Source organism: Triticum urartu, chromosome 3, assembly GCF_003073215.2.
Source record: "Triticum urartu cultivar G1812 chromosome 3, Tu2.1, whole genome shotgun sequence".
Lineage (NCBI taxonomy): Eukaryota > Viridiplantae > Streptophyta > Magnoliopsida > Poales > Poaceae > Triticum > Triticum urartu.
The window spans coordinates 535,143,461-535,215,549 of NC_053024.1; positions in this window are offsets into that span (position 1 = coordinate 535,143,461).

Sequence of the window (72,089 nt, forward strand, 5' to 3'; positions counted from 1 at the left end):
TCAAGATCGTCACCACGCCGTCGTGCTGACGGAACTCTTCCCCGACACTTTGCTGGATCGGAGTCCGGGGATCGTCATCGAGCTGAACGTGTGCTAGAACTCGGAGGTGCCGTAGTTTCGGTGCTTGATCGGTCGGACCGTGGAGACGTACGACTACATCAACCAAACGCTTCCGTTGTTGATCTACAAGGTACGTAGATCATACTCTCCCCTCTCGTTGCTATACATCACCATGATCTTGCGTGTGCGTAGGAAATTTTTGAAATTACTACGTTCCCCAACAGGCAACAGCTGCCTTGTACAAGGGAAAATTGTCATACCATTCTATGGTTCAAACAAGGTTTTGATCATCATCTCTCTACTATGGGCAAGTCACTCAGATTTACCATCCCATACAGCAAGGCGAATAAAAATAGTAAGTCGGTATGGTGATCAATCCATCCTGCACCCAAATCATCACCTTGTATATGGTTTAGCTAATCTCGTATTCTAACACTCGGTCATCCTCACAAGCATTGCAGAATTTCTCTTGTCCACGATCTGGGTTCGGAAAAAAATCCATTGATTCTGCAAGCCAAAGAAACATCTATCGTTCCTTCACAACTCTCAGGTTTTGCATTACTCCTATAAGATCGTCTTTTGATAAAGTCGTATCTTCTTCCAGGGTTTTCCCTTCAGCAAGAGTGTGCTTGCTTCTTGGCAGGTCATGGGACATGTGGGTTATGTCCCATCTCATCACTTGCAAACCTTGAAATCATCATCGGGCAACTGATCATTATTCTAACATCCAGCTTCCTAGCATTTCTTAAATCCATCCAATTTTAGTGTCTTCCTTCCTTCTATTGGTACCAAACTAAGACGTGATTACTCAAACTCATCACGACGTTACAATTGCTCCATATTACCAGCATTATACCTCCTTTATATTCCAATAGTACTTCATCCCTTCATACTCTTGGGATATCCCACATATCAAGATAAAACTCGTACTTATTTTGTCCAAAGTCCACTCCTGGAATATCATAATCCTTTCCAGAGGTCAAGTGTCCTCATAGGGTACGTACTACCACCCTTAAAATGCACAAATCTTCCATAGACCATATTTCTCATATCCTCGAAAATGGTCAAAATCTTTCTTCATAGAGTAACTACTCATAAAATCAAAATCAGTACCAACGATGCTAACTTTATTGATTCTCAAATTCTTACAATCTCCTGCATTTCCATTACATGCCTCACCTAAACACCTCAATATAAAAGAATTGTTCCCACTACTACTACTATATTTCTCAAAGACTCAAATATTTAGCACAAGCCTCCTTCTTTGTGGGAAAATCTCTAGCAAAGCGCCCTACTTCATTAGAGCGGAAACATATTACTTCTGAAAAGTATCGAGGTTTCCTTGTGATTTCGAAGCCTCCTTGGGTCCTCGGCTTCCTTTTTTGGGCAACCACTGAAGTAGTGCCCTGACTCCTTGCACCTGAAACAGGTGATATGACTCAGGTCCTTCGTGGAATCCAATCTATTTCTCTTCCTGGTTTTTTCCGTTCCAATCAGGGCTTCTATTTCCTGTGGGTCATACTCTACTTCCTCTATCGGGAATTCTACTAGATCTCCATTCAGCCAATTCTGGGAGATGTGTCCTTCTTCTCCACATGAATAGCATGACTTGGTGCAGGGTTTAATTGGTTCTGCTTTAGGTGTGTCCTCCACCTATTCCTTCATCACTGGTTCTTGTAAAATTTCCATGAGCGCTCCTTTCATTGCTTCTTTCTTCTGTTGGATGGTTCTTTGAACCATGGGGTAAATGTGACACTGAGCAGGGTAGTGGGTTGTCCCTTCACACAAGAAACAAGTAATCTTCTTAGTTGGGCATTCTTCATCTGGGTGACTTTCTTCACAATGAGGGCATTCATCCTTGTGGTTGTTATGGTTGTGTCCTATTTCTCCACAAAGCTTGCATGCACAAGGTTTCTTCACATCATTTCCATAAGGCTTCAACTTCTGGGACACAAGACGAGACTTTAGCAGAGTAAACTTAAATTCCTCCCAAGTGGTTACTCCTTGCCATCCATTGATGGTTTGGTACATCCTCCACCAAGTAGCAGCACCTCTTTCAAAGCACTGAAGAGCATGCTAGGTCATATCCTTTCCGGCTATCAGGTTATTCTTCATGTGATCTTCCCTGTTCCGAATCCATTGGCCCGTCTCCAATTGACTTATCGGTCCCGCAAATATGAGTTCATCTCCATTCATCCTCTATTGGGTCCAGGGTTTCGGGGTGAGATAAGAGAGATAGAGGGATACACACAATACAAACAATAGTTTTGAAAAGACAGATTTTTATTTTGTGGCTGTCGGAAAAACATCAAACAAAATGACAGCTCACAATCGTCGCATCTAACGTAGGTATATAACAAGGGTTTGGTCTTCTAAAGGTCAATAAATCTTGAAGGTCGCCAAACTCTTCAAGTCGTGTTCATGTCTCTGATGGCTTCTTCCGATCGTGCTTGTCCTTCTCAAGTTCTTTTGTCAGATCATCTCTGTCGACACGAAGTCTCTCGTGACGTCCTTTAATATTTCTAGAGTTGCGTTCCAAACTTCTGGGTGTCAACTTCCTTGTCATGAACCATGGTCATACTGTTCTTTAGTTCCTGACGAATCTCCTGTATCTCGAGGTTTTACTCCTCCAGCTTGGCTACTTTCTGCTTCTGGGTCCCGAGTTCTTCATGAAATGCTTCCATTTCAAATATGGCTTCCTGCCGGTCCGTCTTAAAATTCTTGATGTAATACTCTAGATCCTGGTGATACACCAGCTAAGGTTAAATCTGCATACTTTGTTGACAGATGCTCCATCAGCCTTCTACCATCCAATCATTCTGAAGAAATGTATGTTTAACTCAGCACGGTGACCATAGTATCAGTGGTGATGACATCATGGATAACCATGTTTCTTCCCTTGTCGTTGCCATGAGCTATCTTCCATAATTGATATCTCCTACCTTAGGGTTTTCTTAACAAAAACTTCGAGTTTTTAACTCTCCATGTTCTGGCCTTTCTCCGACACACCTTGATCTCGGGTATTGACGGCTTCAATAGTCTGCCAAGTTCCATAAGGGTAATCTTCCTAGGTCATAGAAATCTGGGAATTCTTCAGAGCCTTAAAATTCTCCTAGTCTTCGGAGTCTCCAACCGTTGTAGTTTCCATAATTATAATGCACGGTAAAAAAAATCATGTTCATTCCGAAGTGGTCTTAGTTGTCCGATATCTTGTACTTCTTGGAGTGGTCTCGCTAGTCGAATCCTCGTGTGGTCAAATGGGGAAAGGGGTATAGTCTAACTAAAAGGAAATTTCATAAAGCTCAGAAAAGAAGAGAGGAAAAGATCTTTTTGAAAGTGAAGTTGTAGAGAAAATCTTTCATATGGGCTTGCCAATTTCTAGGGGTCACGTCCTACAGACAACATGTGCTCTGATACCATCTTGTAGCGACTCGACCTCAGACAGTCAAGTCTCTGTGCTTAAGTGTCATCCCTGGATCGGTATGCTGACACATGCAGTACCCAAGGATTTATAACAGAGGTAAATCACATGTACAAAGTAACGTAAATACTATTACCTCAATCCAAATAGCAGAAGTAACAACAAGGTTGTGGATTCCCATCAACACCAACGGCAAAGTTGAGTGTAGAAATCATAACCCTAACGTATCACTTACTCGTCGTAAGATTCCTGCAACATGAGATGTTGCAGCCATGTAGGTCAGAGGATAAACACGAGTGACTGCTTGGACTCCTTCAATGTTTTGTGAGAAGCTTTGATTATCAGCATTTTTAAGACTAAGGGGCTCCTCGGCAGGCTCTGGATAGATGACTTCAACTGACATATCGACGTCAGGCAGAAAAATCAGATGATTGCGAGCAGAGGGCTGATAGGTGACAGCTGAGTGTAGTTTGATCAGACGCATAATCCATGGAGCGTAAAACTTCAAGCCAAAGAGATCAGATCCTGATGCAGCAAGTTGGCGGATGAAGAAGTCTTGTGCATTGAAGCTTTTGCTATGAAGAATATGGAAGACCAATGTCTTCATTGCACCTTCAAGCTTTGCATGTGGAGAATGTCCTTTGATGGGCCAGAGAGTTCACCTTATAATGTGATAGATAGTACGTGGCAGATACTCAAGGTCTTCAACAAAGAACTCCTTAGGATATTCAGCATCGGGAGGCAAAGGCTTCATCATGCTAAGCATCTGACTCATGTTGGGTTCAGGCTTGTGAAAAATGCTTTCCATAGCAGCACCGTGAAGCTGACAACCAGGTTCATAAAGATCACCTGGAGTGGGCAGGCCAGTGAGCTCAATGACATCAAAGGCTTTGGCTTCATGATGAACATTGCCTGTCATCCACTCAAGGACCCAAGTCTTCGGATCCCTGTTGTAGCCACGAATATGAAGAGTGGCATAGAATTGGAGCAGCAATTCTTCGTTCCAGTGCTCCTTGTCAGTGACGAACTGCAAACAAGCCAGACTCTCTGAAGCAATCCAGCGCTTCTTCCAAATAGGACAGACCAGTTATGGCTTCAGTGTCAAGACGCATATGTGGAAAAATGCGACCTTGATTGTATAAGATGCATGAGTAATAACTGTGCTGCTGATAGCTCCAGAACCGATCAGAAGATATTCTTGCCTTAGAGTAGAGGTTCTTGGCGCTATCAAAGAAGGTGTTGTGTGCTTTGAAGCCATTGATATTGAATGATCCAGGTGAAGATGCAGTGCCTGGAAACCTAGGCAGCCTTGGCATTGGCTTCTGAACCTGAGGCCTGCGCTTGACGTGATAGTCAAATTGGGGACCAGCAGCAGGTGGAGGAACAAGAAGAGGCCATTTGACAGTGATAAGCTGGCCATAGTTCTATGCTTGCTTGATAGTATGTGGCCTTGGTGGCGGAACAGGAGCAGTGGTATCAACAGAGGCGTCAGGCTGCACATCTGTTGCAGGTGTATCATTGGCTTCATTGGCTTCTGGCACAGTGTTTGGTGCAGGCTCCACATTGTCTTCAGCCATGACGACGTCATTGGCTTCAGTGGTGTTAGTGGTGACAGCCTCAAGATTCTCAACCTCCACTTGAGGAGCTGGAGGGTCGGGCACTGACACGTTCACTTCAGGAACAACTTCTTCAGTGATGGGGGGAGTAGGGACACGTTCTTCTGCTTGTTTTTCTTTGGCTGATGCAGCCGGATTGTCTTCAGCAACTTTAGCTTCAGACTCAGAGACATTCACAGTAGGAGTGGCTTCTGGGAACACCTGACGTGCAACAGATTGGTGCTGCACTTCTCCTTATGGAACGCTCGAAAGAGGGACTTGGGGCCTTGGTCCTTTGCGAAGCCTGCGTAACGCTGGCGATGCCTGTGGAGATGGAGTTGGCTGGGCCTCAAAGTCATCTTCTTCTTCTTGCACTGGTGGGGTGACTTGTTGTTGGGGAGTACTCGGGGTGTCTTGTTGTTGTGGGTGATCAGCCCATGATGCATCCTGAGCAATTGGCGTCAGAGGACGACCAATGCTGATGAGTTCGCTGTTCGTGAGAACAGGCGATGACACCAAGTTGTGCTCGATCTGAGGAAGAACTACATCATCTTCAACATTTTCATGGTGACCAATGTCTTCAGTAGCGGTGGGATCAACTGCTAGAATGTCTTCAGCTTCAGGAGCCTCTGTGGAAGCAGGCTCATGAACTACCATCTGTCGTTCTTGATGCGAAGAGTCAGGACGAGCAACCGAGATGGGCTCGACAACAAGGGGCTCTGTGGGAGCAGCCCGATCTTTCTTGGTTTTGCGCTTCTTCTTGGAGGGAGTGACATCAGAAGCTTCAGGATTTTTCCTATTTCTGGCTTCAGCCTCGGCAACCCTTGTCTTCTTCAGTTCTGAAGCGGTTTACTTGACCTTTGGCTTCGAGCCGGACATGCTGCTTGGGAAGACAATGCGAGGTTCTTCCCGCCTTGAAGGTGCAGATTTGTCAGTCGATGGCTTCTTCTTCTTTGCAGCCATTCTGGGGTCGATGCCAGGACGCCCAAGAGCCTTGCGCTTCTCAGCTTCATTGTAGGCTTGCACGCACTTGTCAGCCAGACTCTTCATGCACTCACGAGAACCTTTAGCTTCTTCTCGTTTCTTGAGAAAAGCTTCCTTGAGCTCGTGCGGCATAACCTTGAAGTTTTTGACATCTTGCACGATGAGCTTTGCCATGTGCTTCTTGAACTGAGCTTTCTCATAGTCGATCTTGTGCTTCAGTTCAACGATGCACTGAGCCAGAGCTAGCTCAGAAGCAATGGCGCCAGTGAAAGAGACGCTGAGGCCAATTGGAAGTTGCAGATTGTCAAAGCTGAGGTTGGGGGTTTCAAACCACTCATCAATGAAGTTGTGGATGATTGCCACATCAAAGAGAGGCAAATCATTGAAGATTTCTGCTTCTTCCTTGCTCTTAATCAGTTGCTCAAGAGCGTCATCTGCAAGATCTTCATCACTGGACAGATCAATGTGTTCGTCTCGCAGAATGGAAGCAGGGGTCAATGCCTGATCAGTATTCTTTTTCATCTCCGTCTTCTTGGAGATACGTGATAGATCTTCAGACTGCACACTGTCTTCAGGAGGTGCAGTAGCCAGTGACTTCTCACATGAAGCTTTTGGAGGAGCAGCTGACTTTGAAGCTTTAGCCTTCTTTTGCTTCTGCGGCTTTGGAGTAGGAGCTGGGGCTTCATCAGTGTCGGCATCATCGTCAGAATGATCCACTTTGGCACCTTGAACAGAAATGTGAGTGATAAGGCCATCAAGGTTGTAGAAAGGTCCGATGATATTGGGTTCAGCATCGCGTGTGCCGTCAGCCCGGGGAGCAGAAGGACCAGGGTTGAAGTCTAGTCCCAATGACTTCTTGTTTTCCTTGGCCGATGCCTTTGCATGCTGGAAGTTGCACTTGAAGAGATTATCATCACGACACCAGAGCAGTGATGATGGGTCGACATTTTCAGGCTGTGGTCCACGGACCATATAGGGATAGAAACCCTGAGCAATAGCTTCAACTCTGGTCTTGGGTGGAAGGCTTCGGAAGAGAATGTCACCCCAAGTACTCTTGATGGCATTCTTCTCAGCATACTCCTGGGTCACAAACTTGTATTTAAACCATTGTTCGACCAAGTATCTTCGAATCCATTGGATTCGTGTCTTGCACTGATTGTAATCCTCTTCTGGATCTGTCTTGTACAGCTCTGAGAGATCATCAGGCAGATCTCTTGATGTTCCCCCTCGACGTTGTCTGCCACCCTTCCTTGCTGATTTCTCTGTAGCCATGAACTTCAAACTGAATGGCTTCAACATGTTCAAAGGCTTCAAAGGCTTCCGCTTGCTGGTCAAACAGGAACTGGCTTCGGAAGAGTTAATGTGATGCTGTAAGAATTCTGCAAACGAATGCAGACTATGAGAACCAAGGGATTCTCCCACGGACATGTACCTGTGACATCATTAGAGATGCGAGGGAAGGGGAGAGGTCATATGCATTCTCAGAAGATTTTGAAGATAAATCAGTTTGAAGACATTGACCTCATGGTGCGAAGACATTCACTTATGTGTTTGAAGTTGGTTCCAGATTTGTACGAATCCAGGAATAGGTACAAGTGAGGAATCTAACTCGTTATGAAGCTTAAGTGAATATACTAGGCATTATATGAGATGCAGACAGGATAGATCTAACATTGAGTAGGCAGAAACCACTTTCGGTAAACAGGATGAATCTTTTAGGATCAAAAAGATGGTAAAAAGAGAGTTTTATTTACCACACGATGAACTGCTAGATGGGAAGGGTAGGAGACCGAGCAGTTCAATCCACCGTGCCCTAACTTGGCACGAAGGACACCTACGGCGGCGGCGGAGAGGACGATGACCGCGGCCGGCGTGAGGACGGCGTCGGTGAAGGCGCGGCAGCTAAGCGCTTCGTCGCCGGCGTCGTCAAGAGCTAGTGGTGGCGCTAGGGTTTTGAAGAGGTGGAGAGGTGGAAGAAGGTTTTCTTGACCGCAGGGGACATGTATTTATAAGGAAGTATGCGGCACAACGTAATTACGCAGGTGCCCCTGGCGGTTCACATCCGAGGGACATGTGGCAAGCATGCAACATACTCGGAGTTGTACCATGTTCCCACGCTTGCCCGAACTGTCGGATGGTCGTTCCGGCTTCTCCGGATTTCAGGCAATAAGGATAGAGCATTTAAAACAGACTTAATGTTTGTCTCTGTATCTTCTGCTGACAAGGACGCAGAGAAGACATTCGACAGTTTCAATAGAATGCATATGATTTGGACAGATAGAGTTTGAGATAGAAAGCATAGAGAGATTAGGGTCCGATCACATTCACTTAGTTCAAAAGATTCAACAAGGAAGACGTAGCTATAAGTGAATGTTGTAGAGGACATAACACTAATATGTATATATGAGAAGACAATCAAATCAACATAGTGAAGATAATCATGAAGACAAGTTGAAATTGAAGACAAACCAAATGTGAAGACATAGCAAATGTAACGCCATGAGTAAAACACTTCAAACAGAAGAATTTGGTGGTGGCGTTACCCACCGTATAGGAAGTATTAGACCCAGACACGGCGCACAATTATCGTGGCGCTCCAAAGTCAAATTCCACGTTAATGTATTCACACTCAGAATGTAAGTCTTCATTGATTGAAGATATACTTTGCTTCGTGTGTTGCACATCTATGTCATCAACATGCTTAAGTGTTAGGATGTGTGCCTGATCATAGGACATTTGAGGATTCCAAGATATTTAGCTCACACCGTAACTTGCAAAACCTCTTCTCATCCAAGGGCTTGGTGAAGATATCTGCCAATTGCTCTTCAGTGTTGACGTGTATGATATCAATATCTTCCTTCATAACATGATCTCTGAGAAAGTGATGACAAATTTCAATGTGCTTTGTCTTCGAGTGCTGAACTGGGTTGTTGGCAATCTTGATGGCGCTTTCGTTGTCGCAGTAGAGTGGCACTTGCTTCAGATGAATGCCATAGTCTTTGAGTGTTTGCTTCATCCATAGAAGCTGAGCGCAGCAAGATCCAGTAGCAATGTATTTAGATTCAGCAGTGGAGAGAGATACACAGTTCTGCTTCTTTGAAGACCAACATACAGTGATCGTCCCAGAAAATGACATGTGCCTGATGTAGACTTGCGATCCACCTTGTCACCAGCATAATCAGCATCCGAGAATCCAACTAGATCAAACTCTGAGCCCTTTGGATACCATAATCCTAGTGTTGGGGTCTGAGCCAAATATCTGAGAATTCGCTTCACAGCTAAGTGATGCGATTCCTTTGGTGCCGCTTGGAACCGGGCACACATGCAAACACTAAGCATGATATCTGGCCTAGATGCACATAAATAAAGCAAGGAACCAATCATGGAGCGGTATACCTTTTGATCAAACTCTTTACCATTGTCGTCGGGACCCAGATGATGTTTGGCTGGCATTGGCGTCGTGAAGCCTTTGCAATCTTGCATCCCAAATTTCTTCAGGCAATTTTTGAGGTATTTCTCTTGAGATATAAAGATGCCGTTGCGTTGCTGACGTATTTGAAGACCAAGGAAGAACTTCAGCTCACCCATCATGGACATCTGATATTGCTCTTGCATCATATATCCAAACTCTTCACTGTATTTCTGATTGGTGCAGCCGAAGATAATGTCATCCACATATATTTGGCACACAAACAGTTCACCATCATATGTCTTCGTGAAGAGAGTGGGGTCGAGGGAACCAGGTTTGAAGCCTTTGCTCTTCAGGAAGTCTTTGAGTGTGTCATACCAAGCCCGAGGGGCTTGTTTGAGGCCATACAGTGCCTTGTTGAGCTTGTACACCATGTCAGGATGTTTTGGATCTTCAAAGTCAGGCGGTTGTGCAACATACACTTCTTCTTCAATCCTGCCATTGAGAAAAGCGCTCTTCACATCCATTTGGTACATAAGAATGTTATGATGATTTGCATAGGCCAGCAGTATGCGTATGGCTTCAAGCCTAGCCACAAGAGCAAATGTTTCATCGAAGTCAATCCCTTCAACTTGAGTGTATCCTTGAGCAACGAGACGAGCTTTGTTTCTGACAACTTGACCATGCTCATCTTGCTTGTTGCGATATATCCATTTAGTGCCTATTATATTGTGCTTACGAGGATCAGGATGCTTAACCAGTTCACATACATTATTCAGCTCAAACTGTTGAAGCTCTTCTTGCATAGCTTGAATCCATTCAGGTTCCATGAAGGCTTCATCAACTTTCTTGGGTTCAGATATTGAGACGAATGCGAAGTGCCCACAGAAATTTGCTAGCTGTGTTGCCCTTGAACGAGTGAGTGGACCTGGTGCATTGATGCTATCAATTATTCTCTCAATCTGTACTTCATTTGCAACATGAGGATGTACAGGACGAAGATTTTGCTCTTGCTGATCATTGTCATCGTTAGAAGGATTGTCTTCAGGCTGAGCATTGTCTTCAGGTTGATCAGGTGCGGAGATGATAAGTTCCTCTTCAGACTGAGCTTCAGATGGTATGATTTCTCCAGTTCCCATAAGTTTGATTGATTCACTGGATGGAACTTCATCTAGCACATTTGGCAGGTGCTCTCTTTGCGAGCCGTTAGTCTCATCGAACCGCACATCCATAGTTTCAACCACTTTATAGTGAAAGAGGTTGAAGACTCTGTAGGAGTGCGAATCCTTTCCATATCCAAGCATAAAACCTTCATGTGCTTTCGGTGCAAATTTTGAAGTGTGATGTGGATCCTTGATCCAGCACCTAGCACCAAATACTCTGAAGTAACTAACATTTGGCTTCTTGCTAGTAAGGAGCTCATAGGATGTCTTGTTGAGAAGCTTGTAAAGATAAACACGGTTGATGATATGGCATGCAGTATCAATGGCTTCAGGCCAGAATTTTCTTGGAGTCTTGTATTCATCAAGCATTGTCCAGGCCATCTCAATAAGTGTTCTGTTCTTGCGTTCCACGATGCCATTCTACTGCAGCGTGTACGGAGCTGAGAATTCATGTGTGATGCCCAAAGTATCAAGATACATATCTAGGCCATTGTTCTTGAATTTAGTGCCATTGTCACTTCTGATGTGCTTTATCTTGACGCCATAGTTGTTCATGGCTCGATTGGCGAAGCGTCTGAAGACATCCTGCACTTCAGTCTTGTAGAGGATTATATGCACCCAAGTATATCTTGAATAATCATCAACAATGACAAAGCCATAGAGACAAGCAGTAGTAGTAAGAGTTGAGTAATGAGTGGGACCGAAAAGGTCCATGTGGAGCAGTTCAAAGGGTTGAGTCATTGTCATGATTGTCTTCGAGGGATGCTTGGCCCTCGTCATCTTTCCTGCTTCACAGGCACCGCATAAGTGATCCTTCTTGAACTTGACGCCCTCGATGCCTATGACATGCTTCTTTCTTGCAAGAGTGTGCAAGTTCCTCATGCCAGCATGCCCTAGCCTCCGATGCCAGAGCCAGCATTCTAAAGCTTTTGCTAGAAGACATACGGCAAGTTGTGGTCCTGCTGAGAAATCTACCATGTACAAATCATCTTTCCGATACCCTTCAAAAACTAGAGACTTGTCAGATTCCATCAGAATAAGGCAACGCTATTTTCCAAACATCACAATCATGTTTAAATCGCAAAGCATTGAGACAGACATTAAGTTGAAACCAAGGGATTCAACAAGCATGACTTTATCCATGTGTTGATCCCTTGAGATTGCAACTCTACCTAGACCCAATACCTTGCTTTTACCAGTATCAGCAAATGTGATGTGACTTTTGTCAGATGGACGTAAGGTTGAGTCCATAAGAATACTTCGCTTGCCAGTCATGTGATTAGTACACCCAATATCAATAATCCATTCTGAAGCAGCTGGTGTCGTACCCTACAGTGCAGTTAGGGGGATAGGCTTCACGAAGAGAATTATGAAGCATAAACATTCGAAGAGCAAGTGGATTATGAAAGCTAAGATCAAAGTTAGGACTGATAGGGCAGGTAGCAAGCGACTCAGGAACAAAATACATAATAAGACCATTTGGGCATTTGATCTTGTGCCCTACAAGATGTTTAAGGTCCCCAGCAATAGCTTCAGACGATTTTGGTTTTCGGCTGGAGACCTTTCCCTGCAAAAGAGAGTTAAGCTTTCTTAGCCACCCACATCTTCAAGGGTGACTTCGAAGCAATGAGTCTAAGTACAGCATCTGAGAACTTTGGCTTTGGAGCCCTAGCAAAAAGTCTTGCAGGTGGACAATAGTACTCATAAGAATAAGCAGAGTAGTTCTTGGTCTTATGAACATGGCGGTTTGATGAAACACGCTCATATTCATAGGCCTGAGTAAGGTTTCCCTGCAAAACATTTGCGTTAGTGCGACTCAGGTGAGTCTTTTGTCTGTATGAAGCCTTTGGACCGAATGAAGCCTATGGTCTGGGGTTTGTCTTCTTCATGTGTGGTGTCATGACGACATTCATAGGAAGATTCTCCAAACATCTTTTCGGCACCCAGACTTTCTTCATAGGCGGCCCATTCCTACAATTAGTACCAATATACTTGGCAAACACTTCACCATTCTGATTCTTAAACAGTTTATAGTTTGCATCAAAGGATTCATCAATAACAATGGGATTAGCACAAGTGAAGCCAGATAGGGTGGATGGATCCGCTGAAGGTTCCTTTGCAGCAACCCATGTGGTTTTGGGGTACTGCTCAGGTTTCCAATAAGAGCCATCAGCATTCATTTTCCTTTCAAACCCAACACCCTCTTTCCTAGGGTTTCGGTTCAGGATCTGCCTTTTGAGGACATCACATAGTGTCTGATGCCCTTTGAGACTTTTGAACATCCCTGTTTCAAGCAATGTCTTCAACCTAGCATTCTCATCAGCAATAGCAGTGGCATCCTCAGCAGAGGGGTTAGTTACCACATCAGCAGTTGAAGATATTGCAACAGTAGCAGCAGTAGAACATTCAGCAACAGAAGTAGCGTTATCATGCTCAATGCATTTAAGACATGGTGGTTCAAATCCTTCCTGAGCGGAACTGATCTGTTTGGCGTGAAGTGACTCGTTTTCCTTTTGAAGATCTTCATGAGCTGCTCTCAATTTCTTAAGATCTTGCTTCCTTTGAAGATAATCATAGGAAAGCTTTTCATGAGTTGTTGAGAGCGTTTCATGATGACTTTCAAGTTCCTCATACTTAACATGAAGATTTTTTATGTCTTCAATTAAGGACTGAGATCGAGTCATTTCAGCGTCTAACAGGTCATCGCTTTTGTCTAATAGTTTTTGAATATGTTCCATAGCTTTCTGTTGTTCAGTTGCAATTTTAGCAAGTGTTTTGTAGCTGGGTTTGGAACCACAATCAGAGTCATCTTCACTTGATGTTTGATAGTGAGTGGCGCGTGAGTTTACCTTGGCACCGCGTGCCATGAAGCAGTAGGTGGGAGTGGAGTTATCCTTGTCATTAGCATCAGCGTTGGTGACGGAGTCATTGTCTTCAGTGTTGAAGATGGACTTGGCAACGCAGGCTGTAGCCAGACTTGCAACGCCAGAATCGGACTCCTCCTCAGACTCCACCTCTGCCTCCTCAAAAGCAGACTCCTCTGAATCCATTTCCTTGCTGAAAAACGTGCGAGCCTTGCTAGATGAGCTCTTCTTGTGTGATGAAGACTTTGAGGAAGACTTGGAAGAAGACTTTGAGTATTTCTTCTTCTTCTTGTCGTCAGAATCATACTCCTTGCTCTTCTTCTTCTTCTTCTTCTTCTTCTTCTTGTTCTCATTGTCCTACTACGGACACTCAGAGATGTAGTGACCAGGTTTCTTGCACTTGTGGCACGTTCTCTTCTTGTAGTCATGAGCAGAAGCTTCATCATTTCTTGAGCTGGATGGTGAAGACTTTCTGAAGTCTTTCTTCTTGGTGAATCTCTGGAACTTCTTCACAAGCATAGCAAGCTCCCTTCCAATGCCTTCAGGATCATCAGAACTACAGTCAGATTCTTCATCAGATGAGGAAACAGCTTTTGCCTTCAAGGTGCGAGTTCGCCCATAGTTGGGACCGTAGATGTCTCTTTTCTCAAAAAGCTGAAACTCATGTGTGTTGAGCCTTTCAAGTATGTCAGACGGATCGAGTGTCTTGAAGTCAGGACGTTCTTGAATCATCAGGGCTAGGGTGTTAAACGAGGTGTCAAGTGATCTCAGGAGTGTCTTGACGATTTCATGCTTGGTGATCTCAGTAGCGCCGAGAGCTCGAAGCTCATTTGTGATGTCAGTGAGGTGGTCAAACGTGAGCTGGACATTCTCATTGTCGTCTCTCTTGAAGCGGTTGAGAGGTTGCGAAGGACACTGATTCTTTGATCTCTCTTGGTTGAGATGCCTTCGTTGACCTTGGAGAGCCAGTCCTAGACTTGCTTGGATGTTTCTAGAGCACTCACACGGCCATACTGTCCTTTGGTCAGATGACCACAGATGATGTTCTTGGCAGTGGAATTCAGTTGAGCGAACTTCTTGACATCAGCAGCGGTGACACCTTCACCAGCCTTGGGAACGCCATTCTTGACGACATACCAGAGGTCGACATCAATGGCTTCAAGATGCATGCGCATCTTATTCTTCCAGTAGGGATATTCAGTTCCATTGAAGACGGGGCACGCATCAGAGACTTTAATTATCCCTGCAGTTGACATAGCTAAAACTCCAGGTGGTTAAACCGAATCACACAGAACAAGGGAGTACCTTGCTCTGATACCAATTGAAAGTGCTAGTGATCGACTAGAGGGGGGTGAATAGGCGATTTTTATGAAAGTCTTCAAAACATGGAAGTTTCGAAGACAAACGATAGAAATAAACCTATTACCATGCAGCGGAAGGTAGACTACACTAAGCAAGCCATAGTCAAGTATTCAATGAAGTGAAAGCACGATGACTAATAGCAGCTAGGCAGTATAGATCAGGTAGGAAGATAGTGTGAAGCCAATCAGAACAATCAGTTACTCAGTGAAGACAAAAGATAATGCAATCATACAATGGATAGTGGATACTAGGGATCAAACCCTAACAAAACTAACTCGATTACATGGTGAATCTCATCCAACCCATCATCGTCCAGCAAGCCTACGATGGAATTACTCACGCACGGTAGTGAGCATCATGAATTGGTGATGGAGGATGGTTGATGATGACGACGTGACGAATCCCCCTCTCCGGAGCCCCGAACGGACTCCAGATCAGCCCTCCTGAGAGGTTTTAGGGCTTGGCGGCGGCTCTGTATCGTAAAACGCGATGATTTCTTCTCTCCTATTTTTTTCTCCCCGAAAGCAGTTATATAGAGTTGGAGTTGGAGTCGGGAGGTCTCCAGGGGGCCCACGACGTAGGGGGGCGCCCCCACCCTCGTGGCAAGGGTGTGGGCCCCCTAGTGTTCATCTTTGGCGAGGATTTTTTATTATTTATTGTAAGATATTCCGTGGAGTTTCAAGTCATTCCAAGAACTTATGTTTTCTGCACATAAAACAACATCATGGCAATTCTGCTGAAAACAGCATTAGTCCGGGTTAGTTCCATTCAAATCATACAAGTTAGAGTCCAAAACAAGGGCAAAAGTGTTTGGAAAAGTAGATACGACGGAGACGTATCAACTCCCCCAAGCTTAAACCCTTGCTAGTCCTCAAGCAATTCAGTTGACAAACTGAAAGAAATAAAGAAAAACTTTTACAAACTCTGTTTGCTCTTGTTGTTATAAATATGTTAAGCTAGCATTCAAGTTTTCAGCAAAGATTATAACTAACCATATTTGCAATAATTCTCAGGTCTCATGTTTACTCATATCAATAGCATAATCAACTAGCAAGCCATAATAATAAATCTCGGATGACAACACTTTCTCAAAACAATCATAATATGATATAACAAGATGGTATCTCGCTAGCCCTTTCTGAGACCGCAAAACATAAATGCAGAGCACCTTTAAAGATCAAGGACTGACTAGACATTGTAATTCATGGTAAAAGAGATCCAATCATAGTCACACCCAATATAAATTAACAGTAATGAATGCAAATGACAGTTGTGCTCTCCAGCCAGTGCTTTTTAATAAGAGGGTGATGACTCAGCATAAAAGTAAATAGATAGGCCCTTCGCAGAGGGAAGCAGGGATTTATAGAGGTGCCAGAGCTCGGTTTTTAAATAGAGGTGAATAACATTTTGAGCGGTATACTTTCATTGTCAACATAAGAACCAAGAGATGGCGATATCTTCCATGCTACACACATTATAGGCGGTTCCCAAACAGAATGGTAAAGTTTATACTCCCCCTCCACCAACAAACATAAATCCATGGCTTGCTCGAAACAACAAGTGCCTCCAACATACATCAGGTCCCAGGGGGAGTTTTGTTTGCAATTATTTTGATTTAGTTTGCATAAAGCATGGGACTCGGCATCCCGGTGACCAGCCCTTTATCTCGTAAGTGAGGAGCGGAGTCCACTCCTCTTGAGAATAACCCGCCTAACATGGAAGATACAGACAGCCCTAGTTGATACATGAGCTATTCGAGCATACAAAACAGGATGATTATTTGAAGGTTTAGAGTTTGGCACATACAAGTTTACTTGGAATGGCAGGTAGATACCGCATATAGGAAGGTATAGTGGACTCATGTGGAATAACTTTGGGGTTTAAGGAGTTTGGATGCACAAGCAGTATTCCCGCTTAGTACAGGTGAAGGCTAGCAAAAGACTGGGAAGCGACCAACTAGAGAGCGACAACAGCCATGTACATGCATTAAAATTAATAAACATTGGATGCAAGCATGAGTAGGATATAATCCACCATGAACATAAATATCGTGAAGGCTATGTTGATTTGTTTCAACTACATGCGTGAACATGTGCCAAGTCAAGTCACTTAAATCATTCAGAGGAGGATACCACCCTATCATACCACATCATAACTATTTTAATAGCATGTTGGCATGCAAGGTAAACCATTATAACTCATAGCTAATCAAGCATGGCACAAGCAACTATGATCTCTAATTGTCATTGCAAACATGTTTATTCATAACAAGCTGAATCAAGAACGATGAACTCATCATATTTATAAAAACAAAAGAGGTCAAGTTCGTACCAGCTTTTCTCATCTCAGTCAGTCCATCATATATCATCATAATTGCCTTTCACTTGCACGACCGAACGATGTGAATAATAATAAGAGTGCACATGCATTGGACTAAGCTGGAATCTGCGAGCATTCAATAAACAGGAGAAGACAAAGCAATATGGGCTCTTTTGTCAGATAAACAATAATGCATATAAGAGCCACTTCAACAATTTAATCATGGTCTTCTCCTACTGACCCCCAAAGAAAAGAAAAGAAATAAAACTATTTACACGGGAAAGCTCCCAACAAGCAAAAGAAGAACGAGAAATATTTTTGGGTTTTCTTTTTAATTACTACTACAAGCATGGAAAGTAAATTAATTAAAAGCTACAACTAATTTTTTTGGTTTTTTCTTAAGGTTTATTAAACACACAAGAAGAAAGCATAAAAGGAAATAACTAGCATGGATGATACAATGAAAAAGTATGAGCACCGACATCTAGCAATGAGTGTGTGTGAACATAAATGTAATGTCGGTGAGAAATACATACTCCCCCAAGCTTAGGCTTTTGGCCTAAGTTGGTCTATGGCCATGGCTGGCCTGGCAGATATCCATAATAATAGTTGGGGTCGTACTACGATGAGGAAGAAGAAGGCTCTGATTGCCACTGGCTGGCAATCATCTCCGGATCCCACTGATAGTTAGACCGTCGTGAAGGATCAAATTGGGGTTCTGGTTCTGGCTCCTCGGCTGGTGCAGGGTTCCGGTAGGCGTGGATAGCCGTCAACGGAACAAGGTACTTGCCTATAGTCAAATCAAACAAAGAAGGAGCAGGCAAGGTGATAGTCTCAGGATGATGTTTATTAAAGAACAATTGATATTTAAGCTCTCCTACCCTATTCTTAACAATAAAATCATGTGCCACCATACTTTTATAATCTAAATAAACACGAGGCAGCACTTTTTCTTCCTTCTCAGCATGCCTAATAGGTATGTTAAAATGTGCAGCTAGGCGTGTAGCATAGATGCCTCCAAAGATGGGGCCCTTTGTACGGTTCAGACTTAACCGTTTAGCAATAATACTGCCCATACTAAAAGTTTTATCACTGTATAAACCATGGAGCAGAATAATTATATCAGGGATACTAAGGTTTCCACAGTTTCTGCGTCCAATTAAGCAATGACTAGCAAATAATGCAAAGTAACATAAAACAGGAAAATGTATGCTAGTGATTCGTGCATCTGAAACCTTTCTAGTTTCTCCTACAGTGATAGTATCAATAAACCCCTCCACATCATCATGTGTGGTTCTTCTGTATTGCCCCCAAAAGGGACTAAACAAATCCGACAGAAATCATAAAGTGACATCTCCTTATGCTCATCATATAAATGAAACTCCACCGTAGGTGGTGAGTTCCTAGAATGAAAATGAAAGTTTTGCACAAAGGTATTTGTGAGTAAGAGATACTGATCGCATTGGTCGTGGAGGAAAGCGGTGAAGCCTGCATTATGAGCCAATTCATGAAAATCTTCATAAATCCCGGCTGCCCTCAAGAAATCCTCGGAAGGCCATTCACACGCCTGAACCTCCGCGGTGCGCGGCAAATTATACTTAGGCTTTGGTGCCTTTTCCTTCGAGCTTTGGCTCGATGAGCCCCTCAATAATCTCCTCATTATTTTCTAAAAAATTCTGAAATTTTTAGTTACTTCAAAATAAAGTAAACCAAACTCAATAATATTGATAGCAACCACTCCTACAAGTGCCTAGGGCCTATATCATGCATCGAAACTACTTTTGACCATATAAATTTGACATGCAAGCTCAAGAACAGGGTCACCTAAGCAGCAAAAATTTGCAATGAATAAAGCACTAGAACAAAAACTAATTGGACCAATGGAGGAGTCACATACCAAGGAACAATCTCCCCAAGCAGTTTTGTGAGAAGTGCTTTGAGCAAGGAGATCGAAAATGGCAGCAAAACGAGCTTGGACTCGGGTTTGAGCTGGTTTTTCGTGTTTGGGGGAGGAAGATGACGTGTGTGGCTGAAAGAATAAGTGGAGGAGGGCCGCCGTGGGCCCACGAGGCAGGGGGCGCGCCCTAGGGGGGTGGGCGCGCCTTCCACCCTTGTGGCAAGGTGGTTGGCCCCCCTGGTGTGTTCTTTGTTCCATCAATCCTCAAATATTCTATAAAAAATCATATTTAATTTTCAGGGCATTTGGAGAACTTTTATTTTCGAGGTATTTTTATATTGCACGGATAGTCAGATAACAGATAGAAAATTATTTATTTTTACTTTATTTCAACTAAACAACAAAAAGTATAGAGAGGGTATAGAAGGTTGTGCTTCTAGTTTCATCCATCTCATGCTCGTCAAAAGGAATCCACTAACAAGGTTGATCAAGTCTTGTTAACAAACTCATTCCGATTAACATGAAACCAGAGAAATTTTTGAATAACACTAGGTTACCTCAACGGGGATATGCACATCCCCAATAATAAGTATATCATATTTCTTCTTGACAGTAGGAAGAGGAAATTCAAAACCTCAAAATATAATCGATGGAACTTTTCCGATAGAATTGATACTATGAACTTGAGGTTGTTTCCTCGGAAAGTGTACCGTATGCTCATTACCATTAACATGAAAAGTGACATTGCCTTTGTTGCAATCAATAACAGTGCCTGCAGTATTAAGAAAAGGTCTTCCAAGAATAATAGACATACTATCATCCTCGGGAATATCAAGAATAACAAAGTCCGTTAAAATAGTAACGTTTGCAACCACAACAGGCACATCCTCACAAATACCGACAGGTATAGCAATTGATTTATCAGCCTTTTGCAAAGATATTTCAGTAGGTGTCAACTTATTCAAATCAAGTCTACGATATAAAGAGAGAGGCATAACACTAACACCGACTCCAAGATCACATAAAGCAGTTTTAACATAGTTTCCTTTAATGGAGCATGGTATAGTAGGTACTCCTGGATCTCCAAGTTTATTTGGTATTCCACCCTTAAAAGTATAATTAGCAAGCATGTTGGAAATTTCAGCTTCCGGTATCTTTCTTTTATTTGTAATAATATCTTTCATGTACTTAGCATAAGGATTTGTTTTGAGTATATCAGTTAATCGCATACGTAAAAAGATAGGTCTAATCATTTCAGCAAAGCGCTCAAAATCCTCATCATCCTTTTTCTTGGATGGTTTGGGAGGAAAAAGCATGGGTTTCTGAACCCAAGGTTCTCTTTCTTTACCATGTTTCCTAGCAACAAAATCTTTCTTATCATAACGTTGATTCTTTGATTGTGGGTTATCAAGATCAACAACAGGTTCAATTTCTACATCATTATCATTACTAGGTTGAGCATTATTATGAACATCATCATTAACATTTTCATTAGGTTCATGTTCATTACCAGATTGTGTTTCAGCATCAGACATAGAGATATCATTTGGATTACCAGGTGGTTCAGCAATAGGTTCTCTAGAAGTTTGCACAGTTCTATCATTTTTCTTTTTCTTCTTTTTAGAAGAACTAGGTGCATCAATATTATTTCTCTGATAATCTTGCTCAATTCTCTTAGGGTGGCCTTCAGGATACAAAGGTTCCTGAGTCATTCTACCAGTTCTAGTAGCCACTTTAACAGCATAATTATTTTTCTTACTATTCATCTCATTGAGCAATTGCTTTTGAGCTTTAAGTACTTGTTCTACTTGAGTGGTAACCATAGAAGCATGTTTGCTAACAAGTTTAAGTTCACATCTAATATTAGCCATATAATCACCCAAGTATTTAATCATATCAGCATCTTGTTTTAATTGTCTACCAAAATAAGCATTGAAGTACTCTTGTTTAAACATAAAATTATCAAACTCATCCAAGCATTGACTAGCAATTTTAGCAGGAGGGATTTCAGCTTTATCATATCTATAGAGAGAATTTACCTTTACTACCTGTGTCAGGTTATCGAGGTCTGGAGGTTCTTCAATAAGTAAAGGATCAAGATCATATGTTTCTTCGACAGGCGGTAAATGAAGACCATGTATTTCTTCAATAGGAGGTAAATTCTTAACATCTTCAGCTTTAATACCTTTTTCTTTCATAGATTTCTTTGCCTATTGCATATCTTTGGGACTGAGAAATAGAATACCCCTCTCCTGCGGAGTTGGTTTAGGAATAGGATCATTAATTGGAGCGGGAGCTGGCTCAGGAGGTGCCCAATTATTTTCATTTGTCAACATATTATTCAATAAGATTTCAGCTTCATCCGGTGTTCTTTCCCTGAAAAGAGAACCAACACAACTATCCAGGTAATCTCTGGAAGCATCGGTTAGTCCATTGTAAAAGATATCAAGTATTTCATTTTTCTTAAGAGGATGATCAGGCAAAGCATTAAGTAACTTGAGAAGCCTCCCCCAAGCTTGTGGGAGACTCTCTTCTTTAATTTGCACAAAGTTGTATATTTCCTTTAAAGCAGCTTGTTTCTTATGAGAAGAGAAATATTTAGCAGAGAAGTAGTAAATCATATCCTGGGGACTATGCACACAACCAGGATCAAGAGAATTAAACCATATCTTAGCATCACCCTTTAATGAAAATGGAAATATTTTAAGGATATAAAAGTAGCAAGATCTCTCATCATTAGTGAACAAGGTGGCTATATCATTTAATTTAGTAAGATGTGCTACAACAGTTTTAGATTCATAGCCATGAAAAGGATCAGATTCAATGAAAGTAATAATATCAGGATCAACAGAGAATTCATAATCCTTATCAGCAACACAGATAGGTGAAATAGCAAAAGCAGGGTCTGGTCTCATCCTAGCATTTAGAGATTGCTTATTCCATTTAGCTAATAACCTTTGAGTTCATATCTATCTTTGCAAGCTAAAATAGCTAAAGAAGCATCTTGATCAAATAAATAACCCTTAGGAATAACAAGTGATTCTTCATCATCACTTTGATCTTCATAATCAGATTCAATATTTTCAATCTCTCTAGCCCTAGCAAGTCGTTCCTTGAGAAAATCACTAAGTGGAATAGTAGTATTAGGCATAGAAGTAGTTTCATCATAAGTATCATGTATAGCAGAAGTAGCATCATCAATAACATGCGACATATTAGAACGAATAGCAGAAGCAGGTTTAGGTGTCGCAAGCTTACTCATAACAGAAGATGAATCAAGTGCAGAGCTAGATGGAAGTTCCTTACCTCCCCTCGTAGTTGAGGGATAAATTGTTGTCTTAGCGTCTTTCAAATTCTTCATAGTGTTCAGCAGATAGAAATCCCAAGTGACTCAAAGAATAGAGCTATGCTCCCCGGCAACGGCGCCAGAAATTAGTCTTGATAACCCACAAGTATAGGGGATCGCAACAGCTTTCGAGGTTAGAGTATTCAACCCAAATTTATTGATTCGACACAAGGGGAGCCAAAGAATATTCTCAAGTATTAGCAGCTGAGTTGTCAATTCAACCACACCTGGAAAATTAGTATCTGCAGCAAAGTGTTTAGTAGCAAAGTAATATGATAGTGGTGGTAACGGTAACAAAAGAGTAACGAAAGCAAAGTAATGTTTTTGGTATTTTGTAGTGATTGTAACAATAGCAACGTGAAAGTAAATAAGCGTAAACCAATATATGGAAAGCTCGTAGGCATTGGATCAATGATGGATAATTATGTCGGATGTGGTTCATCATGTAACAGGCATAACATAGGGTGACACAGAACTAGCTCCAATTAGTCAATGTAATGTATGCATGTATTCCAAATATAGTCATACGTGCTTATGGAAAAGAACTTGCATGACATCTTTTGTCCTACCCTCCCGTGGCAGCGGGGTCCTAATGGAAACTAAGGGATATTAAGGCCTCCTTCTAATAGAGAACTGGAACAAAGCATTAGCACATAGTGAATACATGAACTCCTTAAACTACGGTCATCACCGGTAAGTATCCCGATTATTGTCACTTCGGGGTTAACGGATCATAACACATAATAGGTGACTATAGACTTGCAAGATAGGATCAAGAACTCTCATATATTGATGAAAACATAATAGGTTCAGATCTGAAATCATGGCACTCGGGCCCTAGTGACAAGCATTAAGCATAGCAAAGTCATAGCAACATCAATCTCAGAACATAGTGGATACTAGGGATCAAACCCTAACAAAACTAACTCGATTACATGGTGAATCTCATCCAACCCATCACCGTCCGGCAAGCCTACGATGGAATTACTCACGCACGGTGGTGAGCATCATGAAATTGGTGATGGAGGATGGTTGATGATGACGACGGTGACGAATCCCCCTCTCCGGAGCCCCGAACGGACTCCAGATCAGCCCTCCCGAGAGGTTTTAGTGCTTGGCGGCGGCTTCGTATCGTAAAACGTGATGATTTCTTCTCTCCTATTTTTTGTCCCCGAAAGCAGTTATATAGAGTTGGAGTTGGAGTCGGGAGGTCTCTAGGGGGCCCACGAGGTAGTAGGGGGGGGCACCCTCATGGCAAGGGTGTGGGCCCCCTGGTCTTCATCTTTGGTGAGAATTTTTTATTATTTATTGTAAGATATTCCGCGGAGTTTTAGGTCATTCCGAGAACTTTTGTTTTCTGCACATAAAACAACATCATGGCAATTCTGCTGAAAAGAGCGTCAGTCCGGGTTAGTTCCATTCAAATCATACATGTTAGACTCCAAAACAAGGGCAAAAGTGTTTGGAAAAGTAGATACGACGGAGACGTATCAACCCGTGGTAGGCATGCCTGTTATTTCTGTTAAAATAGGAGATCATTGTTATCATGGCTTATGTGATATGGGTGCTAGTGCTAGTGCAATACCTTATTCCTTATACAAAGAAGTTATGCATGATATTGCACCTGCTGAGATGGAAGATATTAATGTCACAATTAAACTTGCCAATAGAGATACTATTTCACCAATGGGAATTGTTAGAGATGTTGAAGTCTTGTGTAGGAAAACTAAATATCCTGCTGATTTTCTTGTTCTTGGTTCCCCACAAGATAGCTTTTGCCCCATTATATTTGGTAGACCCTTCTTAAACACTGTTAATGCTACCATAGATTGCAAAAGAGATGTTGTTACTGTCGGTTTAGATGATATGACTCACGAATTTAATTTTTCTAAATTCAGTAGACAACACCGTGAAGAAGAATTACCTAGTAAGGATGAAATTATTGGTCTTGCTTCTATTGTCGTACCTCCTAGTGATCCTTTAGAACAATATTTGCTAGACCATGAAAACGATATGTTTATGAATGAAAGAAGGGAATTAGATGAAGTATTCTTTAAACAGGAACCTATTCTGAAAAATAATTTACCTGTTGAAATCCTAGGGGATCCTCCTCCACCCAAGGGTGATCCCGTGTTTGAGCTTAAACCGTTACCTGATACTCTTAAATATGCTTATCTTGATGAGAAAAATATATATCTTGTTATTATTAGTGCTAACCTTTCAGAGCATGAAGAAGAGAGATTATTGAAAACTCTGAAGAAGCACCGTGCTGCTATTGGTTATACTCTTGATGATCTTAAGGGCATTAGTCCCACTCTATGTCAACATAAAATTAATTTGGAAGAAGATGCTAAACCAGTTTGTGATCATCAACGCCGGCTGAATCCTAAAATGAAAGAAGTGGTAAGAAAGGAGATACTAAAGCTCCTTGAGGCAGGTATAATTTATCTCGTTGCTGATAGTCAGTGGGTAAGCCCTGTCCATTGTGTCCCTAAGAAGGGAGGTATTACTGTTGTTCCTAATGATAAAGATGAACTGATTCCTCAAAGAATTATTACAGGTTATAGGATGGTAATTGATTTCCGCAAATTAAATAAGTCTACTAAAAAGGATCATTACCCCATATGTTTTATCGATCAAATGCTAGAAAGATTATCTAAACATACACATTATTGCTTTCCAGATGGTTATTCTGGTTTCTCTCAAATACCTGTGTCAGCCAAAGATCAATCAAAGACTACTTTTACATGCCCTTTTGTTACTTTTGCTTATAGACGTATGCCTTTTGGTTTATGTAATGCACCTGCTACCTTTCAAAGATGCATGATGGCTATATTCTCTGACTTTTGTGAAAATATTTGTGAGGTTTTCATGGACGATTTTTCTGTCTATGGATCTTCTTTTGATGATTGCTTGAGCAACCTTGATCGAGTTTTGCAGAGATGTGAAGAAACTAATCTTGTCTTGAATTGGGAAAAGTGCCACTTTATGGTGAATGAAGGTATTGTCTTGGGGCATAAAGTTTCTGAAAGAGGTATTGAAGTTGATAAAGCCAAGGTTGATGCTATTGAAAAGATGCCATGTCCCAAGGACATCAAAGGTATAAGAAGTTTCCTTGGTCATGCCGGTTTTTATAGGAGGTTCATTAAGGACCTCTCAAAAATCTCTAGGCCTCTGACTAATTTATTTCAAAAAGATATACCATTTGTCTTTGATGATGATTGTGTAGAAGCATTTGAAATACTTAAGAAAGCATTGGTTTCTGCACCTATTGTTCAGCCACCTGATTGGAATTTACCCTTTGAAATTATGTGTGATGCTAGTGATTATGCTGTAGGTGCTATTCTAGGACAAAGAGTTGATAAGAAACTAAATGTTATTCAATATGATAGTAAAACTCTAGACAATGCTCAAAGAAATTATGCTACTACTGAAAATGAATTCTTAGCAGTTGTATTTGCTTGTGATAAGTTCAGACCTTATATTGTTGATTCTAAAGTAACTATTCACACTGATCATGCTGCTATTAAATATCTTATGGAAAAGAAAGATGCTAAACCTAGACTTATTAGATGGGTTCTCTTGTTACAAGAATTTTATTTGCATATTGTTGATAGAAAAGGAGTTGAGAACCCCGTTGCAAACAACTTTTCTAGGTTAGAAAATGTGCTTGATGACCCACTACCTATTGATGATATTTTTCCTGATGGGCAATTAAATGTCATAAATGCTTCTCATACTGCTCCATGGTATGCTGATTATGCTAATTACATTGTTGCTAAGTTTATACCACCTAGTTTCACATACCAGCAAAAGAAAAAGTTCTTGTATGATTTGAGGCATTACTTTTGGGATGACTCACATCTTTATAAAGAAGGAGTAGATGGTGTTATTAGACGTTGTGTACCTGAGCATGAACAGGAATAGATCCTACACAAGTGTCACTCCGAAGCTTATGGAGGACACCATGCTGGAGATAGAACTGCACATAAGGTACTACAATCTGGTTTTTATTGGCCTACTCTCTTCAAAGATGCCCGTAAGTTTGTCTTATCTTGTGATGAATGTCAAAGAATTGGTAATATTAGTAGACGTCAAGAAATGCCTATGAATTATTCACTTGTTATTGAACCATTTGATGTTTGGGGCTTTGACTATATGGGACCTTTTCCTTCCTCTAATGGTTATACACATATTTTAGTTGCTGTTGATTACGTTACTAAGTGGGTAGAAGCTATTCCAACTAGTAGTGCTGATCATAACACTTCTATTAAAATGCTTAAAGAAGTTATTTTTCCAAGATTTGGAGTCCCTAGATATTTAATGACTGATGGTGGTTCACATTGTATTCATGGTGCCTTCCATAAAATGCTTGCTAAATATGATGTTAATCATAGAATTGCATCTCCTTATCATCCTCAGTCTAGTGGTCAAGTTGAATTGAGTAATAGATAACTCAAATTAATTTTGCAAAAGACTGTTAATAGGTCTAGAAAGAATTGGTCCAAGAAACTAGATGATGCATTATGGGCCTATAGAACTGCATATAAAAATCCTATGGGTATGTCTCCTTATAAAATGGTCTATGGAAAAGCATGTCACTTGCCTCTCGAACTAGAACACAAGGCTTATTGGGCTATTAAAGAACTTAACTATGATTTTAAACTTGCCGGTGAGAAGAGGTTATTTGATATTAGCTCACTTGATGAATGGAGAACCCAAGCCTACGAAAATGCCAAGTTGTTTAAAGAAAAAGTTAAAAGATGGCATGATAAAAGGATACAAAAGCGTGAGTTTAATGTAGGTGATTATGTATTGCTATACAACTCTCGTTTAAGATTTTTTGCAGGAAAACTTCTCTCTAAATGGGAAGGTCCTTACGTTATTGAGGAGGTCTACCGTTCCGGTGCCATAAAAATCAACAACTTCGAAGGCACAAATCCGAAGGTGGTGAACGGTCAAAGAATCAAACGCTATATCTCAGGTAATCCCATAAATGTTGAAACCAATGTTATTGAAATTGTAACCCTGGAGGAATACATAAGGGACACTTTTCGGAACATTTCAGACTCCAAAAAGGAATAGGTATGTGGTACGGGAAGTAAACCAACTCCACAACAATTTTAAGGCAATATTTCTCTGTTTTGGAATATTTAGAAAAATAGAAAAATAAGCAGCAGTCTGGGAAGGACACAAGGGCTCCACGAGGGTGGAGGGCGCGCCCTACCCTACTGGGCGCGCCCCCTACCTCATGGGCACCTTGTGTGCTCTCCGGACTCCGTTTTCATACACGACACGTATTTTGGTCGGTAAAAATTCATTATATAACCTCCGGGGGTTTTGACTCCCGTATCACGCAAAAATCTCCTGTCTTTGTTTCGAGTTGTTTTTCTGATAGATCTAGATTATCATGGCATCTCCAAGTGCTCCCAAGGACAAGTTCTTTGAGAAGGTCATCAACCCTTACCTTGCGGAGGTGCAGCGACACCCTCAAACCATTGAGATGTGTGATGGGTTGCTGCACATCCGTGATGCTGAGGGACCAAAGGGGACCGGAAGCGTGGAGACGAGGCTCAAAGCAATGGAGCAACAAGTTTTCAAGTGTCAGGGGATGGTGGAGCATGGACTCAACTCCAACCACATGATGATCGCAGAATTCACTAACAAACACAAGCTGGATGCCGACAACATCGGGGAGACCATCTTCAAGCTTCACGAGAAAATTGAGCACCTTCAAGCTCAAATCTATGACCTGCAAAACCAAAACTGTGAGTATGAATATATATTCAAAAGGATAAGTTTGGCTGCAGATTTGAGGATCCCGGAGACCCGGTCATCTTTCTATGATGGTGAGCCTATGCCTTGGAAAAAGGACGACAAGCCTACGCCATCAACAAAATCACCACCGTCTCCACCAACAAAGAAGAATTGAGTATTTGGTATGGGCACTCCACTTGGCAATTGCCAAGCTTGAGGGAGTGCGCCGGTATCGTATCACCATCACTTTTATCTTTACCGTTTTTCTTAGTTTGATCCTTTTGGTAATATCTTGATCTAGTAGAATAAAAGTTCTTAGTATGATTTAGTCGTTAGTTTTGCTTTATTATCCTTCTATGTAATCGAGTCCATGAGCTATATAATAAAGATTATTGTTGAGTCAAGGGCTTGATTATTTTGCCATGATCCTAAGGGAATTAAAGAAAAGATAAAGAAATAAAAAGAAACAAAGAGATCATGTGAGTCTTATGGAGAGTAATGAGCTCACCTAGAAAGAGTATGATGAATAAAAATTGTTGAGGGTTGACAAACACGGTTTTGGTCATCGTTGCAATTAATAGGAAGTAATAAAGAAAGAGAGGTCTTCACATATAAATATACTACCTTGGACATCTTTTATGATTGTGAGCACTCATTAAAATATGACATGCTAAAGAGTTGACATTGGACAAGGAAGACAACGTAATGGGTTATGTTTTCTTACATCTGAGATAAATTATATTGTCTTGGATCTTCCAACATGATGAGCTTGCCTTTCCCCCTCATGCTAGCCAAATTCATTGCACCAAGTAGAGATACTACTTGTGCTTCCAAATACCCTTAAACCAGTCTTGCCATAAGAGTACACCATACCTACCTATGGATTGAGTAAGATCCATCAAGTAAGTTGTCCTCGGTGCAAGCAATAAAAAATGCTCTATAAATATGTATGATTGATTGGTGTGGAGGAAATAAGCTTTATACGATCATGTGATATGGAAGTAATAAAAGCGACAGACTGCATAATAAAGGTCCATATCACAAGTGGAAATATAAAGTGATGTTCTTTCGCATTAAGATTTTGTGCGTCCAACCATAAAAGCGCATGGCAACCTCTGCTTCCCTCTGCGAAGGGCCTATCTTTTACTTTTATCTCCTACATTACATAAGAGTCATGGTGATCTTCACCCTTCCTTTTTGCATTTTATCCTTTGGCAAGCACAATATGTTGGAAAGATCCTGGTATATATGGAAAAATGGATGTGAGTTTTCATGAACTATTACTGTTGACATTACCCTTGAGGTAAAACGTTGGGAGGCAAAACTATAAGCCCCTATCTTTCTCTGTGTCCGGTTAAAACTCCATAACCATAAGTATTGCGTGAGTGTCAGCAATTGTGAAAGATTATATGATAGTTGAGTATGTGGACTTGCTGAAAAGCTCTTATACATTGACTCTTTCCTATGTTATGATAAATTGCAATTGCTTCAATGACTGAGATTGTAGTTTGTTAGTTTTCAATGAAGTTTACGATTCATACTTGATATTGTGATTGAATTATTACTCTAGCATAAGAGATTATATGACAAGAATTATAAGTTGTTGTTCTAAGAATGATCATGATCCCTCACGTCCGTATTTTATTTTTATCAACACCTCTATCTCTAAACATGTGGACATATTTTTCGATTTTGGCTTTTCGCTTGAGGACAAGCGAGGTCTAAGCTTGGGGGAGTTGATACGTCCATTTTGCATCATGCTTTTATATCAATATTTATTGCATTATGGGCTGTTATTACACATTATGTCACAATACTTATGCCTATTCTCTCTTATTTTACAAGGTTTATATAAAGAGGGAGAATGCCGGCAGCTGGGATTCTGGGCTGGAAAAGGAGCAAATATTAGAGACCTATTCTGCACAGCTCCAAAAGCCCTGAAACTTCACAGATGATGTTTTCCAAATATATAAAAAATACTGAGCGCAAGATCCTCACCAGGGGGCACACCCTTCCCACGAGGGTGGGGGGCGCGCCCTACCCCCCTGGGCGCGCCCCCTACCTCGTGGGCCCCATGGTGGCCCTTCGGTGGCCATCTTCTGCTATATGGAGTCTTTCGATGGGAAAAAATTAATAAGCCATCTTCTCGGACGAAACTCCGCCGCCACGAGGCGGAATCTTGGCAGAACCAATCTAGGGCTCTGGCGGAGCTATTCTGCCGGGGAAACTTCCCTCCCGGAGGGGGAAATCATCGCCATCATCATCACAAATGCTCCTCTCATCGGGAGAGGGAAATCTCCATCAACATCTTCATCAGGACCATCTCATCTCAAAACCCTAGTTCATCTCTTGTATCCAATTCTTGTCTCCAAGTCCGGGATTGGTGCTAGTAGGTTGCTAGTAGTGTTAATTACTCCTTGTAGTTGATGCTAGTTGGTTTAATTGGTGGAAGATCATATGTTCAGATCCTATATGCATATTAATACCCCTCTGATTATGAACATGTTTATGCTTTGTGAGTAGTTACTTTTGTTCCTGAGGACATGAGAGAAGTCTTGCTATTAGTAGTCATGTGAATTTGGTATTCATTCGATATTTTGATGAGATGTATGTTGTCTCTCCTCTAGTGGTGTTATGTGAACGTCGACTACATGACACTTCACCATTATTTGGGCCTAGAGGAAGGCATTGGGAAGTAATAAGTAGATGATGGGTTACTAGAGTGACAGAAGCTTAAACCCTAGTTTATGCGTTGCTTCGTAAGGGGCTGATTTGGATCCATATGTTTCATGCTATGGTTAGGTTTACCTTAATACGTTTGTTGTATTTGCGGATGCTTGCAATAGAGGTTAATCATAAGTGGGATGTTTGTCCAAGTAAGGGCAGCACCCAAGCACCGGTCCACCCACATACCAAATTATCAAAGTACCGAACGCGAATCATATGAACGTGATGAAAACTAGCTTGATGATATAACCATGTGTCCTCGGGAGCGCTTTACATCATATAAGAGTTTGTCCAGGCTTGTCCTTTGCTACAAAAGGATTGGGCCACCTTGCTGCACTTTATTTACTTTTGTTACTTATTGCTCGTTACAAATTATCCTATCACACAACTATCTATTACCACTTATTTCAGTACTTGCAGAAAATACCTTGCTGGAAACCGCTATCATTTCCTTCTGCTCCTCGTTGGGTTCGACACTCTTACTTATTGAAAGGACTACGATAGATCCCCTATACTTGTGGGTCATCAGTTATACACTTAATATAAATGGTTTATTGAATCTCGATCGTAGTGATACACATATTCATATTATTGATGCCAAAAGATGCAAACTTAATAATGATAGTGCAACTTATATGTGGAACTGCCGTTTAGGTCATATTGGTGTAAAGCGCATGAAGAAACTCCATGCGGATGGACTTTTGGAATCACTTGATTATGAATCATTTGATGCTTGCGAACCATGCATCATGGGCAAGATGACTAAGACTTCGTTCTTCGGAACAATGGAAAGAGCAACTGACTTATTGGAAAAAATACATACTGATGTATGCGGTCCGATGAGAGTTGAGGCTCGCGGTGGGTATCATTATTTTCTGACCTTCACAAATGATTTGAGAAGATATAGGTATATCTACTTGATGAAACATAGGTCTGAAACATTTGAAAAGTTCAAAGAATTTCAGAGTGAAGTAGAAAATCATCGTAACAAGAAAATAAAGTTTCTACAATCTGATCGTGGAAGTGAATATTTGAGTTATGAGTTTGGTCTTCATTTGAAACAATGTGGAATAGTTTCGCAACTCAGGCCACCTGGAGCACCACAGCATAATGGTATGTCCGAACGTTGTAATCGTACTTTATTTGATATGGTGCGATCTATGATGTCTCTTACCGATTTACCACTATCGTTTTGGGGTTATGCATTAGAGACAGCTGTATTCACGTTAAATAGGGCACCATCTAAATCTACTGTGATGACACCTTATGAACTATGGTTTGGCAAGAAACCATAGCTGTCGTTTCTTAAAGTTTGGGGTTGCGATGCTTATGTGAAACAGTTTCAAACTGATAAGCTCGAACCCAAATCAAAGTAGTGCTTATTCATAGGATACCCAAAAAGAAACTATTGGGTACACCTTCTATCACAGATCCGAAGGCAAGATATTTTGTTGCTAAGAATGGATCCTTTCTAGAGAAGGAGTTTCTCTCGAAAGAAGGGAGTGGGAGGAAAGTAGAACTTGATGAGGTAATTGTACCTTCTCCTGAATTGGAAAGTAGTTCATCACAGAAATCAGTTCCTATGATTCCTACACCAATTAGTGAGGAAGCTAATGATGATGATCATGAAACTTCAGATCAAGTTACTACCGAACCTCATAGATCAACTAGAGTACGGTCCGCACCAGAGTGGTACGGTAATCTTTTTCTGGAAGTCATGTTACTAGACCATGACTGTCGTGGGTTTGTCACGGCAGATGTCCTCGTGAAAGGACTTAGTCGTGGAGCCATTGCAACGGGTTAGCTTAAAGGGGTTAAACCGGAAAAAGGGACACAGAGAGTTTATACTAGTTCGGCCCCTTCGATGAAGGTAAAAGCCTACGTCTAGTTGTGATTGGTATTGCTTGGGTTTCGAAGGCCAGGGAGCGAATCCGCTTTGTCTGGCTCTCGAGTTGTTGTCTGTCCCCTGAACCGCTGCCGGGTCGTCCCCTTATATACATGGGTGGCGCCCGTCGGTCTACAGAGTCCCGCAACCGGCTCATAAACGCGTCCGGTTCGGTCTCCACTCTTTCTATCTTACAACGCAAGTTACATACTAATTCCAGTTCACGGCTACAGGCTTTAAACCGGTTTCTGGGCCCTGGGCCTTCCCTCTTCTGTTTACATGGGATTCAAGCATAATCCACTATGGATGAAGTTAACAAGGCCTTTCCTGGCCGGTTTACGCCCAATAATAATATCCCCAACATTAGGCCCTAGATTGATTTGAACAGGTTTCATGTCAATCCTTAGTAAAAACTTCGTCTTCCACATCTTCTCATACTTTGGTAAACCGCCGTGACGTCATCTTCCTGGATCGTGGTAAACCGTCGTGATGTCATCTGTAAAACTGCATATGACACATCTTTATTAATGGGCCTCTGACAATCGAGGCGACATCTCCGCCTCACTTCCAAGTTTTGGCTCCTCGATTTTCACGTCTGACACCTATCCCTTGCCTTTATAAATAAAACTGAGGGGTCATTTTCACTTTTTCCCCATCGTGCCTCTTCGCGTCGTCTTCCTTGCGCTGCTCAACCTCCAGAGCTCCGCCGCCACCGTCGACCGTCGCCTCTGCTCCGACCCTGGCCGCTACATCACCCTGAACGCACCAGAATACTGCGGCATCTCTCCGCCGTTCCTGTGACACTGGTAACCCTTTTTACTTCCACCCTAGATCTTGTTTTTTAGGATTTCACTGTTTGTCGAAGTTCATCGAAAAACTCAGTGTTGTTCTCCTCTTTTCTTCTCTGTAGCATCCCAGGCTAGGTTGGACCTGTTATCCTTGCACGACCGTGGCCATAATCGTATTCTCCTCATTAGACTCCCTCTTTATATCAAGAACAACTTATCTGAATCTGCTGAACTGTTTAAATACCTGAAGCTTGAACCTGAATATATTCCAATTTCTGTCATACTTTAGATCTAAATTTTTCATATAACTCTGTGAAATCTGTTTCCCCTTACTTAGGTATTTTTAGATCTGTACTCCTCACACCAATATAGGCGGTTTAACTTTGCAAGAATGATAATCCGGTATACACCATTAGTCCCCTTGTTGAACCACCAATGTACTTCCTCTTATAGCCTTTATTAAATAAATTCTGGTATAGAATTACCAACTCCGGTTTAGCAAGATGCTTATATCCTTGATATGACCTTGTCCTTCACTATTATATCAGTCTCCGGTTTACGCAATTTTATGTACCAGTATATGTTGATATCATTACATCTTGTATGTCATCCTGAGTGATTTGTAAACCAGCGTTTCTTCTGTAGCCTTTTTTCTCTACAATGGGCAAGCAATTTACCGCTTGCAACTGGGCTCGTTCCCGGGTCACCGAGGAACAATTGAACGATATGGTTAGCATTGGTACTTTGCCTAAGAAGACTGAAATTAAATGGCGAGTTCCAGGAGCAAAAAATCCTCCGACCCCGAGGCAGGGTGAGGTGGTGGTCTTTGTTGACCACATAGGCCGTGGCTTCAAACCGCCAGGGTCAAAGTTTTACCAAGATGTGCTTGCCAATTTCCAACTCCATCCTCAGGACATCGGGCCCAACTCAGTATCCAATCTATGCAACTTCCAGGTCTTCTGTGAAGTGTACTTACAGGAAGAAGCAACTGCAGAGCTGTTCCAGGACTTCTTTCATTTGAGCCGACGCACAGAATTTGTAAATGGCCCCAACACTGAACTTGGTGGTGTCTCAATTCAGAAGCGGAAGGAGGTTGAATTTCCTCATGCCAAACTGCACAGCCACCCTAAGGAGTGGAACCAGACTTGGTTTTACTGCAGAGACACTTCTCCAGAAGATGAGAATCCCCTCCCAGGCTTTCGTGATCACCGGATTTCCAACACCCATCCAATGCCGCAACGCTTAAGTTCCACAGAAAGGGCCAAATATGCCCCTCAACTCGCCAAACTCCGGGCTTTTATGGCCAACGGTTTAACATGCGTTGATTTCGTGCGCTGTTGGATATCTTAGAGCATCTTGCCGCTAAGCCGGCGCCCCAGTTTAATGTGTGAGTATACCGGTGAGGTTGAAGACCCTCAACGTCATTGCAACATTCAGGTGACCGATGAAGAAGTCACTGAAGGTGTAAAGAAAATTTTGAATGAATCGGAATTAGTCTGTAGTCAAACCGGCTTGAACCCCTTCTATACCAAGAACAAACCGCCTGCTGTAAGCACTATACTTCCTTTTCATCTTTGATATCTTTTATTTGTTCAACTTGTAATCCTTCTTCTGTGTATGTACGTATAGGGTGATGATCCCTTCTGGAAACGAAAATTCATAGAGAAAGCAGTAAAGCCAACCGGGGATAAAGCGGTCAAACCATCTCGCCCCAAAACCAAAGCTGTCAAACGAACGTCAAAACGGAAATCAGCTGACCGGATCAACATGGAACTTGATGACGATGCTGATGACCCGGAAGTTGAGGTAGAACTTGACTCACTTGGCTCCCTTTTCATGCACCTCATTAACAATGATCTTTATCAGGAGGACGTAGAAGGTAGCCAAGCTAATGATGTAGAGGTAATTACCCTTTCCTCCAGTTCAGACTCTATGCCAATACAAAAAACCTGTCAAGCAGTCCGGAAAGTAAGCTTTTCTCATCCTCTTGCTCAGTTGGACCCAACATTTATTTTGAAGACTCAGCAGAATGAAGCTCGCCGGACAACCCGGCACAGTGGCCAACAAGTCACTTCGGCCGGTTTACCTGATACCCCAGTTCGGAAGCGCCGGTATGAGGTCTCTCCCACTTCTGACAATTCTTACCCAAGGCAGGTTATTTCAGACAACCTCTTAATCCATCCGATTCAAATTATCAGGTGACACCTCCCTCATCCTCTGGCGAGTCGACAGCAACTCAACTCCCTCCTCTGAAAACCGTGGCTGGGTAAGGTTTTAAAACCTTTCCTTTCAATGTGTTGTAAATCTGGAATAAAATGTTAACCCTCTTTTAACTTTTTCTGCAGAGCCAAAGCCAGACCCAGCAAGAAAGCTCGGGTCAACAATCTGCCCGAAGACCCAGCCACTTTTGAAGAAGAACCAAGAGGTGAACCGGACCAAACTTGTGAACCGGAGGGCCCTCATCCTAAAGCCGCCTCTGACGACCCGCCCCTTCAAGGCCAAAACACTGATGAACCAACAGACATTGAGCCTGCCGCGCCTGACACTGAACCGGCAGAGCCAAACCGGGCTAGTCCGGTGAGAGATGCTGAGACTCCATTATCACCAGCCAAAAACACTGAAGGCCAAGGAGACGACGTGATCATTACTGGAATGGGCCACAGCTCTCTTGGCCATCCCGTAATCTTGGCTCAACATAGTGCCAAAGAAGAGCAGGCTGCTAGGGAAAAAGGCAAATGGACTAGCGATTTATCAAGTTATGCTTATCTCAACGCTGAAGAACTTCACTCTGGCTTCTTGAACCGTCTTCACTCAAACCGGGACTATGAAGCCGGTTTGGTGAATTTGATGAAGGAGCGATATGAGGTATTTTCATCTCCCTTTGTTTGTTGATTCAAAGTTGAAATACTAGCCCAAGTAGCCCCCAAGGGCCGTTTTATGATGTTAATCATAAACCTGGTCTTTGTAGCACTCTAAGTTTCTCATCATTGATCCTCAAAATGTCAGGTCTCTAATAAGAACCAAGACTCATCCTTTAACAATTATATAGCTTTCCGCAGCGTAGCCCCCAAAGGCCAGTTTAACTTGGCAAGTTAATCCGGGTTTTAATCCATGCATCCGTTTTGAACAGGCGTACATTAGCCCCCAAGTGTCAAGGATAATGCTTGCATTGTTCTGGAGACTTGTGGTGATTTTAGAGCAAATAGGCATTAGCCCCCAAGTACGAAGTGCATAACTTGTTATACACTTTGTAGTTTAGAGCACATATATATATATAAATATCCTGTTGTTTGACATATCTTCAATGTTGCAGGCTGAACTGAGTAATAGAGATGCTCGAAACACTGACTTGCAAGAGAATGTGAAGTCACAACAGGCAGAAGCTGCGAAAGCCAAAGAGGGGATGACTCAAGCCCTGGCCGCAATGGAAAAGCTGAAAGAATCTTTCAACAAAGATCGTACTGACTGGGAAACCGAAAAATCTGGTTTAACAAAAAGAGCTGAAGACGCTGAGGCAGCCCTGAAACCAATTGTAAATGAACTAGCTGGCTTGAAATGGCAAATCAACGCTATGACTTCTGCTATCTTTGGTAAGTATCTCCTTTATGTGTTTTGCGCAATTCAATGAACCTTATCATTGACGAGAATGTTGACATAAAACCTTGGCAGGCACTCAGATTGCTCATCTTGGTACAGACATGCGGATGAAGCTCAAAGTGGCGTATACTTTGATTGAACAGTTATACTCTAGGTATCAGCGGGCTATTTGCAAGGCGGCTTACAAAAAATCGACACCAACCCTGATAAAGGAAACACTTGAGAAGCTGGCCATGTTACCAGCCCGGATTGTCGAATTAAAGAAGGCAGCTGCAAGAGCAGGAGCTTTAACCGCCCTTATTCGAGCCAAGGCCTGGATTCCAGACCTTGAAGTGGAGGATATCATTAAAGGATACCCAGGCGTAAAGGAGGACGGTTCAAACTTTGACAATGACGACCTCCGGAGACTAACCAAAGAGATGCGGCCAATAGCCAGCAAGCTGGCCGAAGACACAGACTTGTCTCATTTTCAACCGGCTTATGATGCTGAAGGGAAAAGATAGCCTGCCGAAATCCATGAAGTTGAAGAACTTGTGCCTCCGATTCGTAAGCATACTTACGCTCCTGATATTAACCCATCCAGTCTTATCCATGAAGAGGCAGTATTTCAAGCTTTAACTGGAATCGATTGGTCGACGGTTGATTTCCAGCAACTGGGGAGGGATGAAGAAGTGCCCACACCAACTGACCCTCAGCCATCAAGTCGTCCAGATGAAGCGTCTTATACCGGTCGCCAGCTTACTCGCTATTGTATGCCAATACTTTAAAAACAATTATGTAATTGGGGCCGCTTTGAAAACTTCTTGTAATAGGATAGCCAAAACTCCTTTATCTGTCATGCCGTCGAGCATGTTTTGTAATAACTCGTGACAACTTGTTCCACCTTTTGGGATATATTCGTGCATAGCCCATGATGAATTGTGTTCCTGGGTACAGGAACTTGCAAAGTGTCCTAGTGGTTTACCACTCGTGAGTTGACCAATTGTTTGGTAAAGGTGTTAACACCAATCCGGAGTAATAATAACTCCATCCTTATATTGCCGGATTATGATAATAAACCGTACCGGGATATAATAATCACCGGGTTTTCTTTATAGCGCTCGTGATTTAGTCAAACCAGACCAGGACCATGAACACCGGTTTATAACTGATCATGTACTAACAACTTGTAGTTGAAAGGCAAGCCGAGTCAAGGACACCGGTTTATCAGAAGACATTCATGAACTATTATAAAGTAAAAAACCTTAACAAATAAGAGTCAAAAAGGAAATATGCAAGGCTTTTTACGAGCTGCCAAGCTCCAAATCGAGGCTTTTCATGGGCTGCCAGGCCTCTGAGTTAAACCATTTAACAAAGCCTTTTAAGATGGGCCTCCAATTAACCAATCGTTGTTTTAACTTTGACAAGTTCAGGGTCTGTAAAAGATTGACTTTTCAAACGTTCGGCGGGTCATACCAGGATTACCTGGATAGGAGTGGCTTACTTGATGAAGGTAGGTTAACCCGGGTTTTTAGGTGAATACACCAGGCTTCCAAGCCGTGGCTTGATAGCCAATTACAAGGGTCCTTTCAAACTCTTTCTTGCTTTGCAAAAGAGCCCCCAAGTAACTTTGTGAGCTGTGCTCAGTGGGTGCCCATGTTTGAGTTTGTGCTTGGTTCAACACTCCCTTTGGCCCCACATAATTTCCTTTGTGGCTTAAACGCCTATCAAGAGGTGTAGCTATGGTGCGATAACAACCAAGCCCCCTAGTGATATCCCTTCGTGGTTTTAAACCGATCAAGAGGTGTAGCTGTGGTTTAGATATGACCAAGCCCCCTAGTAATTTTCTTTATATCTGTGCGGCTGCAGAGGCCGGGTTAACAAAAAACTCCACTTTAGCAGTAGAAAACTCTTGTAAGCACACACATGATATAAAAAGAACAGATACCCCGCTTTAATGGAGGCTCCGGTTTATATAATATATACATCGTCATAAATATGTACATATGAAGAGCTTATGGCTCAAGTATAGTAAGGCCGAAGAAGAGCTATGTTCCACGACCGCTTGGTCTCCTCCTCCAATTTATGTGAGTCTTGGTGCTCTCGAACATCAATGATGTAGTATGACCCGTTGTGCAGATTCTTGCTGACCACAAAAGGTCCTTCCCAAGGTGGGGATAATTTGTGCATATCAGTTTGATCCTGAATGAGTCGGAGCACCAAATCGCCCTCTTGAAAGGTTCTGGTCTTAACCCGGCAGCTATGATAACGTCGGAGATCTTGTTGATAAATCACCGAACGTGCTGCTGCAAGATCACGTTCTTCATCTAATAGGTCCAAAGAATCCTGATGTGCTGTCTCGTTATCTGCTTCAACATAAGCTGCCACCCGGGGCGAATCGTGACAGATGTCACTAGGGAGAACCGCCTCCGCTCCATAAACCATGAAGAAAGGTGTGTAACCTGTCGATCTGTTAGGTGTGGTATTGATGCTCCATAACACAGAAGGTAATTCCTCCACCCAACAACCCGGTGTCCGCTTTAAAGGAACCATAAGCCAGGGTTTAATACCTCTCAAAATTTCTTGATTTGCCCTTTCCGCTTGACCATTAGATTGGGGGTGAGCTACTAATGCTATATCAAGCCGGATGTGCTCACGTTGAAAAAATTCCTCCATCTCTCCCTTTGACAGATTAGTACCGTTATCAGTTATAATGCTGTGTGGAAAACCAAACCGGAATATCACCTTTTTGATGAATTGATCCGCCGTGGCTGCATCACACTTACTGACTGGCTCTGCTTCCACCCATTTGGTGAACTTATAAACTGCCACTAATAAGTGGGTCTTTTTGTCCTTGGATCGCTTGAAGGGTCCAACCATATCAAGCCCCCAAGTCGCAAACGGCCAAGTTATTGGAATCATCCTCAACTCCTGAGCCGAAACATGAGCACGGCGTGCGAATTTTTGACAACCGTCACATCTCTTGACTAAATCCTCCGCATCAGCATGTGCTGTTAACCAGTAAAAACCGTGGCGAAAAGCTTTAGCAACCAAAGACTTTGAACCGGCATGGTGACTGCAATCCCCTTCATGGATTTCTTGTAAAATCTCACAACCCTCTTGAGGAGAAACACAACGCTGAATTGCTCCTGAAACACTGTAACGATGTAGCTCCCCGTTAAGTATGGTCATGGACTTGGAACGCCTGATTATCTGTCGGGCCAACATTTCATCGGTTGGTAATTCGCCCCGGTTCATGTAAGCCAGATATGGGATTGTCCAATCTAGTATGACATGCAAAGCTGCCACCAATTGAGCCTCCGGATCAGGAATAGCCAACTCTTCTTCTGTTGGTACCTTTACTGACGGATTATGCAATACGTCAAGAAAGACATTAAGTGGAACCAGTTTATGATGAGAACCAAGACGACTTAAAGCGTCTGCCACTCAATTCTTTCACCGGTCTATATGGTCCACCTGATAACCCTTGAAGTGACCAGCCACTGTATCCACCTCTCGCCGATATGCAGCCATGAGTGGGTCCTTAGAATCCCAAGTGCCAGACACCTGTTGAGCCACCAGATCTGAATCGCCGAAGCACTTAACCCGGCTTAAGTTCATCTCCTTAGCCATCCAAAGACCGTGGAGCAAAGCCTCATATTCAGCTGCATTGTTAGTACAAGGGAACATTAAACGGAGGACATAACAAAACTTGTCACCTCGTGGGGAAGTTAGTATGACTCCAGCCCCCGAGCCCTCCAACTGCTTGGATCCATTAAAATGAATAGTCCAATACGTATTATCTGGCTTCTCTTCTGGTGCCTGTAACTCCGTCCAATCATTGATGAAGTCCACGAGTGCCTGGGATTTGATCGATGTGCGGGGTATATATTTGAGCCCATGAGGTCCAAGCTCGATAGCCCACTTGGCAATCCGGCCAGTTGCTTCTCTGTTTTGAATGATATCTCCCAGAGGGGCTGAACTGACCACTGTGATGGGATGGCCCTGAAAATAGTGTTTAAGCTTCCGGCTTGCCATAAACACTCCATACACCAGCTTCTGCCAATGTGGATACCTCTGTTTTGACTCAATGAGCACCTCACTGATATAATAAACCGGCCGTTGAACCGGATATTCCTTGCCAACTTCCTTGCACTCCACCACGATAGCCACGCTAACACCTCAGGCATTAGCAACCACATATAGCAATAACGGCTCCTTATCGATCGGTGCTGCAAGCACGGGCGGTTCAGCTAACTGCCTCTTCAGATCCTCAAACGCTTTATCAGCTGCCTCGCTCCAGACAAAGTTATCTATTTTCTTGAGCATCTGATATAAAGGGATGGCCTTCTCCCCAAGACGACTGATAAAACGGCTCAAAGCTGTAATCCGGCCGGCCAGACATTGAACGTCATTGATACACGCCGGTTTAGCCAAAGACGTGATCGCTGAATTTTTTTCCGGATTAGCCTCAATGCCTCTGTTTGACACCAGAAAACCCAAGAGCTTGCCTGTCGGGACACCAAAGACACACTTCTCCGGATTGAGCATCATCTTGTAAACCCGAAGGTTGTCAAAGGTTTCTCTCAAATCATCTATCAATGTTTCCTCCTTTCTGGACTTTATCACAATATCATCCACATATGCATGAACATTGCGCCCAATCTGCTTATGAAGGCAATTCTGAACACAGCGCTGATAAGTTACCTAGGCACTCTTGAGTCCAAAGGGCATGGAGACATAGCAGAAGGCTCCAAAGGGAGTTATGACAGCTGTCTTCTCCTGGTCCTTAACCGCCATTTTGATCTGATGATAACCAGAATAAGCATCCAGAAAACACAAACAGTCACAACCTGCCGTAGCATCAATTATCTGATCAATACGAGGGAGGGAAAAGGGGTCTGCAGGGCAAGCCTTGTTTAAATCTGTGTAATCCACACACATACGCCAAGTGCCATTTTTCTTAAGAACCAGCACCAGAGTAGCCAACCACTCCGGATGAAAGACCTCCACGATAAACCCTGCGGCCAACAACCGAGCTACCTCTTCACCAATAGCCTTACGCCTTTCTTCATTGAAGCGGCGGAGAAACTGCCGGACCGGTTTAAACTTAGGATCAATGTTGAGTGTGTGCTCAGCGAGTTCTCTCGGTACACCTGGCATGTCAGAAGGTTTCCATGCAAAGATGTCTCGGTTCTCACGGATGAACTCGATGAGCGCGCTTTCCTATTTGGGATCCAGGTTAGCGCTGATGCTGAATTGCTTGGATGAGTCGCCAGGAACAAAATCAGCCATCTTAGTATCTGTAGCCGATTTGAACTTCAACGCCGGATCGTGCTCCGTAGTCGGCTTTTTCAAGAGGTCATATCTGCCGGATCAAACTGCTCCTTATAGAATTTCAACTCCTCTGTGGCACAAACCGACTCAGCATAAGCTGCATCACCTTCCTCACACTCCAAAGCGATCTTTCTGCTTCCATGTACTGTGATAGTCCCCTTATGACCTGGCATTTTAAGCTGTAGATAAACATAACACGGCCTCGCCATGAATTTAGCATAAGCCGGCCGTCCAAACAGGGCGTGGTACGGACTTTTGATTTTCACCACATCAAAAGTCAATGTTTCTGACCATGAATCATAATAATCTCCAAAAGCCACCTCTAAGGCTATCTTGCCCACTGGATATGCAGACTTACCAGGCACCACACCATGAAAAATGGTATTTGACGGTTTAAGATTCTTATTTGTCAACCCCATTCGGCGGAATGTATCATAATACAGAATGTTGATACTACTTCCCCTATCCATGAGCACTTTAGTGAACGTATATCCCCCAACTTGAGGGGCCACTACCAGGTCCAAGTGACCCGGATTGTCAACCCGGGGTGGGTGATCCTCTCTACTCCACAAAATGGGTTGCTCAGACCAGCGCAGATACTGAGGCACGGCCGGTTCAACAGAGTTTACTGCCCTCTTGTGAAGCTTCTGATCACGCTTACACAAGCTAGTAGTGAAGACATGATATTGCCCACTATTTAACTATTTAGGATGGCTCTGATAACCCGATTGCTGCTAGTGGTGGTTCCCCTGATGGTTGTAGCTTCCCTGGTTGCCTTGGTGCCCTTGATTGACGTGTCCGGTTTGATTGCCTTGAAATCCTGAACCAGAACTGCCACCTCCGTAACCCGGCCCGTGGAAACCACCCCCTGAACTACCAGGCGGGCCATTATCATACTGGAACATATTGGAGTTCTTAAAATCCCGCATGATGTAACAGTCCCTCCAAAGATGCGATGCTGGCTTTTCCTTTGATCCGTGCTTTGGACAGGGCTGATTTAACAAGTGCTCCAAATTGGGGCCTGAACCTCCGCCCCTCTGGGGCTGCTTGCCCTTGCGGGGCTGGCCATTCTCCTGAGCATTGGTGTTAGCGACAAAGTCCAAGCTGCTGTCGGCCTTGCGCTTACCACTGTTCCCGTGGCCTACCAGATTATTCTGCTGACCCTTGGCGTTGCCGTTCTTCTTCCCTTTCCCCGGTTTGTCCTCCTCTGAGTCCGGGTCCTTGGTATTATCTGAATCGGCGTACTTAACCAAAGCGGCCATGAGCGTTGACATATCATTGCAGTGACGTTTGAGCCTCCCTAACTTCTGTTTGAGCGGCAAAAAACGGCAATTGCCCTCCAATGTTAGCACTGCGGTATCTGCATTGATGCGATCCGATGAATGCAAAATTGCTGAGACCCACTTTACCCAATGGGGCGTGGACTCCCCCTCCTCTTGGACACAAGCGGCCAGATCTACGATTGACATGGGCTGCTTACAAGTATCCTTGAAGTTCTGGATAAACCGGTGCTTCAATTCGGCCCATGATCCGATAGAATTAACCGGTAAGCTCTTTAACCAAGTACGAGATGTTCCCTCCAACATCATGGTGAAGTATTTAGCACATACCGCTTCATCCACATCCAACATCTCCATTGCCATCTCGTAACTTTCAACCCACGCCTCTGGTTGCAAATTGGTGGTGTAATTGGGCACCTTACGAGGTCCTTTGAAATCCTTGGGTAGTCTCACATTACGCAAAGTGGGGGTGAGACACGGCACCCCTAAGGAACTGAATACCACCCCTAGTTCTACTGAAGCGGTAGGGTGAACCGGAGTATGTTGACGCGCTCCATGTCGAGCTGCTAACTCGGCCTCCCGACGTGCGCGGCCATGGTCCACAACATCTTGTGCATTAGCACCTCCCCCTGCCGGGTTGTGTCCTCGCGGCGAATTACGGCGACGTGCGCTGCTTGACACAGCTGGTTCATCCTCCACGTGTCTGTTATAGCTCCGGCTCGGACGGGGAGTGGAATGAATCCTCTCACGACTGTGTGAGTATGCCCGCTGCTGGTTTAGCACCGTTTGAAGGAGGTCTCTAGCCCGACGTGCCTCAATCACAACTGGTGATTCACCGTCGGTTGGGAGGGCTGCCAGGCGTGAAGCGGCGGCCACGATATTGTCCAACAGGTTGGAATAATGCCCGGGAGGTGTTGGTACATATTGCAGCACAACATTGTTCCGACGAGGCGGGTCCATCGTGCGCGGTTGAACCGACGCTCTTGTTCTTGGTGCCTCCGTCCGGTTCAGTATTGGATGGTTACTAGCTCCTGCTCCTGGTGTGTTGAAGAGGTTTCGTGGCTCATAACCCGACGGGAGATGCGATCGGTACCTTATTCTCATGACTTCTTCGGAAGCGTTCTGATCCAGCCTAATCCGGTAGGCCTGTGCTTCCAACTCGGCCCGTTCTGTAGCCATCCTAGCGTTCTCTGCCGCTAGGTCCGCTTTAGCCTGAGCTATTTGATCCTTCACCTTCGCAATCTCCGCGTTGTGCTGATCCAGGGCCACTGCATCTACCTCTGCGTCCATCAATGTTGCCAAAGCGTTGAACAGGTCAGACAAGACTTGAGCCGGAGGCGGCGCAGAGCTTCCTGCCCCCGCCGGCATAGCCGTTGCTGAACCGGAGAGTATTGCTGCAGCAGTTGATGAGTGAGGCGCCGACTGTGTACCAGCCATGAAGATAGCGGCTCGGTTTGGCAGATCATGAGGGTCCGGAATACTGTTGCCCTCGGATCCTCCACCAATCCGGCCATCCTGCAACTGATAAAGCGATTTGGTCTCTCCAGAAGACTCGTCGTCGGAACAGACAACGGTTTCTCCATCGGATGCCGGTCCGTCCTCGTATTCTGCTCCATGGATGACACCTACAAAAACACGCTTCGTCACGGGCTGAACCGGCGAAGAACTTGAACGCTGAGCCGTTTCGATGATGTCGGTGTAGGTGTCCGGCTCAGGGGCCAGTTCGCCAATCTTGCCGATGAAGACGTGAATCCCACCAAAGGGGACCCGGTACCCTTATTCAATTGAATCGGCCTCGGGACCCCATCCTGCATTGTCGATGTAGAGCTTGCCGCGACGACTCTTCTTCATCCGGCCCACAGCGTATCCCTTGAGTCCATCAAAGCTGCCCTTCAAGAACTCGAAACCATCGTGCGATAGCCCCACAGTGGGCGCCAACTGTCGTGGGTTTGTCACGGCAGATGTCCTCATGAAAGGACTTAGTCGTGGAGCCATCGCAACGAGTTAGCTTAAAGGGGTTAAACCGGACAAAGGGACACAGAGAGTTTATACTAGTTCGGCCTCTTCGATGAAGGTAAAAGCCTACGTCTAGTTGTGGTTGGTATTGCTTGGGTTTCGAAGGCCAGGGAGCGAATCTACTTTGTCTGGCTCTCGAGTTATTGTCTGTCCCCTGAACCGCTGCCGGGTCGTCCCTTTATATACATGGGTGCCGCCCGTCGGTCTATAGAGTCCCGCAACCGGCTCATAAATGTGTCTGGTTCGGTCTCCACTCTTTCTATCTTACAACGCAAGTTACATGCTAATTCCGGTTCATGGCTACATGCTTTAAACCGGTTTCTGGGCCTTGGGCCTTTCCTCTTCTGTTTACATGGGCTTCAAGCATAATCCACTACGGATGAAGTTAACCCGGCCTTTCCTGGCCGGTTTACGCCCAATAATAATATCCCCAACAATGACGAACCTATAAACTATGAGGAAGCAATGATGAGACCAGATTCCATAAAATGGCTTGAGGCCATGAAATCTGAGATGGGATCCATGTATGAGAACAAAGTATGGGCTTTTATTGACTTGCCTGTTGATCAGTGAGTCATTGAGAATAAATGGATCTTCAAGACGAATACGGACGCTGATAGTAGTGTTACTATCTACAAAGCTCGAATTGTCGCAAAAATGTTTTCAACAAGTTCAAGGTGTTGACTACAATGAGATTGTTCTCACTTGTATCGATTCTTAAAAGTTTGTCCGAATCATGTTAGCAGTTGCCACATTTTATGAAATCTAGCAAATGGATGTCAAAACTGCATTACTTAATGGATTTCTTAAAGAAGAGTTATATATGATGCAACCAGAAGGTTTTGTCAATCCTAAAGGTGCTAACAAAGTGAGCTAGCTCTAGCGATCCATCTATGGACTGGTGTAAGCATCTCGGAGTTGGAATATATGCTTTGATAAAGTGATCAAAGCATATGGTTTTATACAGACTTGCGGTGAAGCCTATATTTACAAGAAAGTGAGTGGGAGCACTACAACATTTCTGATAAGTATATGTGAATGACATATTGTTGATCGGAAATAATGTAGAATTTTCTGGAAAGCATAAAGGAGTGTTTGAAAGGAGATTTGCAAAGAAAGACCTCGGTGAAGCTACTTACATAGTGAGCATCAAGATCTACAGAGATAGATCAAGACGCTTGATATATTTTCAATAAGTACATACCTTGGCAAGATTTTGAAGTAGTTCAAAATAGAACAGTCAAAGAAGGAGTTCTTGCCTGTGTTGCAAGGTGTGAAGTTGAGTAAAGACTCAAAACCTGACCATGACAGAAAATAGAAAGAGAATGAAAAGTCATCCCCTATGCCTCAGTCATAGGTTTTATAAAAAATGCTATGCTGTGTACTAGACCTATTGTGTACCTCACCATAAGTTTGGCAAGAGGGTACAATAGTGATCCAGGAGTGGATCACTCGACAGCGGTCAAAAAATTATCCTTAGCGGAATAAGGAAATGTTTCTCGGTTATGAAGGTGACAAAGAGTTCGTCGTAAAGAGTTACGTCGATGCAAGCTTTGACACCGATCTGGATGACTCTAAGTCTCGATCTAGATACATATTGAAAGTGGGAGCAATTAGCTAGAGTAGCTCCATGCAAAGCATTGTAGACATAACAAATTTGCAAAATACACACGGCTCTGAATGTGGCAGACCCGTTGACTAAATTTCTCTCACAAGCAAAACATGATCACTCTTTGGGTGTTAATCACATAGCGATGTGAACTAGATTATCGACTCTAGTAAACCCTTTGGGTGTTAGTCACATGGAGATGTGAACTAATCACATAAAGATGTGAACTATTCGTGTTAAATCACATGACAATGTGAACTAGATTATAGACTCTAGTGCAAGTGGGAGACTGAAGGAAATATGCCCTAGAGGCAATAATAAATTTGTTATTTACATTTCCTTATATCATGATAAATGTTTATTATTCATACTAGAATTGTATTAACCGGAAACTTAGTACATGTGTGAATACATAAACTAACATAGTGTCACTAGTATGCCTCTACTTGATAGCTCGTTAATCAAAGATGGTTAAGTTTCCTAGCCATGGACAAAGAGTTGTCATTTGATAAGCGGGATCACATCATTTGAGAATGATGTGATTGACTTGACCCATCCGTTAGCTTAGCACGATGATCGTTACAGTTTCATTGCTACTGCTTTCTTCATGACTTATACATGTTCCTTAGACTATGGGATTATGCAACTCCCGAATACCGGAGGAACACATTGTGTTCTATCAAACGTCACAACGTAACTAGGTGATTATAAAGAAGCTCTACAGGTGTCTCCGATGGTGTTTGTTGAGTTGGCATAGATCAAGATTAGGATTTGTCACTCCGAGTATCGGAGAGGTATCTCTGGGCCCTCTCGGTAATGCACATCACTATAAGCTTTGCAAGCAATGTGAATAATGAGTTAGTTACGGGATGATGCATTACAGAACGAGTAAAGAGACTTATCGGCAACGAGATTGAACTAGGTATTGAGATACCGACAATCTAATCTCGGGCAAGTAACATACCAATGAAAAAGGGAACAACGTATATCGTTATGCGGTTTGACCGATAAAGATCTTCGTAGAATATGTAGGAACCAATATGAGCATCCACGTTCCGCTATTGGTTATTGATTGGAGATGAGTCTCGGTCATGTCTACATAGTTCTCGAACCTGTAGGGTCCACACGCTTAACGTTCCATGATGATTTGTATTATGAGTTATGTGATTTGATGACCGAAGTTTGTTCGGATTCCCTGATGAGATCGGGGACATGACGAGGAGTCTCGAAATGGTCGATACGTAAAGATCGATATATTGGAAGGCTATATTCGGACATCGGAAAGGTTCCGAGTGATTCAGGTATTTTTCGGAGTACCGAAGAGTTACGGGAATTTGTATTGGGCCTTAATGGGCCATACAGGAAAGGGGAGAAAGGCCTCAAGGGTGGTCGCGCCCCTTCCCCATGGACTGGTCCGAATTGTACTAGGGAAAGGGGGCGCCCCCTTCCTTCCTTCTCCTTCTCCCTTCCCTTTTTTATATTCCATATGGAAGGTGGAATCCTACTAGGACTAGGGAGTCCTAGTAGGACTCCACACTTTGGGCACGCCCTATGAGGGCCGTCCTCCTCCTCCCTCCATCCTTTATATACGTGGCCAGGGGGTACCCCACAGACACACAAGTTGATCATTAATCCCTTACCCGTGTGCGGTGCCCCCCTCCACCATAATCCACCTCGGTCATATCATCGTAGTGCTTAGGCGAAGCCCTGCGACAGTAGTATCATCATCACCGTCATCACGCCGTCGTGCTGACGAAGCTCTCCCTCGACACTCAGCTGGATCGAGAGTCCGTGGGACGTCACCAATCCGAACGTGTGCAGATTGCGGAGGAGTCGTACTTTCGGTACTAGGATCAGTCGATCATAAAGATGTACGACTACATCACCCGCCTTGTCATAACGCTTCCGCTTACGGTCTACAAGGGTACGTAGACAACACTCTCCCCTCTCGTTGCTATGCATCACCATGATCTTGCGTGTGCGTAGGAATTTTTCTGAAATTACTGTGTTCCCCATCAGCTACTACAACCATGGCATTTGTGAAGGAAATATGCCCTAGAGGCAATAATAAAGTTGTTATTTATATTTCCTTATATCATGATAAATGTTTATTATTCATGCTAGAATTGTATTAAACGGAAACATAATACATGTGTGAATACATAGACAAACATAGTGTCACTAGTATGCCTCTACTTGACTAGCTCATTAATCAAAGATGGTTAAGTTTCCTAACCATAGACATGAGTTGTCATTTGATTAACGGGATCACATCATTAGGAGAATGATGTGATTGACTTGACCCATTCCTTTAGCTTAGCACTTGATCGTTTAGTTTGTTGCTATTGCTTTCTTCATGACTTATACATGTCCCTATGACTATGAGATTATGCAACTCCCGTTTACCAGAGGAACACTTTGTGTGCTACCAAACGTCACAATGTAACTGAGTGATTATAAAGGTGCTCTGCAGGTGTCTCCGAAGGTACTTGTTGGGTTAGCGTATTTCGAGATTAGGATTTGTCACTCCGATTGTCGGAGAGGTATCTCTGGGCCCACTCGGTAATACATATCACTTAAGCATTGCAAGCATTGCAACTAATGAGTTAGTTGCAGGATGATGTATTACGGAACGAGTAAAGAGACTTTCTAATAATGAGATTGAACTAGGTATTGAGATACCAACGATCAAACCTCGGGCAACTAACATACCGATGACAAAGGGAACACCATATGTTGTTATGCAGTTTGACCGATAAAGATCTTCGTAGAATATGTAGGATCCAATATGAGCATCTAGGTTCCGCTATTGGTTATTGACCGGAGACGTGTCTTGGTCATGTCTACATAGTTCTCGAACTCGTAGGGTCCGCACGCTTAAAGTTCGATGGCGATTATATTACGAGTTTATAGTTTTTGATGTACCGAAGGTAGTTCAGTGTCCCGGATGTGATCATGGACATGACGAGGAGTCTCGAAATGTTTGAGACGTAAATATCGATATATTGGACGACTATATTTGGATACCGGAATGGTTCCGGGTGAGATCGAAATAATACCGGAGCACCGGGAGGTTATCGGAACCCCCCGGGAGGTATATGGGCCTTAATGGGCTTTAGTTGAAAGGAGGGGAAAGGATCAAGGGAGGGGGCATGCCCCCCCAAGCCCAATCCGAATTGGTAGGGGGACGGACCCCCTTTCCTTCCTCCCTCCTTCCTCTTCCTTCCCTCTCCCTCTCCAAATAGGAAAAGGAGGAGTCCTACTCTCGGTGGGAGTAGGACTCCCCCCTTGGGCGCGCCTCCTCCCCTTGGCCGGCCCTCTCATCCCCTCCTTTATATACGGAGGAGAGGGGCACCCCATAGACACAACAATTGATCTCTTGGATCTTTTAGTCGTGTGCGGTGCCCCTCTCCACCATAGTCCACCTCGATAATATTGTAGCGGTGCTTAGGCGAAGCCCTGCGACAGTAGAACATCAACATCGTCACCACGCCATCGTGCTAACAGAACTCTCCCTCAAAGCTCGACTGGATCGGAGTTCGAGGGACGTCATAGAGTTGAACGTGTGCTGAACTCGGAGGTGCCGTGTGTTCGGTACTTGATCGGTCGGATCGTGAATACGTATGACTACATCAACCGTGTTGTGCTAACGCTTCCGCTTTCGGTCTACGAGGGTAAGTGGACACACTCTACCCTCTCGTTGCTATGCATCACCATGATCTTGCGTGTGCGTAGGAATTTTTTTGAAATTACTATGTTCCCCAATAGTGGTATCAGAGCCAGGTGTTATGCGTTCATGTTATATGCACGAGTAGAACACAAGTGAGTTGTGGGCGATACAAGTCATACTTCTTACCAACATGTCATACTTTGGTTCGGCGGTATTGTTGGATGAAGCGGCTTGGACCGACATTACGCGTACGCTTACACGAGACTGGTTCTACCGACGTGCTTTGCACATAGGTGGCTGGCGGGTGTCAGTTTCTCCAACTTTAGTTGAACCGAGTATGGCTACGCTTGGTCCTTTAGAAGGTTAAAACAACACTAACTTGACAAACTATTGTTGTGGTTTTGATGCGTAGGTAAGAACGGTTCTTGCTCAGCCCATAGCAGCCATGTAAAACTTGTAACAACAAAGTAGAGGACGTCTAACTTGTTTTTTCAGGGCATGTTGTGATGTGATATGGTCAAGACGTGATGAGATATAAGTTGTTGTATGAGATGATCATGTTTTGTTGAAGTTATCGGCAATTGGCAGAAGCCTTATGGTTGTCTCTTTATTGCATAAGATGCAAATGCCAAATAATTGCTTTACTTTATCGCTATGCGATAGCAATAGTTGCAAGAGCAATAGTTGGCAAGACGACCATGTGACGACACATCGATATAGATCAAGATGATGGAGATCATGGTGTCATGCCAGTAACGATGGAGATCATGACGATGCTTTGGAGATAGAGATCAAAGGCACAAGATGATGATGGCCATATCATATCACATATTTTGATTGGATGTGATGTTTATCTTTTATACATCTTACTTTGCTTAGTTATGACGGTAGCCTTATAAGATGATCTCTCACTAAATTTCAAGATAAAAGTGTTCTCCCTGAGTATGCACTGTTGCCAAAGTTCGTCGTGCCCAGACACCACGTGATGATCGGGTGTGATAAGCTCTGTGTCCATCTACAACAGGTGCAAGCCAGTTTTGCACACGCAGAAATACTCGGGTTAAACTTGACGAGCCTAGCATATGCAGATATGGCCTCGGAACACTAGAGACCGAAAGGTCGAGCGTGAATCATATAGTAGATATGATCAACATAATGATGTTCACCATTGAAAACTACTCCATTTCACGTGATGATCGGTTATGGTTTAGTTGATATGGATCACGTGATCACTTAGATGATTAGAGGGATGTCTATCTAAGTGGGAGTTCTTAAGTATTATGATTAATTGAACTTTAATTTATCATGAACTTAGTCCTGATAATATTTGCATATCTATGTTGTAGATCAATAGCTTGTGTTATTGCTTCCCTATGTTTTATATGTGTTCCTAGAGAAAACTAAGTTGAAAGATGATAGTAGCAATGATGCGGACTAGGTCCGTGATCTGAGGTTTATCCTCATTGCTGCACAGAAGAATTATGTCCTTGATGCATCGCTAGGTGACTGACCTATTGCAGGAGCAGATGCAGACGTTATGAACGTTTGGCTAGCTCAATATGATGACTACTTGATAGTTTAGTGAACCATGCTTAACAACTTAGAATCAGGATTTCAAAGACGTTTTGAACGTCATGGACCATATGAGATGTTCCAGGAGTTGAAGTTAATATTTCAAGCAAATACCCAAGTTTAGAGATATGAAGTCTCCAACAGGTTCTATAGCTAAAAGATGGAGGAGAATAGCTCAAGCAGTGAGCATGTGCTCAGATTGTCTGGGTACTACAATTGCTTGAATCAAGTGGGAGTTAATCTTCCAGATAAAATAGTGATTGACAAAATTCTCAAGTCACCATCACCAAGTTAGTAGAACTTCATGATGAACTATAGTATGCAAGGGATGACGTAAATGATTCCCGAGCTTTTCATGATGATGAAATCGATGAAGGTAGAAATCAAGAAAGAGTATCAAGTGTTGATGATTAACAAGACCACTAGTTTCAAGAAAAGGGCAAAGGGAAAGAAAGGGAACTTCAAGAAGAACGACAAGCAAGTTGCTGCTCAAGTGAAGAAGCCCAAGTCCGGACCTAAGCCTGAGACTAAGTGCTTCTACTGCAAAGGGACTGGTCACTGGAAGCGGAAATGCCCTGAATATTTAGTGGATAAGAAGGATGGCAAAGTGAATAAGGGTATATTTGATATACAGGTTATTGATGTGTACCTTACTAGTATTTATAGTAGCCCCTGGGTATTTGATACTTGTTCGGTTGCTAAAAATTAGTAACTTGAAACAGGAGTTACAGAATAAATAGAGACTAGTTAAGGGTGAAGTGATGATGTGTGTTGGAAGTGGTTCCAAGATTGATATGATCATCATCATACACTCCCTATACTTTCGGGATTAGTGTTAAACCTAAATAAATGTTATTTGGCATTTGCGTTGAGCATGCATATGATTTGATCATGTTTATTGCAATACGGTTATTCATTTAAAATCAGAGAATAATTGTTGTTCTGTTTACATGAATAATACCTTCTATGGTCATACACCCAATATAAATGGTCTATCGAATCTCGATCGTAGTGATACACATATTCATAATATTGAATCTAAAAGATGCAAAGTTAATAATGATAGTGCAACTTATTTGTGGCACTACCGTTTGGGTCATATTGGTATAAAGCGCATGAAAAAACTCCATGCTGATGGGATTTTGGAATCACTTGATTATGAATCAGTTGATGCTTGCGAACCATGCCTCATGGGCAAGATGACTAAGACTCCATTCTCCGGAACAATGGAGCAAGCAACAAACTTGTTGGAAATAATACATACTGATGTATGCAGTCCAATGAGTGTTGAGGCTCGCGGCGGGTATCGTTATTTTCTGACCTTCACCGATGATTTGAGCAGATATGGGTATATATACTTGATGAAACGTAAGTCTAAAACATTTGAAAAGTTCAAATAATTTCAGAGTGAAGTGGAAAATCATCATAACAAGAAAATAAAGTTTCTACTATCTGATTGCAGAGGCGAATATTTGAGTTACGAGTTTGGCCTTCAATTAAAACAATGTGGAATAGTTTCACAAACTCACGCCACCTGGAACACCACAGCATAATGGTGTGTCCAAATGTCATAACCGTACTTTATTTGATATAGTGCAATCTGTGATGTCTCTTACCGATTTACCACTATCGTTTTGGGGTTATGCATTAGAGGCAGTTGCATTCACATTAAAAAGGGCACCATCTAAATCCGTTGAGACGACACCGTATGAACTGTGGTTTAGCAAGAAACCTAAGCTGTCATTTCTTAAAGTTTGGAGTTGCGATGCTTTTGTGAAAAAGTTTCATCTTGATAAGCTCAAACCCAAGTCGGAGAAGTGCATCTTCATAGGATACCCAAAAGTAACTGTTGGGTACACCTTCTATCACAGATCCAAAGGCAAGATATTTGTTGCTGAGAATGGATCCTTTCTAGAGAAGGAATTTCTCTCGAAAGAAGTGAGTGGGAGGAAAGTAGAACTTGATGAGGTAACTATACCTGCTCCCTTATTGGGAAGTAGTTCATCACAGAAATATGTTTCTGTGACTCCTACACCAATTAGTGAGGAAGCTAATGATGATGATCATGTAACTTCAGATCAAGTCACTACCGAACCTCGTAGGTCAACCAGAGTAAGATCCGCACCAGAGTGGTACGGTAATCCTGTTCTGGAGGTCATGTTACTTGACCATGATGAACCTACGAACTATGAGGAAGCGATGATGAGCCCAGATTCTGCCAAATGGCTTGAGGCCATGAAATCTGAGATGGGATCCATGTATGAGAACAAAGTGTGGACTTTGGTTGACTTGCTCGATGATCGGCAAGCCATAGAAAATAAATGGATCTTCAAGAGGAAGACAGACGCTGATAGTAGTGTTACTATCTACAAAGCTAGACTTGTCGAAAAAAGGTTTTGACAAAGTTCAAGGTGTTGACTACAATGAGATTTTCTCACTCGTAGCGATGCTTAAGTCTGTCCAAATCATTTTAGCAAGTTGCCACATTTATGAAATCTGGCAAATGGATGTCAAAACTACATTTCTTAATGGATTTCTTAAAGGAGAGTTGTATATGATGCAACCAGAAGGTTTTGTCGATCCTAAAGGTGCTAACAAAATGTGCAACCTCCAGCGATCCATCTATGGACTTGTGCAAGCATCTCAGAGTTGGAATATACGCTTTGATGAGTTGATCAAAGCATATAGTTTTATACAGACTTGTGGTGATGCCTGTATTTACAAGAAAGTGAGTGGGAGCACTACAACATTTCTGATAAATATTTGTGAATGACATATTGTTGATCGGAAATAATGTAGAATTTTCTGGAAAGCATAAAGCAGTATTTGAAAGGATTTTTTCAAATAAAGACCTCGGTGAAGCTACTTACATATTGAGCATCAAGATCTATAGAGATAGATCAAGACGCTTGATAAGTTTTTTCAATGAGTACATACCTTGACAAGATTTTGAAGTAGTTCAAAATGGAACAGTCTAAGAAAGAGTTCTTACCTGTGTTACAAGGTGTGAAATTGAGTAAGACTCAAAGCCCGACCACGGTAGAAGATAGAAAGAGAATGAAAGTCATTCCCTATGCCTCAGCCATAGTTTCTATACAGTATGCCATGCTTTGTACCAGATCTATTGTATACCCTACACCGTGTTTAGCAAGGGAGTACAATAGTGATCTAGGAGTAGATCACTGGACAACGGTCAAAATTATCCTTAGTGGAATAAGGATATGTTTCTCGATTATGGAGGTGACAAAAGGTTCGTCGTAAAGGGTTACGTCGATGCAAGTTTTGACACTGATCTAGAGTCTCAATTTGGATACATATTGATAGTGGGAGCAATTAGCTAATGTAGCTCTGTGCAGAGCATTTTTGACATAGAAATTTGCAAAATACATACGGATTTGAATGTGGCAGACCCGTAGACTAAACTTCTCTCACAAGCAAAACATGATTACACCTTAGTACTCTTTGGGTGTTAATCACATAGTGATGTGAACTAGATTATTGACTCTAGTAAACCCTTTGGGTGTTAGTCACATGAAGATGTGAACTAATCACATAAAGATGTGAACTATTGGTGTTAAATCACATGACGATGTGAACTAGATTATTGACTCTAGTGCAAGTGGGAGACTGAAGGAAATATGCCCTAGAGGCAATAATAAAGTTGTTATTTATATTTCCTTATATCATGATAAATGTTTATTATTCATACTAGAATTGTATTAACCGGAAACATAATACATGTGTGAATACATAGACAAACATAGTGTCACTAGTATGCCTCTACTTGACTAGCTCATTAATCAAAGATGGTTAAGTTTGACCCATTCCATTAGCTTAGCACTTGATCGTTTAGTTTGTTGCTATTGCTTTCTTCATGACTTATACATGTTCCTATGACTATGAGATTATGCAACTCCCATTTACCGGAGGAACACTTTGTGTGCTACCAAACGTCACAACGTAACTGGGTGATTATAAAGGTGCTCTACAGGTGTCTCCGAAGGTACTTGTTGGATTGGCGTATTTCGAGATTAGGATTTGTCACTCCGATTGTCGGAGAGGTATCTCTGGGCCCACTCAGTAATACACATCACTTAAGCCTTGCAAGCATTGCAACTAATGAGTTAGTTGCGGGATGATGTATTATGGAACGAGTAAAGAGACTTGCCGATAACGAGATTGAACTAGGTATTGAGATATCGACGATCAAACCTCGGGCAAGTAACATACCGATGACTAAGGGAACAATGTATGTTGTTATGCGGTTTCACTGATAAAGATCTTCGTAGAATATGTAGGGGCCAATATGAGCATCCAGGTTCCGCTATTGGTTATTGACCGAAGACGTGTCTCGGTCATGTCTACATAGTTCTCGAACCCGTAGGGTCCGCACGCTTAAAGTTCGATGACGGTTATATTATGAGTTTATAGTTTTTGATGTATCGAAGGTAGTTCGGAGTCCCGGATGTGATCATGGACATGAAGAGGAGTCTCGAAATGTTCGAGATGTAAAGATCGATATATTGGACGACTATATTTGGATCCCGGAATGGTTTCGGGTGAGATCGGAATAATACCGGAGCACCGGGAGGTTATCGGAACCGCCCGGGAGGTATATGGGCCTTAATGGGCTTTAGTGGAAAGGAGGGGAAAGGAGCAAGGGAGGGGGCGCCCCCAAGCCCAATCCGAATTGGGAGGGGGGCCGGCCCCCCTTTCCTTCCTCCCTCCTTCCTCTTCCTTCCCTCTCCCTCTCCAAATAGGAAAAGGAGGAGTCCTACTCCCGGTGGGAGTAGGACTCCCCCATTGGGCGTGCCTCCTCCCCTTGGCCGGCCCTCTCCTCCCCCCTTTATATGTGGAGGAGAGGGGCACCCCATAGACACAACAATTGATCTCTTGGATCTTTTAGCCGTGTGCGGTGCCCCTCTCCACCGTAGTCCACCTCGATAATATTGTAGCGGTGCTTAGGCGAAGCCTTGCGATAGTAGAACATCAACATCGTCACCATGCCGTCGTGCTGACAGAACTCTCCCTCAAAGCTTGCCTGGATCAGAGTTCGAGGGACGTCATCGAGTTGAATGTGTGCTGAACTCGGAGGTGCCGTGCGTTCGGTACTTGATCGGCCGGATCGTGAAGACGTACGACTACATCAACCGCGTTGTGCTAACGCTTCCTCTTTCGGTGTACGAGGGCACGTGGACACACTCTCCCCTCTCATTGCTATGCATCACCATGATCTTGCGTGTGCGTAGGATTTTTTTTTTGAAATTACTATGTTCCCCAACAATTTGCACACACCAAAGTAAACTATTACATGCAGAATTACATAGGTGGCTACTACACACATGACATTTCCACACACCAATAAAGTAAACTATATATTACATGCATGGTTAACTCGCATAAACAATCATTTGATCATCATCTACTTCTTGTGACGTTTGCTCTGCTTGTGGCTCGATCTGGGCTCGTCGATTTTTGTAACGAGGCACTTCCTCATGTCAACGATCCGCCTGTGCATCTCGTAGCATGTGTACAAGCTCTTGGCTGCAAACCTAAGGTGAGGTTCATCCAGTTGCCGCATCCAGGCCCCGTGCCAGGATACGGGACTTGTTCTTTGGGCATCCTGCTTCATCTTTTTGTAGTAGGGGTCGATGATGGCCGAGGCAAGTTCGACCAGGGAGTCCTTCTTCGTGCTGCCCCAGACCCTGTAGTGGTCACTAATTTCGATAAGGTTCTTGCAGGCCAAGCCCATAACACTGAGCGCTTTTACATCATTGGTGGTTTCCACCGTGGCGAACTTGTAGTCAGTGCTGTTGACAAACCTGTTGAAATGGTCGCAAGGCTCTTTGGCCATGCAGTAGTGGTAGATGAGGACATGATGGCGCACGCACAACTGGGCGACGACAACCTTCTGATCTATGCCGGGACGACTGGCGGTGTACTGGAGGTCAATGCCGACTACCTTGTACTTGTCTCCAGCAAGCAACTGCTCAACGCTGCTGATATAGTCGTCCACCACTGTCGGGTCGATGGTGTACACCACCGAGAGATCCGTCTCCCTCGCGTGGGTCTCCACTCTATGCTCGCCAAACTCCATTGGAGCGCCGCTGCACATCTCCTCTCTATGTGTCGTTGTGGGTGTGCTTATTGTGTTGTGGGGCGCAATCGAAAGGTTGAAGAGACTAAGGTTATAATGGTAGCGGGAATTAAAGGGGAAGCCAAACGACCAGGAATATCAGCAGGCCCTGATGGCAGTTCTAATTTGCAGCGCATAACTCCATCGTGCCACACGTAACTACATCACGTGGCAACACGCGCGGTGCAACAGCATGCATACGGCCCCCCCGATGTGATCGTGCGCACGCCCAACCATTGGCAGAGCGCGCACGGAGGGACGCGAGCAGAGCGCTCCCCATATAGCAGTTGAACATGCAAGGAAAAGCTGTCCAAAAATCGAGCGCGTCGACGGACGCGAGCATAGCGCGCCAATGGACGCGAGCAGAGCGTGCCGTGGCACCTAACGGCGAGCACAGCGCGCTGTGGCGCCTAACGGCGGGATAGACCTTCATTCAAGCCAATCAAAATAAGACTGGAATGGACATGTCTGTATTGAGCAAAGGGATCACACATGTCTGTATTGACTGGAACGTGAATGCAATAGCAATAGGGATTAAAGCCATAATGATGTGATCGCAGTGGTGGTTACAAGAGGCAAGAAGAAAGATGCATCCATCAACGTACGACCTCCTCCTCCTCAACTCAGTGCACTGGCCGGGCTACCGACTAGCGGCTTTTGTGGCAAGGTCAAGGTGCTTCTCAACAAAGGCATCCAAGGCTTCCAGCCAGCTAAAGAAGGCCAACATTGTAGCGTCCTCACTGGCCTTGTAGATACCTATGTACACGATTCGCTCATACACATGGATGTGTAGGTCGATGGTTTCTTGCAGGGCAAGGCGCCTCGCGGCGAGCGCGACCTCCGGGTGGACATTCCTTGTGGTGTCGGCGGGCAGTCGCAGGGCCACCAGTCTTGAAAGAGGTTCCGACCATGGAGGCCGATTAGGGTGGCAGGAAATGAGGAGCCCGGGCGCACGGGCTGGAGGATTACGGCGATGTCGTCCGTGAGCTTCTTGACAATGGCGAACCTATTGGTGGTGCAAATGATCATCTGGTCCAACTGAGAGTCGTAGCTGGCGTCGACGGTGGCCATCCTCCAGTCGGTCGCCAACACCGTATGGAGACAATCCACGGTGCCATGCCGCAGGCCGGTGTCGTGGCCCATCTGGCACAGCCGATGGATTCTCATGCGCATCGCCGCCATGGGTCTGGAGTGGGCACTTTTGCGCTTATTAGTGTAGGTGCTTAGGCAAATGCTTAGGTGCGTACGATGTGGTAGATGCATTGGAATGGAGGGGTTCCTTTATATGAGTGCAAACTGCGTTGCATTCACATCGTGCTGCCTCTCTTTTCCCGGTCCTCCCATTACTTCCCTCATGCATTCACACGATGCTAATTGAAGGAGGATGCATCATTGGTCGTTCAACATTTCGGGAACAGCTACCCTCTCCCTCGTCTGCATTAAAGCCGTATCAGGAACTGCGCCGCCCGCTGTCAAATCAAATAGTACTGCGCCACCCGCTGCATGCCTAGCTGAACATGCCTCATCGCCTCCATCTATGCTTAATTACTGAATTTTAGTTGCAAAAATTAGATACTGCTAGTGATTTTTAGCTTCATATTTGACAAATCGCAGTGTTACAAGGTTGGCAAATGGCAATGTTACTAGATCAACAAATGTCAATCTTTCTAGTTTGACAAATGGCAACATACCCAATATGACAGATGCAAATCGTACCAAATTGTTTGTAAGTGGTGCACACAGGTCATCCAAAAGAACCGTTAGTGTTCAAGAGATGCAAAAATCCTGCTCTCACTTTGCATACGGGTGTTAAATCTGAAACCATCATGCTTGTTGTGAGAAGCTCTGGATTGTGAGAAGCATATACCCAAACCAGCCCCAAATGGGACAAAAAATTTACCACGGCATGTTGATGCCGCTCCATGATAGCATGCCAAGTTTCATGAATTCTAGACGAGTTTTGGATTTACTAGAATTTAAAAACCAGGCATCTCAATGTTTGCCGCCGAGTCACGGTGGCAGGGTGTTTGACATTCATTCCCATTTCTTTCATGGGACCTAAGCATGCACCCAAGGATAAAAGATTTGATTTTTCAACCAATTTATATGCACCAGAGCATGTGCATGTAGTTCAAATTTGAATTATGCACATAAATGCATTGAAAACTCACTTAATGCATAAAATTGTCCAAACGAACCCCGAAAAATTACAAAAAACAACACAACACTCATGTTGTTCTATGTTGACATGAGAAAAATTTTGAAAGCAATAAGAGGCAATGGATATCGTTTCGCCCCCAAATTTGGGGCGTTCCCTACCGAAACCATCATGCTTGTTGTGAGAAGCTCTGGTTTGTGAGAAGCATATACCCAAACCTGCCCCAAATGGGACAAAAATGTACCACCGCATGTTGATGCCGCTCCATGATAGCATGCCAAGTTTCATGAACTTCAGACGAGATTTGAATTTACTAGAATTTAAAAACCAGGCATCTCAATGTTTTGCCGGCAATCAACAGTGCCCTGGTGTTTGAAATTCATTCCCATTTCTTGCATGGGACCTAAGCATGCACCCAAGGACAAAGATTTGATTTTTCAACCAATTTATATGCACCAGAGCATGTGCATGTAGTTCAACTTTGAATTATGCACATAAATGCATTGAAAACTCACTTAATGCCGCTCCATGATAGCATGCTAAGTTTCATGAATTTCATATGAGTTTTGGATTTACTAGAATTTAAAAACCAGGCATCTCAATGTTTTGCCGGCAATCAACGGTGTTTGGTGTTTGAAATTCATTCCCATTTCTTGCATGGGACCTAAGCGTGAACCCAAGGGCAAAGATTTGATTTTTCAACCAATTTATATGCACCGGAGCATGTGCATGTAGTTCAAATTTGAATTATGCACATAAAAGCATCAAAAACTCACTTAATGCATAAAAATGTCCAAATGAACCCTGAAAAGCACACAAAATAACACAACACTCCTGTTGTTCTATGTTGACACAAGAAATTTTTTGAAAGCAATAAGAGGCAATGGATATTGTTTCGTCCCCAAAGGTGGGGCGTTCCCTACCGAAACCATCACGCTTGTTGTGAGAAGCTCTGGTTTATGAGAAGCATATACCCAAACCTGCCCCAAATGGGACAAAAAAATTACCACGGCGTGTTGATGCCGCTCCATGATAGCATGCCAAGTTTCATGAATTTCAGACGAGTTTTGGATTTACTAGAATTTAAAACCAGGCATCTCAATGTTTTGCCGGCAATCAACGGTGTCGTGGTGTTTGAAATTCATTCCCATTTCTTGCATGGGACCTAAGCATAGACCCAAGGACAAAGATTTGATTTTTCAACCAATTTATATGCACCGGAGCATGTGCATGTAGTTCAAATTTTAATTATGCACATAAATGCATTAAATACTCACTTAATGCATAAAAAAATGTTCAAACGAACCCCGAAAAATCACCAAAAATAACACAACACTCTTGTTGTTCTATGTTGACACGGGAAATTTTTTGAAAGTAATAAGAGGCAATGGATATCGTTTCGTCCCCAAAGGTGGGGCATTCCCTATCGAAACCATCATGCTTGTTGTGAGAAGCTCTGGTTTGTGAGAAGCATATACCCAAACCTGCCCCAAATGGGACAAAAAAATTACCACGGCATGTTGATGCCGCTCCATGATAGCATGCCAAGTTTTATGAATTTCAGACAAGTTCTGGATTTACTAGAATTTAAAAACCAGGCATCTCAATGTTTTGCTAGCAATCAACGATGCCCTGGTGTTTGAAATTCATTCCCATTTCTTGCATGGGACCTAAGCATGCACCCAAGGACAAAGATTTGATTTTTGAACCAATTTATATGCACCGGAGCATGTGCATGTAGTTCAAATTTGAATTATGCACATAAATGCATTGAAACCTCACTTAATGCATAAAAATGTCCAAACGAACCTTGAATAATTCCAGTTCTTTTATGACACACATATAGTTGCATGATCACTGCAGATAAAAGGTCTAGCCATTCAAACACCGTCCATGGTCGCTGTGACCCCATTATGTAATTCAAATCAAGACGAAAAATCAAGTAGACCCCACACAGTTTATTATAACCAACTGTGTGAGATGCAGCACAAAATATCTTCGGACCATGTCTGAATAAGGGACCATATCTGATGACACTTTGCGCGCCAGTTTTTTGGCTGAAGCCATTCCAAATTTTTGGTTTCAGTGGAAATATCTACCTCCCCTCCCCCTCCCCCTTACCAAAAGCCACATTTCCCCAGTTTCCTCCTTCTTTTCCAAGTTGAAACCTTCACTCCTTGCTTGCAGCGCCGCCGCCTCCTCGCCGGCGACCCTCCTTCACGCTGCTCGGCCTTGCCTATCCAGGCAGGTAATCCACACCCGACCCCCATCCTCCTCCTCCTTCCACATCCCACATGCCCCGACCACCGGCGTGAGCGCGGCACCTTCCACCCAAATCCCCGACCCCTCCACCAAATAAGAGCTGGCCTAAGCCATGGTTTACGCAATATAGCCAGGACCTCAAGGAGCATTTCACAGCGGAGAAGCAGATCGCGACCGCACGCTCGGATTAGGTCGCGATGGCTGCCATTCGTGCCGACCCCCAGATCTTGGAGGAGCACCTCGCTGTCGAGGCCACCATTGACGCCTTGCGCACTGACGCCGCGATGCGGTTGGCTGCTTTAAACGACAGTTTGTGGCGTTTTCTCGAGTCCACCGTCGGTGCCTTCGATGAAGACTACAAGGTGTTTTCTCAGTGTGCACGTGCTTACCTCATCTCGAGAGCCAGCAGGTTGGTCCCCGGAGCGGCTCAGGCAACTCACCACTACAATGAGGGCACCCATGATGCGGGGGCCTCGCCCTCTTCCATGTCCAAGGAGCCAATCGTCATCGATATCTTCGACAATGAGGAGTAGCTTGTCTTATTAGCTCACTATAAGGACCCATGTTCAGTTTGCTAGCTACTGCCTTTCCTTAACAAATTCTAGTGAATTGTGCTATCTACTTTTACCATGCAATCTTCTGCTATAGTGTATATGTTCTATATGTCGTGCAATGTGGTGTTCAATTAACTGCTTTGTTCAATTCTGCAAATGTGATGTTCAATTCTTCAGGGTGCAATATTTCCAAGTTGTTAAGCATGCTTGGTTTGGTTTACTGTCTGATTTTCCTATTAGGAGTATGTTATATTGTTTAATTGGTGTTTAGTTAACTGCTTGGTTCATTTGTTGTGGCTTGGTTCACTTGTTGTGGTGTTTAGTTAACTGCTTGGTTCAATTCTGCAATGCGATGTTCAATTGTTGTGGTTACATTCTGTTATTGTATACCATGTGAGGAATAAATCGAAAATTTGGTTGTACTAAATACATGAGAAACAAATATCATTTCTATATTTCCAAGTTGTTAAGAATGCTTGGTTTGGTTATCCGTCTGATCTTCTATTAGGAGTATCGCTATATTGTGCAATGTGGTGCTCAGTTAATGTTTGGTTCATTTGTTGTGGTGTTTAGTTAACAGCTTGGTTCAATTCTGCAATGCGATGTTCAATTGATGTGGCTACATTCTGTTATTGTATACCATGCGAGGAATAAATTGAATTTGGCTGTACTAAATACATGAGAAACAAATACAATTTCTATATTTCCAAGTTGTTAGGCATGCTTAGTTTGGTTAACTGTCTGATCTTCTATTAGGAGTGTGTTATATTGTGCAGTGTGGTGCTTAGTTAACGTTTGGTTCATTTGTTGTGGTGTTTAGTTAACTGCTTGGTTCAATTCTGCAATGCGATGTTCAATTGCTGTGACTGCATTCTGTTATTGTATACCATGTGAGAAATAAATCAAATTTGGTTGCACTTAATACATGAGAAACATATACAAGTGCTATATTTCCTAGTTATTAATCATGCTTGGTTTGGATAAATGGGGTTTCCATGTGGCTTGAATTAATCTGATGAATCTACGATGTGATTATTTTTCATCAACATATTTTACTGATAGCATGCGAACCTTTACTTATCCTGATGACTAACTACCTTATATGTGTTGTAGGGAAACAATGGGAAGCACTGAGGTTTACAAGGTGGTACTAACTATTATACCTTGCCTTTTTTATTCCTTTGCCCCGTTTCCAATATAGAGAAGATATTTATGCACATCCTTGTTTTCAGTGTTCACTGATGATTACCTCTCAAACCACCTCTGTGGTCAGGAGGCGTGGAAAGTTTTCATACAACACCCATGGTTCAATATTGAAGTGTTCCTGAAGCGGTTGAAGGATGGACGATCAATCATCCACAGGCACTGGCCTAAAGTTGCAAAGACCTTCAACATGAATGAAGGCTCAATATTCGCCTTCCGCTTTAGCAGTTTTCCAGACTCTCTATGTACCGTCTATGATGCTAATTTCAAAAGGTTCTAGATGTTGCATGTGAAACTTGCTGCTGGTGCAGTTGTGTAATGGGGTAGCTGAGTGCTGAAGCTATATCATGTTGTACTCCGATGTATTTCAATTATGAAATCCTACTTCCTTAATATGGAAATGGAATATATTATGTGCTTAATATGAATGTAAATTAGATTAGTAAATGGATTATTAATAATAGGGCAATTATCTCGCTAATTGGCCAATTAGCTTGCTAATTGGGTTTTCCTATTGCAAACGGTTAATGAGAAAACACCGTGGGCGATGACCTCAGGCAACGCACATAGTTTCTAGGAATAAACTGTGTTGGATCATGAACAATCACACACGGCATTCTCTTTAAAACTGTTTGCGTTACGCCACCTTGCGCAAATGTTTTCCTTGTAGCGACTGTGTGGGATGTATATACGAATGGAAACGTTTAGCTGGGACCGACTGTGTGGGATGTACTTGCGATTGGAAACAATTTCGCCGTATAATTGTATTTTTTAGCACTATTGTATGTATTTCCGTATTTGAGCGCTCGCCGGTCGCACACGGCCTCATTTTGGCAAGCGTGTGTGCCAGGAGGGCATATCCCCAACGGTTTCTGGGTCGTGTGGGAAGGACCCCCTATCGCCCACACTCACTTGGCGACGGTTCTGAATGCCGTCGCGGAAAGGGGTTAAAAACCGTTTGTTTAGGACCAACGCGTACCAGTGATACATCTATATCTATACACCTATATAGTGTGCGAATAACTTTGAAAGTTGCTCGTTGGATGAAGCCAATCCAACGGTACAGAGATGGCAAATCCGAGCACTACTGGCTGTTGGATATTATCTACATTCCACCAGATTCTGCCACATGTACAATCTACAAGACTCCATGGTTGAACTTAAGCATAATGCGCAAACCTCAAAACACAAGCACTTCTCCTTTGTTCTCTAGAATCTTCCATATCTTAGTTGCCCAAACCTTTTTTTCTAAATGAATTGTCACCTTTTTTACCTTTACAATGCACAATTCCATGAATCTTAAAATAGTTTTTTTATAAAACTAATTCATTTTGGATGAGATGAACTATAAGAATTAAACGAACATCTACATCATGCATATCTGGAAGAAGAGGCAAGAAATCGATGATAGGAGTGGCGAGAAATGGTAGCCTATTTTGAATGAAAACCTAGTAGAGAAGGAAGCGTGAGCTACACGACGCATGCGCAGAGTGCTTACCCATGTACTGCATGTGCTGTCGAAAGGGCTTAGGGTTGCCGTTCGATCTGGGAGCATCCAACGGTGCATACGTACGATCCGTGGGGTCTGGGTTCTGGACAGTCAGAATGCACGACTCAGATCGCGCGCGCAGCGGGGGGGATATCATACGAAAACCAACATTCGGTGGAAACCGGTGAAAACCACGAGAGAGAAATGTTATGAAGTTTAAAAAAAATCCAAAAAAATGCGGGATGTTAAGAGGATGATGTTTTATTGCCACACAAAATTTCAAGTTGAAACACATTACGAGATGTGAGCTATGGAAAAGACAAAATAGTGTCGAATAGTAATGTCAGTATTCAGGGCGGAATTTGTCTTTTTCATAGCTCACATCTCGTAATGTTTTTCAACTTGAAATTTTGTGTCGCAATAAAACATCAGCTTCTTAAAATCGCACATTTTTCAGATTTTTATGAAACTTTAAAATATGGTTTCCATGAAGTTTTCATTGAATATCGGCTTTCATGATTGAACTGTGCTCTATTTGAAAACATTTCGTGAGAAGAATCTCGGTTTTTAAATCCCCGTAAATCCAAAACTAAGCTGAAAATCGTGAAACCTTCCATGGTGTCACGACATGGCACTTATATGTCGAGGAATTTTTTCGTCCATTGTGGCGCAAGTTTTATTATTAGCCTCTTACAAACCGGAGCTTCTCTCAAAGAAGCATCGTGGTTCCGATAGGGAAACGTGTCCCCCTTGTGGGCGTAACGTAATCATTGCCTCTTTTCACCTTGTATTTTCTTCTATGGGCAACATGGAACGACAAGACATCCATGCTGAAATTTAAACTTATTCAGGGTTCGTTTGGCCTTTCTATACACTAATTGAGTTTCCTAGGCATTTAATGTCCATAATTCAAATCTTAACTACAAATACATCCTCCAGTTCACCAAAATGGCTAGAAAAAGTATACATGTGTCCTTAGTTGCATGTTTAGGTCCCATGCCAAGAATGGGAACGAATTACAACCGTACCAGTGTCATGGCTCGTCCTCAAACATTTCTAATCTCAGTTTTAAGTCCCCATAAATCCTAAACTCACCAGAAAGTCATCAAAGGTGGCATGGTGTCACGTCATGGAACATATATGTCGTGGTAAAAACATTGTCCAATTTGGGCCAAGTTTTATTACAAACCTCTTACAAAAACTGGAGCTTCTCTCAAAGAAGCCTCGTGGTTCCGATAGGGAAACGTGTCCTCCTTCTGGGCGAAACATAATCACTGCCTCTTTTCGCCTTGTATTTTCTTCCACGGGCAACATGGAACGACAGGATATCCATGCTGAAATTTAAACTTATTTAGGGTTCGTTTGGCCTTTCTATACACTAATTGAGTTTCCTAGGCATTTAATGTCCATAATTCAAATCTTAACTGCAAATACATGCTCTAGTTCATCAAAATGGCTAGAAAAATTATACATGTGTCCTTGGGTGCATGTTTAGGTCCCATGCCAGGAATGGGAACGAATTACAACCGTAACGTTGTCATGGCTCGTCCTCAAACATTTCGAATCTCAGTTTTTAAGTCCCCATAAATCCTAAACTCACCAGAAAGTCATCAAAGGTGTCATGGTGTCACATCATGGCACATATATGTCGTGGTAAAAACATTAAACCATTTGGTCCAAGCTTTATTACAAACCTCTTACAAAAACTGGAGCCTCTCTCAAAGAAGCCTCGTGGTTCCGATAGGGAAACGTGTCCCCCTTGTGGGCGAAACATAATCACTGTCTCTTTTCGCCTTGTATTTTCTTCTACGGGCAACATGGAATGACAGGATATCCGTGCTGAAATTTAAACGATAATCGCTGCCTCTTCTCACCTTGAACTTTGTTTTCTACAGGCAACATAGAATAACAGGAGTGTCGGGCTGAATTTTGAACTGTTCAGGGTTCGTTTTGCCATTGTGTGTGTGTGTATATATTACTAATTACTAAGCTTTCTATGCATTTAATGTAGTCCATAATTCAAATTTGAACTACAACCACATGCTCCAGTGAAGCAAAATGGGTGGGAAATCGTACATGTCTCATTGGGTACATGTTTAGGTCTCGTTTGAGGAATGAGAATGAACTACAAACTTGTCGTCGTCTTGAAACATTGAGAATTTCGGTTTTTAAATCCCAGTAAATAAAAAAGTAACCCAAAAACAAGGAACTTGGCATGGTTTCATAACATGGCACATATATGCCATGGTAAAGAAAATCGTCTAGTTTGAGAAGAGGCGCACACATTAGTAGCCAACGAAGTCCTTTTTGAAACAAAAAGGAGACACATTAATATCGCAAATGGTTGTATTATATTTACCGTGTCAAAATTTAACCATACTCGGTGCAGTGCGTGCAACTGTTTGATTAGACGGGATGAGCGCGAGAAGTCCGCGTGTAGGCTTGATGGGACACGTGCGAGCAGTCCGCCGCGCAGGCTCGATGGGACGTGTGCATCCTGTCCACCTCGCAGGCTCGATGGGACACGTGCGAGCAGCAATGCCGCTCATGCTCAATGGGAAGCAAGCTCTATGACCTCCATGCACCAGCCGCCGCCCGCCTCGCTCACAACTTCTCCATTAATGTGTTAATTAAAGCACCTGGACGGAGGGTGTTTGCTTGTGATCCCATGGCAGCATTTGCTTTGTTCGTGTTTTGAACTTGTATTCCGCCCTAATTTAAATTGCCACATAGGGCAACGGATAATACAACCACAAATAAAATGGCAATGGATAATATGACGACAAATTTACAATGGCGTAGATAATAATTGTCTTACATATTCCGGATAATTTAAAATGCCACATGCGGCAAAGCCCGGAAGACACGGGGGCAAGAGAAGAAGGAAAATGCAGACAACGATCTAGGTCGCTACTGTCTCTACTCGTCGATGGATCGTCGGGCGGCGAAATCCTCCAGCTCCTTCTTCAATTCCTCACGACTTTTCTTGAAAGAAGCCACGGATTCCTCCACCTCCTGCTCGCGCTTGATCCGGAGCTTCCTCAAGGCGCCCATCAGTTCCTCGACGATTGCTTTCAGCATCATCTCTGAGGCACTGCTCTGCTCATGCAGCATCTTCCAGCCGGCGGCCTCCTCCTCCTTCTCGGCAACCAACTTGAGGAGTTTCACATTGTCACCCATGAGTTGCTCGACGAGGCCGCTCGCCTTGTCAACCGAGGCATTGCTGATCTTGAGCAGCTTCATCAAGCCGTCGACCAGCTCCTGCTGTGTAGTGACGCCAACGATAATGTTGTCGTTGCCGGCAAAGGACTTTAGGAATGCCGGCTCGTCGCGATGGCCGATGTAGTGAATGCGCTTGTGAGAGGCCTCGCGTGCCCGCAAGAGCTCATTCGAGGGCTTTGCGGCGCGATGGGACATCTCTGCTGTGGCTGCGGCTTCGCAGCGGGACCTCTCTAGTGCTTCCGCGGCCTTGGTCTTTGCTGCCTGGTTATATGTCCACCCTAAACTCCTCCTACCGGTCATGGCGGAACGACTTGATAGAAAAACCAATTTTGTGGGTGATAAGGATAGGAACTGTGAAGTAATTTTCGAGTGGGTAGTTTTTATAGCCCAGTGCTAAGTGTGAACAGATTTGCAATTACTTATTGCATTGTAATCAGCAATGTGACGAGAAACAAGGTCAAAATTTATTGATGGTAGAAGGTTGACCACGTAGTTGCCACGTGTTATTTATCACACAAGTGTTAACATAAGGAAATGCATGTGTAACTTACTAATCATCGCACACGAGTACTCGTAGACGCATCGTGTGCGATACTCCTATCCACCGCAAGCAACTAGTTTGCATTTTTCAAAGTTTTTTGTACACATAGAATCGCACAAGAACTAACTGTATTAACCGTCTATGTTGTAAATTCTCATCGCAGACAGTTCATCCGAGTCGGCTACTTGCCACATATCACACACATCTTGTTAAGTTGAACCATTTCTGTTGCGTTCGCTAAACGAAAACAGTTCGTCCGAGTGAACCGTATGCCCTATATCACACACACCTTGATCTGGCCACCCGTTTATGTTGCACTCCCTAATAGCAAACAGTTCATCAGAGCGAACTGTATGCTGTATATCGCACACACATTGATATGGCTGCCCGTTTCTGTTGTTCTACCTCGTCACAAACAGTTCGAACGGGTTAACCGTGTGCCCTGCATCGCACACGCAACTAAAATCTGAACCATATTTGATGCATCCTCCATCGCAAACATTTTGCACCTTTTTTGACAGTTTTTACATCCCCATTTGTGATTAATGCATCGCACACAGTTTCGTCAAAGGGTCTCTGATCGTAGTGTCGCGTTAACAGCATCCTGCAGTAGTGTAAGTGATAAAATATAATTTTTGATGTGGAATGTTGCCTATCATGTCATAGCATATTCTTTTCTTTATGGCATGGACTATTGGACTTATGTGCTTCAAAGCAATAGTCTAGTTTTGACATGATAATTTAGATACTCAAGCATATCAACAAGCATCCATTTCTTTCAAAATATCAACACTAAAATAAGTTATCCCTAGCCCATCATACTCAAACATTGATCCATTCATGAAACACACTCGAATATTAGCTAGACCCAATACTTAAGTACGATCATATTGCCTCCTAGTTGGTGCTTTGTATGAGAGAAGATGGAGACTCAAATTCAAAATAAAAATTGCATAGTGTAAAAGAAAGGCTCTTCACAGAGGGAAGTAGGGATTTGTAGAGGTGCCAGAGCTCAAAGCGAAAAACTTAGAGATAAAAACATTTTGGGAGGTGTATCCATCCCACCAATGAAAACGACTTAGAGTTCCCAACACTTTCCATGCTAGATATGCCATAGGCGGTTCCCAAACAGACAATAAAGTTTATTCCTTTTTCCACCATACTTTCACTTTCCATGGCTAACCGTATCCATGGGTGCCCTCCATACCAACACTTTCTAAGGAATTTATTATTTGACAACATAAAGTAAATTCATTTTTTTCATTTCGGGACTGGGCATCACTAATACCTTTGCCTTACTCTCATGCAATGACAAGTGAATAAACACTCATCTTGAGAATAACACATCTAGCATGGAAAATATTAGCCACCCTTCACCGCTCTGCGAGCGAAACAAACACACAAAAGAGAATTTTATTTTGAAAATTAGAGGTGGCACATGCAAATTTGCTTAGAACGGCAAAACAATACCACATATAGGTAGATATAATGGACTCATCTGGCAAAACTAGTTTAAAGGATTTTGGATGCACAAGTAGAGATCATACTTGGTGCAAAATGGAGGCTAGAAAAAGATTGGGAAGCGACCAACCAAGAAATGGATAATCTCATAAGCAGCATTAAGCATAAATAACACCGAATAATGCACAATACGTAGGATATACTTTCATTGCATGACTATTGACTTTCTTACTTGCATAGGGAATCACAAACCTTAACACCAATATTCTTACTAAAGCAAAATTACTTATCAACATAACTCACATATCAAATCATCATATCTCAAAACTATTACTAAGAACCAAGTTTATTTTGTCCAATGATCTTCATGATAGTTTTTATTATATCCTTCTTGGGTATCTATCACTTTGATACTAATTTTCATGT